The following is a 62,749-nucleotide window of genomic DNA, read 5'->3' as shown; positions in this document are numbered from 1 at the left end:
AATATCCTCAATAAAAATTAAAAAAAATAATAATAAAAAAACCATTTGGAAATATATAAAATTTAACAAAGCAGATGTAGGATTTTTAACAGCCACCCTCAATAAAATATTAAATATTAGATAATAATTAAATAAAATAAAAAAAATAAATATTTTAAAATATTTACACTTTGAATTTTAAATTATTTTTAAATATTGAAAAAATGAAAATTATTTTTCAAAAAATATTTTTTGATGCCTTCTCCGTTTAATTTTTGTGGATGGGATTTCTTGAAAAGGTCTAAATTTTTTAAAATTTTTGTAACCTCAGCCCTATGACTATGAGGATTATCCAATATTTTGAAAACTTTGGTTATCCTAATATTTCTAGCAGTGCTGGGTTAGGTGTGGAACTGGAAAATTTCGGTCTACTCAATCAAGTACCTCCCCCATAAAGGGGTCAGAATTTTGAATAACACAAACGGTCATAATATGCAACATAAGCTTCCGATTGTCTTCAAATTTCACACATCCAAATATTTCTACCAACACAAGGTCTGGTGTGAAGATAGAATATAGAGGACCCCTCATTCTGGTACCTCCCCCACAACGGGTCAACATTTGCGAATAAATATAACTCTCATAAAGTGCGAAATAAGCATCCGATTCTCCCCAAATTTCACACATCTCAATATTTTTACTAATACAATATGTGCTGTGAAAATGGTAGATATCAATCCACTCCTTCTGGTACCTCCTCCACAAAGGGGACAAAATTTTGAATAACCCAAACGCCCATAATATGCGAAATGAGCATCCGATTCCTTTCAAATTCAGCAAATCCCAATATTGGTATTAACACAATATTTGGTGTGAAGATGTTAGATATCCAACCACTCCTTCTTGTACCTCCCCCACAAAGGGGTTAAAATTTTGAATAATTATAACTCTCATAAAATGAACAATAAGCATCAGAATCTCTTGAAATTTCACACATCTCAATATTTTTACTAATGCAATATGTGCTGTGAAAATGGTTGATATCGATCCACTCCTTCGGGTAGCTCCCCCACAAATAGGTCAAAATTTTGAATAACCAAAACGCTTATAAAATGCAAAATATGCATCCGATTCCTTTCAAACTCGGCACATCCTAATATTTTTATCAACACAATATCTGATGTGAAAATAAAAGATATCGATTCACTCCTTGTGGTACCTCCCCCACAACGGGCTCCGAATTTTGAATAACCAAAATGGTCATAAAATGAACAATAAGCATCAGAATATCTTGAAATTTCACACATCCCAATATTTTTAATAATACAATTTGTGCTGTGAAAATGGTAGATATCGATCCACTCCTTCTGGTACCTCCCCCACAAAGAGACCAATATTTTGAATAATTATAACTCTCATAAAATGAACAATACGCATCAGAATCTCTTGAAATTTCACACATCCCAATATTTTTACTAATACAATATCTGATGTGAAAATGATACACATCGGTCCACTCCTTCTGGTACCTCCCCCACAAGGGGACCAAAATTTGGAATAATTATAACTCTTATAAAATGAACAACAAGCATCAGAATCTCTTGAAATTTCACACATCCCAATATTTTTACTAATACAATATGTGCTGTGAAAATGGTAGATATTGATCCACTCTTTCTGGTACCTCCCCCACAAAGTGCTCCGAATTTTTAATAACTAAAACGGTCATAAAATGCAAAATATGCATCCGAATCTCTTCAAATTTCACACATCTTAATATTTTTACTAATACAATTTGTGCTGTGAAAATGGTAGATCTCTACCAGCTCCTTCCGATACCTCCCCCACAAAGGGACCAAAATTTTGAATAATTATAGCTCTCATATAATGCGAAATAAACATCCGATTCTTTCAAAACTTCACACATTTTGTTATTACTACTAACACAACATCTGGTGTAAATATCATAGATATCGGCCCACTCCTTCAGGTACCTCCCCCACAATGGGATTAAAATTTTGAATAATTATAACTCTCAGAAAATGTATAATAATCATCCGATTCTTTCAAAACTTCACATATTCTGTTATTGCGAGTTACAAAAGATATGATGTGAATATAGAATATATTGGATCACTCCTTCTGGTACCTGCCCCACAAAGGGTTTAGAATTCTGAAAAATCAAAAAGTACATAAAATGCAAAATACGCATCCGAATTTCTCCAAATTTCACACATCCCAATATTTTTACTAATACAATATGTGCTGTGAAAATGATAGATATCGGCTCACTCCTTCTGGTACCTCCCCCGCAAAAAGATCAAAATTTTTATTACTTTTTTAAGTTTTTTTTTTTAATTTAATTCTGGTTTCTAAAATCTTCTGGGATTTTCCTCAAACACACTCTTTAAACTCTTAAAAAAAATTATTATATTTTATTTTAAAAAATATAAAAATATTCTTAAAAACCACTTTCCATTCCTTCACCTTTTAATGTTTGGGAGGGAGTGTTTGGTTGAATGCCTTAAAGAGCTCTATAAGATTTGTTAACATCAACTACTCTCCTTTCTCTATCACACTCTCTCTCTCTCTCTCTCCTAATTTTAAATTTCATGCCATATCCGTTCTATGATTTTTTGGGTTGTAGGTCACGTTTGGAGCCCTTTATGTTTGTTTCCCCCCACCTTCTAAAATATTTGTAAACAACATCTACTCTCCTTTCTCTTTCATTCTCGCTCCCTCACTCTCTCTCTCTCTCCCAATTTAAAATTTCATGCCATATCCGTTCTATGATTTTTTTTTGGGCCGTAGGTCACGTTTAGAGTCGAATGTGCCGACCAGCCCTTTATGATTGTTTCCCTCCATTCCCTTCCCTATGCTGCTGCTGTTGTTGTTGTTGTAGAACAAGCTTCCTCCAATGCATTTAGTTTTGCGGTTTTAGTCTTTTGCGTCGACTTTTTGTTGTTCTGGAGACAAGTTGTTGTAAGCTCTGTGGTCTGAGAGTGTTGGGGTATTGCAAGTTTTCAATTTCTTTCGTGGTGGTGTTTTTGTTGTTGTTTTATGTAGCCCCGTCGATGCGAGCAAAAATGATCATTCCGTTCCGTCTGTACGTTCGTTCGTTCATTCATTTATTCATTCAATTATATTCTGACATTACTCTTGATGTTTGTTGTTGTTGCTACCATTTTGACAGGCCAGCACTGTTTTGGAGAGCCTCCGAACAGCTCGCGATCACTTGGCCAGTTTCAGTTATATTTTCACAGCGAACGCGTGCGTGCGTACGTTAGGTGGCGCTGTGTGTTTTTTGATGTGAAACAAAACAAAAGAAGAAAGAAAGAAAAAAAATAAAAGAAACGGGGTCAGAAAAAAACCGAGAATTGACGTACCAACGTGTGTGTGTGTATGTGTGTGACTTCCATATGCGATAAGGGCTTTGAGAAAAAAATAAATATCGGTATTTATTTATTTTTTTTTTTTTTAATTTTTATTGGCTTCTAAAAAAAAAGCAAAACTAAAAATTGAAGTAAAAAAAAAATGCAGAATTAAAAAAAAAAATATGAAATTAAAAGAAAAAGAAACCCAAACTGGTTTATGCCGCACATTTTTAATTATGACAAGCCATGGCTTTAACATGTTTCACATTCAATGCGGAATAATGAGCGATTTTTAGGTCAATTCGAAAATTGAAAAAAAAAATGTAATATTTTTTTTTTATTAACAAAAATCCACCATAAAACTCTCAACGATCAGCCAAGTCAAGTGAAAGTGCCGGAGATTCATTAAAAAGCCAGTGACTGCTGCCTACCTTTTATGGCCAAAAAAGCCAACGTCAAGTACGTCAAATATCAGAGGGCGTTGATAACAAGACATAAGGATGCCGTTTAAAAATGAGAAAATTTTTTTAAGAAATATTGAAAAAAAAAAAAAAAAAAAATGCAATCAAGAAAAAGAAACTAAAAAAAAAATTGAAAGAAAATATTTAAAAAAAATAAAATAAAATAAAAAACACTCATCGTAAAACTATGGAATGAATTTTTTGAGGGGTTAGAGCTCAACTGGTCCATTTTTTTTTTTTAAAGGCCTAATATTTTTTTTTTTAGTATTTGGAAACTCATTTAAAAATAAAAATATTGGAATATGTGGACTTTAAAGAGCTTTAAGGGCAAATAGGGTGCCTATTTCGCATTTTATGAGAGTTATAATTATTCAAAATTTCGAACTTTTTGTGGGGGAGCTACCAGAAGGAGTGGGCCGTTATATTTCGTCCTTACACCATATTTTATGTTAGTAAAAATATTGCAATGTGCGAAATTTGAAGAGAATCGGATGGTTATTTCGTATTCTATGAGCATTTTGGATATTTTCAGAATTTTGGCCATTTTGTGGGGGAGGTACCAGAAGGAATGGACCGATATGTTTTATATTCACAACATATCATGTGTTGGAAGAAATATTGGTATGTGCCAAGTTTGAAAGATATCGGATGATTATTTCGCATTTTATGAGCATTTAAAATATTCAAAATATTAGCCCCTTTGTGGGGAAGGTACCCGAAAGAGTGGACCGATATATTTCATTTTCACACCAGAACTTGTGTTGGTAGAAATATTGGAATTTTTGCTAAGTTTGAAAAGAATTGAATGTTTATTTCGTACTTTATGAGCGTTTTGGTTATTCAAAATTATGACCTCTTTGTGGGGAAGGTATCCGAAAGAGTCGACCGATATACTTCATATTCGCAGCAGATCATGTATTGGAAGAAATATTGGTATGTGCCAAGTTTGAAAGGTATCGGATGCTTATTTCGCATTTTATAGCAATTTTTCTTATTCAAAAATGTAACTCCTTTGTGGGGAAGGTACCCGAAGGAGTGGACCGATATATTTTATTTTCACAGCAGATCTTGTTTGGGTAGAAATATTGAGATTTGTGAAATTTGAAAAGAATCGAATGTTTATTTCGAACTTTATGAGCATTTCTAGTATTAAAAATTTTGACCACTTTGTGGGGAAGGTACCCCAAGGACTTGACCGATATCTTTTATATTCACATAAGATCTTGTTTGGCTGATAATATTAAGATTTATCAAATTCGAAAAGAATATAATGTTTATTTCGCATTTTATGAGCATTTTACTTATTCACAATTTTGACCACTTTGTGGGGAAGATACCCGAAGGAATGGACCGATATATTTTATATTCACAGCAGATCTTGTGTTGGTAAAAATATTGGGATTTGTGAAATTTTAAGAGAATCGGATACTTATAAATCATTTTATGAGCGTTAAGGTTATTCAAAAATTTAACCCCTTGTGGGGGAGGTACATGAAGAGGATATCCCGTCTTCACATCGGATCTTGGATTGGTAGAAATAATAGGCTGTACAAAGATTGAAATGAATAAGATGCTTATACCAGATTTTGTGAGCATTTTGGTTATTCAAAATGTTAACCCCCTTGTAGGGGGAGGTACCAGAGGTATCTTCACACCAGATCTTGTGTTAGTAAGTATATTGGGATTTGTGGAATTTGAAAGGAATCGTATAAGAGATATAATTGTTTAAAATTTTGAACCCTTTGTGTGAGAGGTACCAAAAGACGTGGGCCGATATTATCCATTTTATCACCTGACTAGCACTAGTCTGCGTTCGGGGGTCTTTCGACTCTAAAAAAAACTTTGTCAAAACTTATTGATTTGGAGGTTCTAAGCTCTGGGGGAGCCCAGGATCCTCTAAAGTCAGTGGCTTTTCGGCTTTCCATTTTTCAATTTCGATAAATTTAATATTTTGCAAAAAAAAAAAAAAAAAATAAATAAATAAATAAAAAAATATTTTTTTTGACAATAGTTCCGGAGTAAGTGAATTTCGATAATTTTCGATAACATTAATATTTTACCAAAAAAAAAAAAAAAAAATTGCACTGGTTATATCCAAAATTGTCTTATAAAAATACGCCTAAGGCTAAGAGGTGCTTCAAAAATTTACAAAAAATAAGGTTTGGGAATTTACTGATCCTTGAAAAAAATTCTTAAGGTATTTAAGCTCTGGGGCCTCCCAGGATCCTCTAAAAATGTTCTTTAAAATCCCATCTGATCTCAATTTTTTTAAATTTTTTTTTTTTTGTTAAAAAATCGAGTCAATGGTTTTTCTGCTTTCCATTTTTCAATTTCGATAACTTTTAATATATTACAAAAAAAAAGATTTTTTGGCAATAGTTCCGGATCCTATGGACCTTATTTTTTTTTTTTTTTTTTTGTTAAAAAATCAAGTCATTGGTTTTTCGGCTTTCCATTTTTTAATTTCGATAATTTTAATATTTTACAAAGAAAAAAAAAAATTGGCAATAGTTCCGGATCCTAGGGGACCTTAATTTTTTTTGTTAAAAAATCAAGTTCTTGGTCTTTCGGCTTTCCATTTTTCAATTTCGATAATTTTAATATTTTACAAAAAAAAAAAAAAAAAAAGAATTGGCAATAGTTCCAGTGTAAGAGAATTTCGATAATTTTCGATAACTTATATATTTTACAAAATAAAAAAATTGCAATGGTTTCAGAGTAAGAGAATTCAGACTTATTCAAAAAAAAATATTTTTTTCAATTTTTTTTTTCGACAATTTTCAAACATGGCATTAAAATTTCTTTATTTATATCCTTCTCAATTTTTTCCTGCAATTTGTATTGATTTATTATATTACTCCAATTTTTTATTTATTTTATTTTTTTTTTAATTTATGTAAGCCATGTTAGAGTGGTGGAGGGAGGGGAGGGTTGTGTGGAAGGCGGGGTAATGTCAACAACATCATGTTTTAACACCATAAAACATTGGTTAACTGCCCGGCTGTTTGGCTAAAATGCGTGTTATCATAAATTTCAAATGACAAGCAAAATAACTTTTACCAAATTAAGGCAAATAAATTGCACTCGTCGACGGCTTTTTGGTCTAAGAAACCACGAAACGAAAAAGAAGAAGAAGAAGAAAAAAAATAGATCCAAAAGAAACGTCAACACTGGTGTCGGGTGTTGAGTGAGTGATGATGAGGAGGATGATGATGACGACAACGGTAGTTTGTGTTTTTTTGGGCAAAACGACAGCCAAATACTGGTAGCAAAATTTTCAGCCAAAGAAGCTTGATATATTTCCAGCTTAGGCTGGCTGCCAACACTTGAGCTTTTGACGTTTAGAAATCTTCTAATTTTTTTTGGGCTTCTCAAGCTCTTCAATGCCATGAACGAAAAACAAAAATTAAGATTTCGTTTTGAAAACACTTGAAAGTTTTCAGTATCTGTGTTTCTTTTGGCCATCTCTCGAACAATTAAATTGCCAAACACGTTTTTGTTTTTTTTTTTTTTCATTCAAATGTCATAAATCATAAATATTTTTTTTTGTCAAACTCATCAAATTTTATGGATATTTTTAATGGTCATTTTGTTTTGAATAGCTAACGGTAGACGGCATTTAAAGTATTGTAATGGTTATCGGTCACATTAGCATTAGGCCATTTGAGGCATTGGGGAATATTAAAAAATATAAAAAAATTAAAATTATCAAAAAAAAAAAAAAAAAAAAAAAAAAAAAAAAAAATAAAATTAAAATTATCAAAAAAATTCAAATTATCAAAAAAAAAAAAATTAAAATAAATAAAATAAATTCGATAAATTTCGATAACTCCAATATTACAGACAAAATTCTCAAATTATCACCAATATTTCTCTCGATTCTGAAGAACGGATGTGTTATCTATAATAACAATTCAAGAAATGTACGTTAGAGTTCGAAAATAGCCGATTTATCGGTTGTTATCGAAATGAAGTACAAATAAAAAAAAATAATAAAATAAAAAAATAAATAACATAACATTAGCATTATGCCATTTGAGGCATTGGGGAATATCAAAAAAAAAAAAAAAAATTGAAAATTAACAAAAAAAAAAAAAATAAATAAATAAATAAATAAAAAATAAATTCGATAAATTTCGATAACTCCAATATTACAGACCAAAGGCTCAAATTATCACCAATATTTCTCTCGATTCTGAAGAACCGGAGTGTTATCTATAATAACAATTCAATAAATGTACGTTAGAGTTCGAAAATAGCCGCTTTATCGGTTGTTATCGAAATGAAGTACAAGGGAAAAAAATAAAATAAATAAATAAAAAATAATTTTTTTACTTTCATGGAGGCTAGTGTTAGGGTATATATGACAAAATCAATAATGGAAGCTATTTTTTTTAACAAATTCCGAAAATTTTTAATTTATCGAAATTTATCGAAACGAATTTTATTTATTTATTTATCCAAATTCCAACAATTTTTTCTTATTTATTGAGCCTATGATGGTGAGAGATAGCAAAATCGTTAATAGAAGCTAAAAATTTTTATCAAACACCGAAAATTTTTGAACTTATCGAAATTTATCGAAATTAATTTTATGACTATAAAGAGACCAAATTAACAAATCCGGAAGGACAGAAGTGCTAACTATTATAACAATGCAAAAAATGTGCATTAAAATTCGAAATTTGGCAACTTATCGGTTGTTATCGAAATGTATTAAAACCTAAAATCCAACAAATCGAAATTTATTTTTGTCATTTATTGAAGCTAGGTTTGTGAAAAATAACAAAATCTTTAATATAAGCTGAAATTTTTCGCCAAATTCCGAAAATTTTTGATTTATCGAAATTTATCGAAATGGAATTCTTGCATTAAAAATACAAAAATTAACAAATTCTGAGGGACAGAAGTCCAACCTCTAATAACAATGCCAAAAATGTACATTAAAACTTGAAATTTGTTAATTTATCGGCTGTTATCGAAATGTATAAATACCCAAAATCCAACAAATTCAATGGTAATTTTTCATTTATTGAGTCTAGTGGTGAGAAATAGCACAATCGTTAATACAAAGTAACAATTTTTACCAAATGCGGAAATTTTGCGATTTATCGAAATTTATCGAAATGAACTGCATGACTCAAAAGGGGCAAAAATTAACAAATCCGGAGGGACAGAAGTGCTTTCTATCATAACAATGCAAAAAATGTACATTAAAACTTGAAATTTGCCAATTTATCGGTTGTTATCAAAATATATTAAAAAGACAAAATCCCACAAATAAAATGGTAATTGTTTCATTTATTGAGCTTAGGATGGTGAGAGATAGTAAAATCGTTAATAGAACCTGAAAATTTTCGCCAAATTCCAAAAATTTGCGATTTATCGAAATTTATCGAAATGGAATTCTTGCATTAAAAATACAAAAATTAACAAATTCTGAGGGACCGAAGTCCTATCTCTCATAACAATGCCAAAAATGTACAATAAAACTCGAAAATTGTCAATTTATCGGCTGTTATCGAAATGTATTAAAACCCAAAATCCAACAAATCGAAATATAATTTTATCATTTATTGAAGCTAGGATTGTGAAAGATCACAAAATCCTTTATAGAAGTTAAAAATTTTCGCAAAATTCTGAAAGTTGTCGATTTGTCGAAAGTTATCGAAATGGAATTCTTGCATTAAAAATACAAAAATTAATAAATCCAGAAGAACAGAACTGCTATCTCTCATAACAATGCAAAAAATGTACATTAAAACATAACATTTGTCAATTTATCGGTTGTTATCGAAATGTATTAAAAAGACAAAATCCAATAAATAAAATGGTATTTTTTTATTTATTGAGCTTAGGATTGTGAGAGATGGCAAAATCGTTAATAGAAGTTAAGAATTTTTACCAAATTCCTAAAATTTGCGATTTATCGAAAGTTATCGAAATGGAATTTTTGCATTAAAAAGGCAAAAATTACCAAATTCTGAAGCGCAGCAGTGCCATCTATAAGAATAATCCCAAAAAATATATAATAGCTCGAAAACTACCGTTTTATCGACTGTTATCGAAATTTAAAAAAATAAATTTGACCAATCGAATTATTTTTTTTTATTTATGGAGTCAATTATTACGGCCGCAAAATCGATAATAAAAGCCAGAATTTTTTACCACATTCCAAACATTTTCGATTTATCGAAATTTATCGAAGTGAATTTTATGACTACAAAGAAGCCAAATTAAAAAAATTTAAGGACAGAAGTGTAATCTATTTTAACAATACAAAAACATGTAAAAATGTGTTTAAAATTAACAAAAAATTATAAGGTAGAGCCCAAAATTTTGAACTTATCGAAAGTTATCGAAATTAATTTTCTTGTTTGATTTTTAGTAAGAATTGTTTATTTTAATTGAGTTATGTCAAATATCCTTCCATAATTGCTTCGAAATTTAAAATATGTCTTTTTTTGAAAATTCGATAACTTTCGATAAATAAATGTATATCGCTGTTGTTTTTTAAGTTTGATGTAACTCTTCGAAAAAAAAACTATTGTTTTCATTAATTTGTTTAAGTATCTTTCTAAAATGACCAAGAAAGATCAACCTTTAACTAAATTTAAAATTCGATAACTATCGATAAATGAATTTTGATAGCTATTTTTATTTTATATTTTTAAGATTTTTCAATACATCTTATGGCTTTCATTTATTTTTCAAAATATCAATCGGAAATTGGCAAAAATTCACTCAATTTGGATTTCGATAACTTTCGATAAATTGCATATTTTGAAAAATTTGACATTTTTACAGCATTTTTTATGCAAGCAATGTCCAAGTATCTTCTGGGTAATTTATAATATTTGTAATAGGAACTTTGATATATACTCATGTTATCGACTGTTATCGAAATGTGTATTTTAGGTTATATGGATTTTTTAACGATTTTATTCACCGCGATTCCCAATGGCAATACTTCCCATGAATTTTGATAAAGATTTTGAGAAAAAAAATTAAAAAATTGCTTTTTCGATAACTTTCGATAAATCGCCTCCAGGGGCTATTTTTATGGAATTTTTGTCCAATTTTCAACTTTTTGTGCATTACCAAATATGCACATCATTATAAATGTGGAAAATACTAATGCCTTCCATAATATTTCTAAATTATTTGAAATTTATCGAAATGTGCGTTGCGTTGTTTTGCCTCAACCCTGGTGATATATTGAATCAATTCATTAAAATTATTTCTCAATTTTACGAATTTGTTATTTCTGTTGATTATATCTACAATCAATTGTTGATGGATGAGTTCCTATCAAAACAAATTTCGAGCGGATTTGTTTACGTTGAGTCGATATTTTCGAAAAAAAAGGGGAGAAAAGAAAACATGGCCAATGAAAATGTAAATAAAAAAAAAATTATTGTTTATATTAATTCGATTCAATTCAATGGAAAGATATATGAAAGTGAAGAGGGGGATGGAAGATAATTTCAATTTTTTTATTATTTCAAAGTCAATTTTGGAATACGAAAATAAAAAAAAAATAATTATTTGATTGCTAATTGCCATGAAAAATTATTTTAATACTACATTTGTGGCCATATCAAAATAAAAAAAAAATTAAATACATATTCAAAATTAGCCACAATATTAAAATACCACTATGCAGATAGTATCGCAGCCGGACAACCATGATTAACTGCATTTAAATTATCTCTTAGCATTTACGTCATTGCGACCACAAAGCCATAGCAGCCAACCTAAGCTTTGCCACAGACTTTGCATTTATTTTTTAAATATTTCCTATTTAGCTCCAGGGCTTTGGTTTGTAATTGGATTCCTTGTCTTAATCGAAATAATGTGGGCTTTCGCATAAATACAGAATTACACGTCACGACAACGGCCCAAAGATATAAGCCTGGAACACAACGCCCACTGGAAAAGATCAAATCAGCAAAACTCGAGTCTGCAAAGAAAAAAAAAAAAAAACACTTGGAAATTATTTTAATCGAAATAAATTTTAGAAAAAAAAATTAAAAAAAAAATAAAAATTGTTTAAAATGTGCTATTTTTTAGGAAATCTTTGTTATCGATAAATAATTTTTATGGAAAAATGTTTATCGACAATAATGTCAAAATTAATAAATAATTAAAAAAAAAGTTTTCGATAAAGAAATGTCGAGAATTTTATGTCGATAAAGAATTGTATCGAAAATTGTATGTTAAAAAAGAATTTTTATCGATAACGAATTTTTATAGAAAAATTTGATATCAATGTCGAATTTTTATCGACAATTTTGTAATTGATACAAAAATTATGGAAATGTTTTTATTGATAACTAATTTTTATAAAAAAATTTTGTTATCGATAAAGAAGTTATATAAAAATGTTTAAAGATTACTAATTTTTATAGATAATTTTTTATTGACAATGAATTTTTTATTAACATTTTTTATCGACGAAGAATTTTTATGGATAATTTTTTATTAAAAACAAAATATTTTTATCGATATCAAAAATTTTCAGGAAATTGTGCACCGATAATGAAATTTTATCGAAAATTTTTTATCGATGTCAAAATTTAAGAGACATTTTTTATCGATAACAAAATTTTAGAGACATTTGTTTATCGATAACAAAATTTTATAGATAATTTTTGTCGATAACACAATTGTATAGACAATTTTTTATCGATAACAACATTTTAAAGAAAAATTTTTATCGATGTCAAAATTTAAGAGACACTTTTTTATCGATAACAAAATTTTAGAGACATGTGTTTATCGATAACAACATTTTATAGGTAATTTTTTGTCGATAACACAATTTTATAGATAATTTTTTATCGATACCAAAATTTTATAGACAATTTATTATCGGTAATAATATTTGACAAAAAAATTGTTATCGATAACAATATTTTATAGAAAATTTTTTATAAAATATTGTTATCGATAAAAAAAATATAACATTTTATAGAAAATTTTTTGTCAATAATAACATTTTATAGAAAATTTGTTATCGATAACAATATTTTATAGAAAACTTGCTATCAATAACAATATTTTATCGAAAATTTGTTGTAATTTTTTTTCGATAACAACATTTTATAAACTATTTTTTAGACATTTTTTTATCGATAACAATATTTTATAGAAAACTTGTTATCGACAAAAACATTTTATAGAGAGTTTGTTGTCGATAACAAAATTTTCCAGAAAATTTGTTGTCTATAAATGATTTTTTTCTTTTTTATCGATCAATTTTTTTTATCGATAAATAATTTTTAATTTTTTTATCGATAAATAAATTTAATTTTTAAAGTTTTTATTCATAACAACATTTTGTTGAAAATTTGTTATCGATAACAATATTTTGTAGAAAATTTGTTATCGATAACAATATTTAATAGACAATTTATTGTCGATAACAACATTTTATAAAAAAATTGTTATCGATAACAACATTTTATAGAAAATTTTTTGTCGATAACAATATTTTATAGATTATTTGTTATCGATAACAACATTTTATAGAAAAATTGTTATCGATAACAACATTTTATAAAAAAAAACTTGTTATCTGTAACAACATTTTATAGAAAATTGGTTATCGATATCAACATTTAATGGAAAATTTGCCATCAATAATAACATTTTATACCCAATTTGTTATCGATAAATGATTTAGATAGAAAATTGTTCATCGATATTTTTGCCGTAAATTTAATTTATCGATGAAAAGTTTTCTATATTTTATCTATTAATAATTGTTATAGAAAAATTTTCATCGATAAATATTTATAGAATTTTTTTTATTGATAAATGATGTTTTATAGAAAATTGTCGATAACGATTTTTCACCGATAAATACTTTTTTGCAACATTTTTTTTATCGATAAGTTATTTCTTATAGTGTTCATTGACAACGATTTCTCATCGAAAACTTTTTATTGATAATGAGTTTTCGTCAAACATATTTTATTGATAAATAATTTTTATCGATAATTTATTATCGAAAAATAAATTTTATTGTCAATTTTTATAGATAAATAATTTATATCGCCTTTTTTTATCGATAACGAGCTTCTATCAAAAATACTTTATCGATAAATAGTTTTTAATTTTTTTATCGATAAATAATTTGAAAGTTTTTAGTCATAACAATATTTTATAGAAAATTTGTTATCGATAAAACATTTTATAGAAAATTTGTTATCTATAACAACATTTTAAAAAAATTGTTATCGATAAATGATTTTTATAGAAAAAATTTCATCGATAAGTGATTTCAAAAAAAAAAAAAAATGTTTATAACGATTTTCTATCTACATTTTTTCTTTCGATAAATACTTTTTAATTTTTTTTTTATCGATAAACGATTTTTTTCGGTGAATAGTTTTTATTGCCAACGATTTTTCATCAACAATTTTTATTGATAACGGTTTTCTTTATCGACAAACAATTGTTATTAACAATTTTTTGATAAAAATTATTTATCGAAAAATAATATTTATTGTCAATTTTTATCTATAAAAAATTCTTATCGATAACAAGCTTCTAACAATAATTTTTTTGTTATCAATAAACAATATTTATCTACATGTTTTTATCGATTCGTAATTTTTATCGATAAATTCATTTTTCTATAAAAATTCATTATCGATAAAAAAATTTTCTAAAAAAATTGATTAGCGGTAAAAAATTGTCTATAAAAATTATTTATCGATAATTTTTTTTAAATTAGTTATCGATAAAAATCATTTATCGATAAATATTTTTCTATAAAAATTCGTTATCGATAAATAATAATTCTATAAAAATTCAAAATTAATTATAAAAATTCAAAAAATATCTATAAAAATTCATTATTGATAAAAAATTTTCTATAAAAATTCGTTTATCGATAAAAAAAAAATTTCCATAAAAATTCTATTATCGATAAAAAATTTCCTATAAAAATTCGTTTATCGATAAAAAAAAAATTTTATAAAAATTCGTACATCAATAAAAAAAAATTCCTATAAAAATTCGTTTGTCGATAAAAAAAGTTCTATAAAAAGTCGTTTGTCGATAAAAAAATTATCTGATAAAAATTTGTTTATCGATAAAAAAAGAAATTCTATAAAAAGTTGTTTATCGATAAAAAAAATATTCTATAAAAATTCGTTTATCGATAAAAAATTATCTGATAAAAATTTGTTTATCGATAAAAAAATTTTCTACAATAAAAAAAATTTATGAAAATTATTTATCGAAAAAAAATTCTATGAAAATCATTTATCGAAAGAAAAAATTCTATAAAAATTCGTTTATCATTAAAAAAAATTCATAAAAATCATTTATGAATAAAAAAATTTTCTATGCAATTTATCGATAAAAATTATCGAAAAAAAATAATTATATATTTTTTAAGAATATTTCGCAATTTCCGAATAAAAAAATTGAATATTGTTTTTTTTTTTTATTTTCCATTTCAAATCCAAAGCCAATTAAATTTTGAAAAATTGCTCAACACCAGTGCCATGGTGTTGAGGCATCGTGTGCGGCTTCGAATTCTATTGGGTATTTGGTGACATTTTGCAATAGTTCGCAGTCAGCATTCAGTTTCAGCACTTTTCGGTTAAATTAATGGTTAATTTATGCCTCAATAATACGCTTGGCTGCATTTGTGAAACTTTTGTTTTGTCTGATTCATTGAAAGGAAACTGCTATAACGATCACTAGTTGTTGTTGTTAGTTTTTTACACAAAATTGCCCGATTAATTGGTAACGCAGAGAGATAGAGAGAGAGATAGAGCGAGACCGTTTGAGAGAGAGGAGAGACGCAGTCACTGGCTGCAGTTTGGTCGTGTTTGGTTTTTTTTTTATTATTTTTTTAATTGTGATAATTAAAATTCTAATGACGCAAATGCCATAATTATATAATACCAAAGTCGCGGGTTTCATGTCACCAAGTCGCTGAGGAAAACGGAGAAGAAGCTGAACGCAAACCCTAGTTTTGGAATTTTCAAAATGGAATTTAGTTATCAAACTGAGTTCTGAATCACTAGGGATTTACAAAGTAGTTTGAGAAGAAAATTTATTTTAATTTTTTAATTCAAGTCTGAATCAAATAAAAATTCTGAACCAAAAAAGCTATCAAATAACCCAGAAGAAAAATTCATTCCAAGTTTTCAAAAAATAAATAAATAAATAAATTAAAAAAAAAAAATAAAAAATTAAAAAAATATATATAAATAATAAAAAATATTATAAATTATTAAATATATATATAAAAAATTATAAAAATCCAGAAATCCCAATTTTCATTATTTTACCCCCCACCCCCCTCAGATTTCTATTGACTTTTGAAAAAAGTGTGTCTAAAAAAATTTTGAAAAAATATTTATTTGTGAAATTCCGAAAATGTTTCAATTCTGTGTGAGTGTGTGTAAATTTCATTGATGTTATGCTGCCCGAGAAAATGTCCCTGTGTGCCTATCCCCAAGTCCGAATCTACGAAGACTTTGATAAAATGAGTGCCAAGGAAGTCTACTACAACGAGGCGGGAAAAAAGATCACCGTAAAATTGTTGCATTTCCCAGAGGTCCCCCCCGAGGAGATCAACAAAATGAACTTTGAGGAGGAGGAGCAAAAACAGCAGGAGATTATTAATGGCAATAAGCCCATCATGGATAAGCCGAAGAAACCTCAAAACAATGACAAAGAAGAGGAGGAGGAGGACGATATGAACAATGAATCTGCTGCGGAAAATGAGGATGAGGACGACGACGAAAAAGAGGCCGATGAGGCAGAGGAACCCAAAGCCTCCGAGACCTGTGACAAAAAACATCCCTCCTCTCCGTTGCTCTCCAAGAAAACTTTGCGCAAAAAATCCTCTGGCAATATGGTGCATGGCCGCAAAGTCAGCATGGCCTTTGCCCAGGCCCATGGCATGCCAACGGTGTCCTCAACAGCTCCTCCCACCTCGACGGGTGCTATACCCAAAACCCCACCACCCACACCGACCATTATGATACCGCCCAAAGGCCTCTTTGAGTCGACTGAGACGATAGCCACTCTACGCAAACATTCGTTAATGAATCGTCGTTCACCCTCTCCGCATGGTGCCAATAATTTGTGTCCCGGCTATGCCCAGTATTCGAAATCGTTTCTCGAGGTCCCTTTGCCTCGCGATTATGGTTATGCTTCGAGTGATGATTTGAGTTCGGAATGGGATTCGGATGTACCCACGCCGAATAGTCAAGTAAAAAAGGTAAGGAGTTCAAAGATAAAATAATCATAGATTAATATCGATAAGTTATCGATAAAAAATATCGATTATTACAAAAATCCATTAAAAATTCACTGAGGATTTAAAAAAAATTTAATAAATGAAATATAATGATACTAATGCAAAATAATGATAAAAATAATGTTATCGATAAATCCAGTTATCGATAACAATTTCGTAATAATAAGAAAATAATTTTTAAAAAATCCACGCCTAAGGATTTATGGGAAAAAATAATTTTTAAAAAATCCACGCCTAAGGATTTATGGGAAAAAATAATTTTTAAAAAATCCACGCCTAAGGATTTATGGGAAAAATAATTTTTAAAAAATCCACGCCTAAGGATTTATGGAAAAAATAATTTTTAAAAATCCACGCCTAAGGATTTATGGAAAAAATAATTTTTAAAAATCCACGCCTAAGGATTTATGGAAAAAATAATTTTTAAAAAATCCACGCCTAAGGATTCTTGGAAAAAAATAATTTTTAAAAAATCCACGCCTAAGGATTTATGGAAAAAATAATTTTTAAAAAATCCACGCCTAAGGATTTATGGGAAAAATAATTTTTAAAAAATCCACGCCTAAGGATTTATGGGAAAAAATAATTTTTAAAAAATCCACGCCTAAGGATTTATGGGAAAAATAATTTTTAAAAAATCCACGCCTAAGGATTTATGGGAAAAAATAATTTTTAAAAATCCACGCCTAAGGATTTGTGGAAAAAATAATTTTTAAAAAATCCACGCCTAAGGATTTATGGGAAAAAATAATTTTTAAAAAATCCACGCCTAAGGATTTATGGGAAAAAATAATTTTTAAAAAATCCACGCCTAAGGATTTATGGGAAAAAATAATTTTTAAAAAATCCACACCTAAGGATTTATGGGAAAAAATAATTTTTAAAAAATCCACGCCTAAGGATTTATGGGAAAAAATAATTCTTAAAAAATCCACACCTAAGGATTTATGGGAAAAAATAATTTTTAAAAAATCCACGCCTAAGTATTTATGGGAAAAAATAATTTTTAAAATATCCACGCCTAAGGATTTATGGGAAAAAATAATTTTTAAAAAATCCACGCCTAAGGATTTATGGGAAAAAATAATTTTTAAAAAATCCACGCCTAAGGATTTATGGGAAAAAATAATTTTTAAAAAATCCACGCCTAAGGATTTATGGGAAAAAATAATTTTTAAAAAATCCACGCCTAAGGATTTATGGGAAAAATAATTTTTAAAAATCCACGCCTAAGGATTTATGGGAAAAAATAATTTTTAAAAAATCCACGCCTAAGGATTTATGGGAAAAATAATTTTTAAAAAATCCACGTTTAAGGATTTATGGGAAAAATAATTTTTAAAATCCACGTTTAAGGATTTATGGGAAAAAATAATTTTTAAAAAATCCACGCCTAAGGATTTATGGGAAAAAATAATTTTTAAAAAATCCACGCCTAAGGATTTATGGGAAAAATAATTTTTAAAAAATCCACGCATAAGGATTTATGGGGAAAAATAATTTTTAAAAAATCCACGCCTAAGGATTTATGGGAAAAATAATTTCTAAAAAAATCCACGCCTAAGGATTTATGGGAAAAAATAATTTCTAAAAAAATCCACGCCTAAGGATTTATGGGAAAAAATAATTTTTAAAAAATCCACGCCTAAGGATTTATGGGAAAAATAATTTTTAAAAAATCCACGCCTAAGGATTTATGGGAAAAATAATTTTTAAAAAATCCACGCCTAAGGATTTATGGGAAAAAATAATTTCTAAAAAAATCCACGCCTAAGGATTTATGGGAAAAAATAATTTCTAAAAAAATCCACGCCTAAGGATTTATGGGAAAAAATAATTTTTTAAAAAATCCACGCCTAAGGATTTATGGGAAAAAATAATTTTTAAAAAATCCACGCCTAAGGATTTATGGGAAAAAATAATTTTTAAAAAATCCAAGCCTAAGGATTTATGGGAAAAAATAATTTTTAAAAAATCCACGCCTAAGGATTTATGGGAAAAAATAATTTTCAAAAAATCCACGCCTAAGAATTTATGGGAAAAAATAATTTTTAAAAAATCCACGCTTAAGGATTTATGGGAAAAAATAATTTTTAAAAAATCCACGCCTAAGGATTTATGGGAAAAAATAATTTTTAAAAAATCCACGCCTAAGGATTTATGGGAAAAAATAATTTTCAAAAAATCCACGCCTAAGAATTTATGGGAAAAAATAATTTTTAAATATCCACTCCTAAGGATTATGGGAAAAAATAATTTTTAAAAAATCCACGCCTAAGGATTTATGGGAAAAAATAATTTTTAAAAAATCCACGCCTAAGGATTTATGGGAAAAAATAATTTTCAAAAAATCCACGCCTAAGAATTTATGGGAAAAAATAATTTTTAAATATCCACGCCTAAGGATTTATGGGAAAAAATAATTTTTAAAAAATCCACGCCTAAGGATTTATGGGAAAAAATAATTTTTAAAAAATCCACGCCTAAGGATTTATGGAAAAAATAATTTTTAAAAAATCCACGCCTAAGGATTTATGGGAAAAAATAATTTTTAAAAAATCCACGCCTAAGGATTTATTGGAAAAAATAATTTTTAAAAAATCCACGCCTAAGGATTTATGGGAAAAAATAATTTCTAAAAAAATCCACGCCTAAGGATTTATGGGAAAAAATAATTTCTAAAAAAATCCACGCCTAAGGATTTATGGGAAAAAATAATTTTTAAAAAATCCACGCCTAAGGATTTATGGGGAAAATAATTTTTAAAAAATCCACGCCTAAGGATTTATGGGAAAAAATAATTTTTAAAAAATCCACGCCTAAGGATTTATGGGAAAAAATAATTTCTAAAAAAATCCACGCCTAAGGATTTATGGGAAAAAATAATTTCTAAAAAAATCCACGCCTAAGGATTTATGGGAAAAAATAATTTTTTAAAAAATCCACGCCTAAGGATTTATGGGAAAAAATAATTTTTAAAAAATCCACGCCTAAGGATTTATGGGAAAAAATAATTTTTAAAAAATCCACGCCTAAGGATTTATGGGAAAAAATAATTTTTAAAAAATCCACGCCTAAGGATTTATGGGAAAAAATAATTTTCAAAAAATCCACGCCTAAGAATTTATGGGAAAAAATAATTTTTAAAAAATCCACGCTTAAGGATTTATGGGAAAAAATAATTTTTAAAAAATCCACGCCTAAGGATTTATGGGAAAAAATAATTTTTAAAAAATCCACGCCTAAGGATTTATGGGAAAAAATAATTTTCAAAAAATCCACGCCTAAGAATTTATGGGAAAAAATAATTTTTAAATATCCACTCCTAAGGATTTATGGGAAAAAATAATTTTTAAAAAATCCACGCCTAAGGATTTATGGGAAAAATAATTTTTAAAAAATCCACGCCTAAGGATTTATGGGAAAAAATAATTTTCAAAAAATCCACGCCTAAGAATTTATGGGAAAAAATAATTTTTAAATATCCACGCCTAAGGATTTATGGGAAAAAATAATTTTTAAAAAATCCACGCCTAAGGATTTATGGGAAAAAATAATTTTTAAAAAATCCACGCCTAAGGATTTATGGGAAAAAATAATTTTTAAAAAATCCACGCCTAAGGATTTATGGAAAAAATAATTTTTAAAAAATCCACGCCTAAGGATTTATTGGAAAAAATAATTTTTAAAAAATCCACGCCTAAGGATTTATGCGAAAAAATAATTTTTAAAAAATCCACGCCTAAGGATATATTGGAAAAAATAATTTTTTAAAAATCCACTCCTATGGATTTATGGCAAAAATAATTTTTTTTTCTAATATCGATTTATTATTTTATTATTATCGATTAAATATTATTTAGCTACTGACGTTATTTATCGATAATAATTATTAGCGATAAATTTTCTGACCGGTTTCCTCCCTTTCTATATTTTCAATTTAGTTCCCTATTTTCAATAAGGCAATTATTAATTTAATTTCTCATTTCCTTCCATTTCTCTTCTCTCCGTCTCTCCCAAATGCCGCCTTCTGTTGTTGTTGTTATTATTGTTTATATTACGATTATCTCAGCCAATATCTATTAATAAAGACATTGTAATAGTTATGTTAATTTTATGCAAAATTCGTAATCAAATAAAACTGAATACAGTTCGAAAACACACACGATATAGAAATGAAACGAGATTGGCATGCCAAAACAAAAAAAAAAAAAAAAAAAAAAAAAAAATGAAAAAAAATTTTGAGTGGCGGAAACGTGACTTAAATTCAGAATCATATCAATTATGTTAGTATGTCGTTGTCATGGCTCTTAGAGTGAGAGGAAAATTTTCAAAATTCTGTGGGTGAAATATGAAATCAAAAAAAAAAAAAAAAAAAAAAAAAAAAAAACATAGCGTTCGTTTTTTGGGATGACAGGTGAAGTTATTTTGGAATCAGTTTGGAAAAGAAGCGTGGGCATTTAAAATAGTTTTTTTTTGTTCATGCCAAAAATGTTCTAAAATTCCATGGCGTTGGAGAACGTGATGAGACCCCTTAAAAATGAGATACGAAAGCTTTTGATAAAACAATTGAAAACTGTAAATTTGTATTTATAAGTATTTAAAAAAAAAGAATTTGAAATTGAAATTAAAAAATGCTTGAAAAATAAGGAAATCGTATTTCGGGCGTATACTTTATGACAGCAATCATACGCCCTCCCCAGTTCGTTCCCTCAGAGTATTGTAGCGAAAATTAAAATTTTTTTGAAATTCTAATTTTTTTATTATGACTTTTAAATTTATTTATAAATTTAATGTTCTACTATAAACGACATTGACAACAATCTAAATTCCGATCACAAGAAAAAATTTGAATTTTATAAAAATACAAATGATGTCTTTGTCTCGCCGTCGTCTGAGATAAGGAATTTGCCTACGTCAATTTTTTTCATTTTAATTAAAAAGAATCGTATTCATTCGAATAGGACTCAGAGATTTTTTGTGATAAGGCTCTGGAAGAAGCTTTTCAAGATCACTGAACTTGTCTGAGCGATAATTGGTGTTGAGGGAATTTTCGAAACCCAGAAAAACACGACAAGAAAATATTAACTATTAAATATAAACTAAAATATTAATGACGACCTTTCAAAGATTTCTGTTACATTTGGAAATATCTCGTGTTCGGTGACTCATAGTAAAATTTGATGGAGAAGATTTTCATCTCTGACATCAATCGGCTAAAATGGGAAATAACGGGTCAAATGAACATGAAATCGGAAGGAGTGCAATTTTATTTAAATTTTTTTTTGTTTTGTTTGTTTGAAGAGCCATATTGGTAACAATATTTTACTGATAAATATTGTGTCTAAAGATTTCATTTCTTTAGAGACCCATAGTGAAATTTGATGTAGAATATTTCGTTCTCTTATATTAACCCGCTAAAATAAAAAATTAGGGGTCATATTGGCTTGATATTGGAAAACCCCCAAAAAACCCAATTAAAATAAGGAGAAAAAGTAATTTCGATTTTATACTGATTTGTATTATATGTGGAAGTGTCTTGTGTTCGGTGACCCCTAGTGAAATTCGATGGAAAATATTTTCACCTTTGACATCAATCAGCTAAAACGAGAAATAACGGGTAAAACGAGCACCAAATCGAAAAAAGTCAAAATTGAAAAAATAGTTTTTTCATGTTTGGAGACCCATATTGGTAAATATATTTTCCGGATATATATTATATAAACAGATTTCATTTATTCAGAGACCTATAGTAAAATTTAATGCAGATTATTTTTGTCATTAACACTTACCCGCTAAAAGAATTATTTAGAGGTCAGATGGGTTTGAAATTGGAAAGCCCCCCAAAAAAAACCCATTAAAATATAGAGAAAAAGTAATTTTGATTTTATACCGATTGGGATTACATGTCGAACTTTCTTGTGTTCGGTGACCCCTAGTGAAATTTGATGGAGAATAGTTTCACCTTTGACATCAATCAGCTAAAACGAGAAATAACGGGTAAAATGAGCACGAAATGGAAGAAAGTCAAAATTGAAAAAAATAGTTTTTTTTTTTTGATTTGAAGGCCTAAATTGGAACTTATATTTTCCGGATATATATTATATATACAGAATTAATTTCTTCAGGAACTTATAGTAGAATTTTATGCAGATTATTTTTGTCTTTAACACTTACCCGCTAAAATAAACATTTAGAGGTCATTTTGGCTTGATAATTGGACATCCAAAAAAATTTTCATTAAAATAAGGAGGCAAAGTAATTTTGATTTTGTACCGATTTGTATTACATATCGAACTTTCTTGTGTTCGGTGACTCATAGCGAAATTCAATGGAGAATATTTTCACCTTTGATAATAATCCGCTAAAAGCCGAAACAACCGCTCAAATGAGCAAATTGAAAAAGAGAGAGTTCAAAATTGAAAAGGAAAAACAGTTATATTTTTATGTTAGCCAATATTGATTTTGGCTGCGATATTTTTCGGATAAATATTGTAGAGATTGTAGAGTGTAGAGATTTCTTTTCTTTGGAGACCTCTAGTGAAATTTAATGAAGAATATTTTCTTCATTGACACCAAAGCGCTAATGTGGAGACTTCAAGGAGAAACCGGCTTGAAAATAAAACACCTTACAATTGAGTTTAAATAAAATCAATTAATAATTTCTTCCTCGAATTGTGAAAGTTAGCACCGATATTTCATTGCTATATAGAGGATCTACAGAATTCTATTGCTGGGTGTCCCATAGTGAAATGTGATGTAGAATATTTTTTCCATTGACACCAAATCTCTAGCATGCGGAATTCTATGAAAAATCAATTCCAAATTAAAAGACATCAAAATTATGATTATTAATAATTCCAAGCTTTAATAGCAAATATTGCCATTGAAACTTCGTTGCTAAATTGTGTATCTGCAGATTTCGGTCCTTCAGTGACCCATAGTGAAATTCGGCGTAGAAGATTTTTTCTTTTGACACCAACGCTCTGGGAGGAATCGTTGATTTTGAAACACCTTAAAAATAAAAAAGACCAAAAATGGAAATAAAATGGGATTTCTTTAATTCTAACCAATATTTACACTCATATTTTATTTGTAAAAAATAATATGTACGGATTTCTGGTGTTCAGAGACCTTTAATGGAATTCGATGTAGAACATTTTTTCCATTAATACCAATTGGCTGAAATTAAGTTTTAACGGCGAAATAGGCTCGAAATTGAAATGTCTCAAAAAATTGAAGCTCGTATATATTTTTTATTTTTTTTTTATCAGTATTAATGTTTTTGTTTTAATGTTATATATTAGTTATACCTACTTCTCATGTTTCGAGACCCACTATAAAATTTTCTGTAAAAGATTTTTTTCATTACCACTAACCGGCTAGAATGGAATTTTGAAGGTGAAAATGACCCGAAACGGAAATGTGTCCAAAAATTAAAGTAGAGTTTTATTTGTTTGTTTTCGCCACTGTCTATACACATATATTACAGTTATAAAGTATATATACAGATTTCTGGTGTTCGGAGGCCCATAGTAGAATTTTACGCAGAATATTTTTTCCATTGACACTAAGTGTCTAAAATGAAAAATTATGGGTAAAACCGGCCCAAAATCGAAATAAGTCTAAAATGTCAACAAAATATAAATTTTTAAGTTATTACAAATATTTTTATCAACATCCTTATATTAAATATTATATATACCGACTTCTTGTGTTAAGAGAACCATATTAAAATTTGATGCTGAATATTTTATCCTTCAACACAAAGAGGCTATAGTGAAGTTTTGTGGCCGAAATTGGCCTGAAGTTGAAATAAGTACGAAAATGAAATAAAAAATTTTGTTTTTATTTTTAGCAATATTTATACTAATGTTTAAACATTATATATTATTCATACCGATTTCTCGTATTTGGTGACCTATAGTAGAATTCGATGCAGAATATTTTTTCCTTTAACACAAATTGGCTAAAATGGATTTTTATAGATAAAATTGGCCAACATTCGAAATTAGACCATAAACTAAAAACAAAATATTAATTTTTTATATTTCACCAATATTTATACCCTTATATTAATGTTTTATAAAATATATACAGATTTCTGATGGTCAGAGATCCATAATGAAATTCGATATAGAACACATCTTCCATTGACACCAACCACGTGGGAAGAAGGGTTGTGGGTCAAATGGGCCCCAAATTTAAATAGGGCTTAAAATAAGAATTCATATATATTATAAAATTTTTGTCAGTATTAATCTTAATTTTTTAATATTATATGTTATATATACCAATTTCTGGTGTTCGGAGACCTATATAAGAATTTGATAAAGAATATTTTTTCTATTAGCACCAAGTGCCTAAAATGAATTTTGAAGGCTTAAATTGGCCCAAAATCGAAATAGGTCAAACAATACAACGCATGTATATTTTTTTAATTATACCTATATTAATTTTAATATTTTTATGTTATATACTATATATACCGATTTCTGCTGTTCTGAGACCCATAGTGAAATTCGCTAAAGAATATTTTTTCCATTGACACCAATCCCGTAGGAAGAAGGGTTGTGGGTCAAATAGCTACGAAATTGAAATAGGACTTAAAATAAAAACTCGTATATATTTTTAATTTTTATCAATTTTAATGTTAATTTTTTAAAATTATATATTATATCTACCGATTTCTGGTATTCGGAGACCCATAGTGAAATTCGATGAAGAATATTTTTTGCTTTGACATCAACTGGCAAAAATGGAGTTATATGGGCGAAAATTGTCGAAAACTAAAATAGGTCCGAAATTTTAACAATATATTTTTTTATTTTACCAGTTCCCATATTTTAATGTTATATATTGTATATACCAATTTTTGGTGTTTGGAGACTCATAATGAAATTCGATATAGAATACATCTTCTATTGACACCAACCCCGTAGGAAGAAGGGTTGGTGGTCAAATGGCTCCCAAATTGAAATAGGACTTGAAATAATAACCCATATCTAATTTTAATTTTTACCTATTATAATGCTAATTTTTTAATGTTATATATTATGTATACCGATTTTTGGTGTTCAGAGACTTGCATTAGAATTTGATATAGAATATTTTTTCTATTACCACCAAGTGCCTAAAATTAAGTTTAAAGGCTCAAATTGGCCCAAAATGGAAATAAGCCAAAAAATAAACCGCATGTATTTTTTTTTTAATTTTACCTATATTAATTTTAATATTTTTATACTATATATATCGATTTTTGGTGTTCCGAGACCCATAGTGGAATTCGCTAAAGAATATTTTTTCCATTGACACTAACCCCGTAGAAAGAAGGGTTGTTTGTGAAATGGCTTCGAAATTGAAATAGGACTTAAAATAATAACTCATATATAATTTTAATTTTTACCAATTTTAATGTTAATTTTTTAATATTATATATTATATATACCGATTTCTGGTATTCGAAGACATACAGTAGAATTTGATATAGAATATTTTTCCTATTACCATCAAATGCCTAAAATGAAGTTCAAAGGTTTAAATTGGCCCAAAATTGAAATAAGTCAAACAAATAAAACGCCTGTATATATTTTTTAACTTTTTCCCCAATATTTAGCCTCATAGTTTTATGTTATATACTATATTTACCGATTTTTGATGTTCCGAGACCCATGGTGAAATTTGATGCAGAATATTTTTCCCATTAACCCCAAGCTTCTAAAATTAAGTTTTATGGGCAAAATTGTCCCGAAATTGAAAAGACCCTTTTTTGTATTTTTTCGATTCTGAAAATGTCTTATCTTGGCCATTGCCAAATTTATCCAAACATTTGTATCCCACGTTAATGATATTCTAAAATAAGATTAATCAAAAGTCCGGATGTAGATCCGGTTATTATATGTATTTATTTGTTTATATACGATTTTTGCTCCTAACTCTTGACATTTCATTTTGTATATTAATGAGGGTTGGTTGGTGGGTATGTAGACAGAATCAGAGATGATAATAATGATGATGATGTGCGATTAACAATATCGTCATTTATTAATAAGCATTAATTAAATATGGATTTTTATTTTGTACTGGAAATTAAACACGTGTTGCGGAGCTTTCTTTGCAGCCGTTTTAGTATTTAAGTTTATATATAACGAGGTAGATTTATATATTTACATATACACATAAATTTATTTTTTATATATGAATATAAAGCTCCAAGGAGTAAATATTTAAAAAAAAATATTTATTTTTTTTTTGTGTTGAAAATAATTTAATATATTTTTTAGAATATTTTTTAGTTTATTTTTTTTTGCTTGTTTTCATTTAATTATCATTTTTTTGTTTTATTTTGAATGGCTTTAAAATATTTTATGAAGCTGCCTACTTAAGTCGCCGTTTAAGCTAATTTGGATATTTGACGTCATAAACTCAATGCTAATGACTATGGAGAGAACAACGACAACGGCAAAGAATGAGAAATGACGTTGGCAGTGATCATCACCATGACTTAAGGCAAACAAGAAAAAAAAAAATAAATAAAAAATAAAAACATTTAAAAATTGTCTTAGCTACGGTTGTGACGCAGCTGATGAGCCCTAAGGCTGCAAAAAAAAACAAATGGATTTAAAAAATTGAAATTTTTTTAAAAATTAAAAAAAATTCTTAAATTTGGAATTTTTTTTAAATTTTTTTATTTTAATTATTTTTTTAATTATAAAACAAATTTTAATATACCCCAAATTTTTTCAAAATCCATTTTTAAAAATTAAATAAATTCCAAAAAAAATTAAAAAATTGCGATGTTTCCTTTTGATCCCCTGAAGGTGTTGCAAATCGACTCCCAAACTTAATATAACAACTATTTTAAAATATAAATAACAATTAGCAAAGAAGAAGAAGAAGAGCTAAAGAGAGAAAAAAACACACACAAAATAACAGATCAAGTTTGACGTCAGTGAAAAAACCCAGATCTGGTTTTAAGGTAAACTGTTGCACTTAAAATAGCAAACGAGCACAGAGAGAGAAAAAAAACGAAAAATAAACTACGTTACGCAGATGTTTAAACATAATGAGGTCATTTAATGGCTTCGGTGTCAATGGCGAAAATATTCCGCACGGAATTTCACTATGGGTCGCAGAGGGAAGGAAATGCGAATTGCCCATGTATAGCCATGAAATAACGGTACAAATATCAGTAACAATTGAAGAAATCCCAAGAGCGATTATTTGAGGTAAATTTGATTTTAGGTAAATTGGACCTAGAAAACTTAAATTTTAGGCTTCGGTATCAATGGCGAAAATATTCCGCACGGAATTTCACTATGGGTCGCAGAAGAAAGGAAATCCGTAATAACGATATATAGCCATAAAATAACGGTAAAATATCAGTAACAATTTTAATAATGACATAGGGATGTTTTTTAACATAATTTTGATTTCAAGCAAATTTGACCCTGAAAACATTGATTTTAGGGTTAGATGTCAATGGAAAAAATATTCTACATCAAATTTCACTATGGGTCTCAGACAGTAGAAAATGCGAATTAACCATATTTCACCATGAAATAACGGTTAAAATGATATTAACTATTTTAGGAATTCTATATGGATATTTTTAAATGTAATTTAAATTTCAGGCATATTTGACCCGGAAAACCTCAATTTTGGGCTTAGATGTCGATGGAAAAAATATTCAGAATCAAATTTCACTATAGGTCTCAGAGGGAAGAAACTCTGAATTAATGATATATAGCCATAAAATAAGTATAAAAATAACAACAACAATTTTAGGAATACTATAGGGAACATTTTTATGGCAATTCCGATTTTAAGCAAATTTGACCAACAGAATTTCAATTTTGGGCTTAGATGTCAATGGACAAAATATTCTAAATCGAATTTCACTATGGGTCTCAGACAGAAGAAAATTCGAATTAATGATATATAACCTTGAAAAAACGTTAACAATATGAGTAAGAATTTTAATAATTCCATGGGAAGATTTTTAAAGGTAATTTCGATTTAAAGCAAATTTGACCCAGAAAACCTCAATTTTAAGGTTCGGTATCAATGGAAAAAGTATTCTGCATCGAATTTCACTATGGGTATCAGACGGAAGAAAATCCGAATTAACCATATATAACCATGAAATAATGGTTAAAAAATATAAACTATTTTAGGATTTTTATATGGATATTTTTAAAGGTATTTTCAATTTCAAGCAAATTTGCCCTAGAAAACTTGAATTTTGGGCTTAGGTTTCAATGGAAAAAATATTTCGAATCAAATTTCACTATGAGTCTCAGAGGGAAAGAAATTTGAATTAACGATATATAGTCATGAAATTACGTTACAAATATCAATAACAATTTAAAAAATTCCAAGAGGGATTTTTTGAGGTAAATTTGATTTTAGGTAAATTCGACCCAGAAAACTCAAATTTTAGGCTTAGGTGGCAATGGAAAAAATATTCTAAATCAAATTTCACTATAGGTCCCTATTCACTTGAAATCGGTATATATAATAGATGTCAGTAAAAAATATGTATCAATTTGGTTAAAAAAATATTTGGCTTATTTTGGGCAATATTCAATATGAAGCCAATTTGGACCACAAGATCTCAATTTATGGACTCGGTGTAAATGAAAAAAATGTTCCTTATAAAATTCCACTATGGGTCACCGAACACAAAAGATCTGTAGATATAAGCTATATAATCAAAAAAACGACGTCCTTTTCAGATATTTAAGTTAGAAGTTATTTCATTGGTTTTTAAATAACTTTTTTGGAACTTTTCGATTGTTGAGTCAATTTGACCCACACAAATTCATTTTAGGGACATGATGTACAGGAGTAAAATGTTCTCCATCGAATTTCACTATAGGTCGCCAAGCACAAGAAATGTGTATATATAACATATATCATGAAAATGTAGGTCAAAAATAAACATACCAACACTGCTCCATGAAAAAAAGATATTTGACTATTTTTTGATTTTTTTCGGTATTAGACCGATTTTGCCCAAAAAACTTCAATTTACAAATTTGGTATCAGTGGAAAAATTATTCTACGTCAAATTTTAGTATAGGTCTCCAAACAAATGATAACTATAGCTATAATATTTATCATGAAAACCTTAGTAACAATTTGGGTCATGTAATAAAATAAACCAATTTTGAAAAGTTTTGTGCAATTCCCAAATGTTATCAATTTTTCCCTCAAAACTTAATTTTAGGTGCTTGACGTTAATGGAGAAATTATTCTTCGTCGAATTTGACTGTGGGTTTCAAAACAAGAGATATCGGTATATATTGTTTATATAGATAAAATATCAGTAATAATCTTGATGTACAAAAAAATACATATTTTTGGAAGTTTTTATCGATAATCTCCAAAAACAAGGAAATTTCACCCATAAAATGTGGTTCCAGGTACTTGGTGTTAAGGGAAAAAGTGTTCTGCATTGAGTTTCACTCTGGGTCCTTAGACAATTTAAAATTGTAGCTCTAATATTTACCATTAAAAAAGTGGAACCTATTTGGTGATACAAATTATATTTTATATCGAATTTTTTGGGTCGATCTGAAATGGTGCCAATTTTTCGGTCAAGACTACACTTTAGGTATCCATAGCCAAAGGAAAAAATATTCTACATCGAATTTCACTATGGGTTCTCACAGAAGACAAATCTGAATATATAATACGCATGGTTAAATAATAACAACAATATAACGATATTAGAGGAGAATATATCTTTGGGCACTTTTTGGTAATTTCGACTCGTGACCAATTTCGCCGACAAAATTCTACTTTAGAGCCAAAGTGTCAATGGAACAGAGATTTTTCATCAAATTTCAATATAGTTCACCGAAGAAAAGATAACTGTAATTATAATATTTATCGCGAAAACGTGGTTCCCAATCATAAATTAATAAAAAAAAATGTTGCACATTTTTGGTCTATATCGAAAAGTTGTCATTTTCTTTCTCAAAACTTTGTTTTAGGTGCTTGATGTTAATGGAGAAATTATTCTTCATCGAATTTGACTATGGGTTTCAAAACAAGAGATATCGGTATATATAATTGATGTAGTTAAAATATCAGTTATAATCTTGATGTAAAAAAAAAAAATCACATTTTTGGGTGTTTTTTTTTTTTTGATAGTTTCGAAAAAGGGTAGATTTCACCCTTTAAATTTGGTTTTTGGGCCTTGTTGTTAATCGAAAAAGTGTTCTGCATCGAATTTCACTATGGGTTCTCAGATATGTTAAAACTGTAGGTCTAATATTTATCATGAAAATTTAAATAACAATTCGGTTAAAAAAAATTACACAAAGTCTCTTTTTTTGGGTCATTCTCAAATGATAGCATTTTGCCCTCTAGACCTCTCGTTGGGCACTTATCGCCAAAGAGAAAAATATTCTTCATCAAATTTCACTATGGGTCTATGAACAATGGAAATATGTAGATATAAAGCATGTACCTAAAATCTAAGCAATAAATTGGCTTTATATCAACAAAAAATTATTTTTGAATTTTTCGATCATTTTAAACTTATTTTGATCTGGGCCCCATTTCTCCCTCAAGACCCTGCTGTAGGACCTCGTTCCCAAAGAAAAAAATATTCCCCATCAAATTTCACCATGAGTCTCTGTTAAAAAGATTTCTCTAAACTTAAGTTATCTCAGAGAAAAATCAAGAATGAAAATTTCCAATTGGTGGCGTATGAGTGTTGACAGCACTTATACGTCCAAGAGACTTTTCTTTGTTTTTTTGATATTTCTTTCACTTTCTTCTTTGATATCTTCAAAAATGAATTAAATACCTTTCCAAATGTCTTCAGCCACCAATTTTTTTAGTTATTTAATAACTCATCATCACCCGTTTCAAACAACAATCTCTAATCCCAAAATCAAATAATAATTCACATTGTGGCAATAAATTTCCAATGCTATCTAGACATTTAACGATTATGACAGCCGGGGCTTTGCGGCGGATAGGACATTTGAAGAAGACGAAAACAAAAGACAAACAGAAAAAATGCTGCCGCTAGTAAAAACGTCATCGGCATTAAAGTTTCCAAAGGCGTCATAAATTATAGAAAAAATGCAGCAGCTGCAGCAAGAAACTGCATTGGAGAGAGGGAGAGAGAGAGGAGAGTGAGGGGGGAGGCGAGAGATTGGGGGCCTTAAAAAGATAATGTGACGTTAGACATGAAGAAACTTATGGTGGCGTATTGTCATCATCATCATGTTACACGACCGACCTCCCCCTCCAGAACCCCTGATACTCTCTATATTTCCATCTCTCTTCAAATACCCCCACTCTGGCAGACGTCAGTATTATAATTAAAACAATCATAATTTTTAATAAAATAAAAACCAGCAGCAGCAGCAACCACGACAACAATGACAACATGTTTAATGTCTTATTTAACAATGACAGATCACAGACAGAAGCTCAAATCCACAGCGGACCAACAAACCAAATGCGTCCAACTGAACCGGGCCAGGCGCTGCCAACCAGCCAGCCAGCCAGCCAGTTGAACAGCCAAAGCATTTGAAATGACGATTGTTTTGGCATTGCAGCAAAAATGCACCGGGTAGCCTTCCCATAATCAGTTTGAGTTAATAACTGAAAGTGTTAAAATGTAGAAAAATCTCATATCGCGCGTAAATTTCTCAAAAACAAAAATTTCAAAATAAGAAAATTCATTTTCAATGTCCTTTTACAAATCTTCATCACAACTTTACGATTACTCCTTTAACTCCTCAATAACGTTGGAGTCGAAACCGAATACTCAACGTTCCCAAGAATTCTTACACATTTCGCCTGGTGAGACGGCGGCTAATCTCTCCCTTGTCGGCCGGCGTTATATATCTGCCTCATTTGCATTCGTGCGCAAGCGTTTTCGAAATCATGGCAAATATGTTGTCAATCCAACGCCATCTCCATCGTCGTCGGTGCTAATAACCCCATCAGCATTGTTGTCATCACGAACGTCGTCACACGCGTGTGAATTGTATATTGATACGAAAAAGGTAAACATAAACAAAGAGGATAAGGGAAGGAAGGAAAAAAAAAAATAAAAAAAACAAAAATTAAAAAAAAAAAAATTAAAAAAAAAAATAAAAAAAACAAAAATTAAAAAAAAAAAGAATTAAAAAAACAAATTTCGTTTAATTCTAATTAATATCGATAACAATATCGATAAAAAATAACGAAAAAACTTTTACGATATTTTTTTATCGAAAATTTTGACTATATTTACTATCAAAAAATTTTACGATATTTACTATCGAAAGTTTTTACAATATTTTCTATAGAAAAATTTTTACGATATTTTCTACAGAACATTTCTGATATTTTCTAAAAAAATTCCAATGGAATATATTCAGATATTTAAAAATTTCAGATATTATCTATAGAAAAATTTTTACGATATTTTTTATAGAAATATTTTTTAAGATATTCTCTAGATTTGTTTTATATTTTCTGTAGACAATTTTTTACGATATTTATTTTTAGAAAAATTTTTGCGATATTTTGTACAGAAAATATTTACGATATTTTTTAAGAAAATTTTTACGTCCTTTTTTAAAGAAAATTTTTACGATATTTTCTACAGAAAATATTAACGATATTTCTATAGAAAATGATTACGATATTTCCATAGAAAATGTTTACGATATTTACAATGTTTTCTATGGAAAATTTTTACGATATTTTCTATAGAAAATTTTTACGATATTTTCTATAGAAAATGTTTACGATATTTTCTATAGAAAATGTTTACGATATTTTCTATATATTTTATGTAGACAATTTTTACGATATTTTCTGTAGACAATTTTTACGATACTTTACCATATTTTCTATAAAAATATTTACGATATTTTCTAAAAAAAATATTTACGATATTTTCTATAGAAAATATTTACAATATTTTTTTATAAAAATATCGTGGATATTAAAATATAGAAAATATTTTAACGATATTTTATAAAGAAGCTACGATATTTTCTATAAAAAATATCTACGATAATTTCTAAAAAAATATCTATCATATTTTAAATAACATATCTACGATATTTTCCATATAAATATCTACAATATTTTCTAAAAAAAATATCTACGATATATTTTATATAAAAATATATACGATATTTAAAAAAATATATCTACGATATTTTTATAAAAAAATATCTACGGTATTTTATATAAAAATATCTACGATAGATTATATTAAAAGTATCTACGATATTTATATAAAATATCTACGATATTTAAAAAAAATATCTACGATATTTTAAAAAAAATATCTACGATATTTTCTATAAAAAATATCTACGATATTTTCTATAAAAATATCTACCATATTTTCTATAAAAAATAACCTATAAAAAATATCTACGATATTTTCTATAAAAATATCTACGATATTTTCTATAAAAAATATCTACGACGTTTTCTGGTTACGTAAAATGGTTACGATATATTCTATAGAAAATATATCGATATTTTCCATAGAAAATATATCGATATTTTCTATAGAAAATATATCGATATTTTCCATAGAAAATATTTCGATATTTGCCACAGAAAATATTTCGATATTCTCCATAGAAAATTTTTTACGATATTTTATATAGAAAATATTTACAATGTTTTCTATAGAAAATATTTACGATATTTTATATAGAAAATATTTACAATGTTTTCTATAGAAAATATTTACGATATTTTCTGTAGAAAATGTTTACGATATTTTCTATAGAAAATGTTTACGATATTTTCTATAGAAAGTGTTTACGATATTTTCTATAGAAAATGTTTACGATATTTTCTATAGAAAATGTTTACGATATTTTCTATGGAAAATATTTACGATATTTTCAATGGCAACAACGAAAATATTTACGATATTTTCTATGAAAAATATATACGATATTTTCTATAAAAAATGTTTACGATATTTTCTACAGAAAATATTTACGATATTTTCTATAAGAAATTTCTACGATATTTTCTAAAAAAATAACTACGAAATTTTTTACGACATTTTCAATAGACAAATTTTTTCAATATTTTATATTTTCTATTATTATATTTTCTATAGAAATTTTTTACGATATTTCCTATAAAAAATTTTACAATATTTTCTATAGAAAAATTTTACGATATTTATAAATTATATAACAAATATCTACAATATTAAAAAAATATTTACGATATTTTCTATAAATACTAATGATATTTTCTATTAAAAGTATCTACGATATTCCCTATAATTTTTATAAAAAATAGTTACGATATATTCTACTAAAAAATATTTACGATATTTCATATAAAAATTATCTACGATGTTTTATATAAAAAATATTTACGATATTTTCTATAAACAATAACTACGATATTTATAAAAAAAATTTCTGCGATATTTTCCATATAAATATCTACGATATTTTCTATAAAAATTTCAACGATATTTTCTACAGAATGTACTTACGATATTTTCCATAGATAATATTTACGATATTTCCATAAAAAAAATTTACAATATCTTCCATAGAAAATGTATACAATATTTTCTGTCGAAAATTTTTACGATATTTTCTATTGAAAATATTACCGATATATTCTATTGATAATATTTACTAAAATTTTTATAAAAAATATTTACGATATTTTTACAGAAAAAATATTTCGATATTTTCAATAGAAAATATAAACGATATTTTCCATAAAAATATTTTCTATAAAATATATCTACGATATTTTATTTACGATATTTATAAAAAATATCTATGATTTTTACGATATTTTCCATAGAAAATATTTACGATATTTTCCATTGAAAATATTTCCGAAATATTACGCTATTTTCTATAGAAAATATTAACGATATTTTATATAGAAAATATTTACGATATTTTATATAGCAACTATATACGATATTTTCCACGGTATATATAGTTACGTCATTTTCTACAGAAAATATTTACGATATATTCTACAGAAAACATTTACGATATATTCTAGAGAAAATATTCACGGTATTTTCTAAAGAAAATATTTACGATATTTTCTAAAGAAAATATATACGATATTTTCTAAAGAAAATATTTACGATATTTTCCATGGAATATTTTTACGATATTTTTTGCAGAAAATATTTACGATATTTTCTATAGAAAATATTTCGATATTTTCCATTGAAAATTTTTACGATATTTTCTATAGAAAATATTTACGAAATTTTCTATAAAAAATTATATACGATGTTTTCCATAAAAATATCCACGATATTTTCCATAAAGGTATCTACGATATTTTCTATAAAAAATATCTACGATATTGCGATATTTCCTATAAAAAATCTACGATGTTTTCTATAAAAATATCTACGATATTTCCCACATAAATATTTACGATATTTTATATAGAGAATATCGTAATTTTTTTTTCTATATTTTCCATACAAAATGCTTACGATATTTTCCATAAAAATATCTACGATATTTAACATAGAAATATCTACGATATTTAATATAAAAATATCTACGATATTAAATATAGAATATATCGTATTTTGTTCCATAATTTCCATAGAAAATCGTTTGATATTATTTTCCATAGGAAATCTTTCGATATTTTAATATTTAATATTTCGATATTTTCCATTGAAAATATTTACGATATTTTCCATTGATAATATTTACGATATTTTCTATTGAAAATATTTACGATATTTTCCATTGAAAATATTTCGATACTTTCTATATTTTATACAGAAAAAAATTCAAAATTTAAAAAAAAAATATTTTTTTATATTTTCTTTAAAAAAAAAAAATATTAAAAAAGATTTAAAATTATAATCCTTATATTAAAAAATATATTTTATTTTACTAATCTTTAACTATTTCCCGTTTTTTTTTCATTCCAGGTAAATCCCCCGTAAATAGCATTAAAAACTCAAGTAAGTCTTTGAACCTATCAACATGTCTGACAACACGTTTGCTAATAATAGGAAATCGGTTAGGAACAACATTTAAAAAAATTCGGTAGCTAATAACAACAAAATACAACAACAATGCCAAGCCATGGAAATCCTCTTGAGAAGCAAAGCAAAGCATCCCAGATCTAAAGTTGCTTATCATGCCATTGTTGTTGTTTTTGGGTTGCCATTTTTTTTTGCCGGTCATACCGGGTTGGTCTAGTTGTGTTGTGGACGACAACATCATGAGTTCAGTGCATGCAACTTATCTTGTCGGACATATGTGCATACATACCTTTGTATGTTTGTGTGTGTGTGTGTGTAGCTCATGTCATCACCAATGACGCTGATGCCAGACTACACTTCCCACATCCTAGCCCATCTTCCAGGGGCCATCTTCATCTCTCCTCAACATTGTCGGTAATGTGGCATTTCATTTGGTTTGACAATTGACTGCCGCCTCAACTGACATTCTACAACCATTTACACTGTCATTTTCAATCAAATAGCTGCAGCAGCAGCAGCATGTTCACAGCCAAAGATCACGCAGCCCTCCGATGAGGAGGACCAGCCCGGGTTGGATGACGTTTTTAAGTGAAGTGCATGGCTTGTAAATGTCTTGAATGACGATTTTTGCGTCGATTCTCTCAATTTTTTTGCATTATTCAATTCAATTCGATTACAATGGCAGTGGCTTGTTGGGGCTGTCATGCAGTAGTCAAGTGGAAGTCGAATAGACGCTGCATGCTTTTGATATGGAAATGTAAAAAAAAGAAGAAAAAAAAAAAACAGCAGCAAAATGAAAAATTAATGGATCAAATTCCCACGCGATCAGAAATAAAAAAAAATCGATACAAAATCGATAACACACATCGAAATTTTCTATAGAAAATTATCGATACATTTTCTATAGAAAATTTTTCGATAACAACTGTTATCGTTAGATTTTCTATAGAAAAATTTTCGATAACAACTGTTATCGTTAGATTTTCTATAGAAAATTATCGATACATTTTCTATAGAAAATTTTTCGATAACAACTGTTATCGTTGGATTTTCCATAGAAAACTTTTCGATAACAACTGTTATCGATAGATTGTTTATAAAAATCGATAAAAACTGTTATCGGTAGATTTTCTACAGAAAAAAATCGGTAGATTTTCTACAGAAAAAAATCGGTAGATTTTCTACAGAAAAAAAATCGGTAGATTTTTTTCATCGATAGAAAATTTTTCGATAGTTCTATTAATAGAATTTTCGATAGAAAATTTTTCGATAAAATTTTTATCGATAGAATTTTCTATAGAAAATTTTTCGATAACATTTTTATCGATAGAATTTTCTATAGAAAATTTTTCGATAACATTTTTATCGATAGAATTTTCTATAGAAAATTTTTCGATAACATTTTTATCGATAGAATTTTCTATAGAAAATTTTTCGATAACATTTTTATCGATAGAATTTTCTATAGAAAATTTTTCGATAACATTTTTATCGATAGAATTTTCTATAGAAAATTTTTCGATAACATTTTTATCGATAGAATTTTCTATAGAAAAATTTTCGATAACATTTTTATCGATAGATTTTCTATAGAAAAATTTTCAATAAAATACTTATCGATAGATTTCTATAGAAAATTCTTTTCTATCGAAAATTCTATCGATAAAAATGTTATCGAAAAATTTGCTATCGAAAATTCTATCGATAAAAATGTTATCGAAAAATTTTCTATCGAAAATTCTATCGATAGAACTATCGAAAAATTTTCTATCGAAAATTATATCGATAGAACTATCGAAAAATTTTCTATCGAAAATTCTATCAATAGAACTATCGAAAAATTTTCTATCGGAAATTCTATCGATAAAAATATCGAAAAATTTTCTATCGAAAATTCTATCGATAAAAATATCGAAAATTTTTCTATCGATCAAAATATCAAAAAATTTTCTGTCGAAAATTCTATCGATAAAAATATCGAAAAATTTTCTATCGAATATTTTATCGATAAAACTATCGAAAATGTTTCTATCGAAAATTCTATCGATAAAAATATTATTGAAAATTCTATCCATAGAATAACTATTGAACATTTTCCTATCAAAAAGTTTTCTCTCGATAAAATTTTCTATCGAAAATTCTTCGATAAAATGTTATCGAAAATTTTCACCGATATGTTTTTCTTTTTTTTTTTGTTGCCGTTTAAAATATCAAATTTCACATCCATTGTGTTTATGTCATGCTGCCTCCTATGTCCAACTCCCCCATTGCGTTATCGATTGATCGAAAATTTGTCAAAACAAATTTCGAAAAACATTTATCATAATTCAATTGAGGCGTGTTTCCTCCACATTGACCCAGGTTGTTAAAGGTTTCGACTTTGCATCAGAGCGCCGGCAACGAAATTACCTCCGATGGTGGAGACAATGGTTGGTTGGTTGGCTGTTGCCCAGTGCGGGGTTGTCGCCGCCGCCGTCGTTTGTTTTTTATTTGAATTGACGTCAATGCCTGCTTTGTGTGGTGTTCTCAAAGATTGTTGTTTGTTTTGTTTCGTTTTTTTTTTCGATTTTTTGTATTTTGTTATCTTTTTTTATTGTATTTTGCACCCATACATGGAGAAAGAGATGGGATAGCGGTGCAAACAAACAAACCTAGAAATAGCAAAAAAAATCAAACACGCAGACATTCTGCGCTTAGCTAGCTGGGGCTGGCTGGCTGACTATTTGGTAAACAACGCACATACCTGGGGAGTCAATTTGTTTGGAAATTAGAAACGCAATAGACCTACCCAGGCGAGGGGAAAATTCCAAATCCATAGAATAGCTAATAAAGCTAATGGGGAAACCAGAAGGTTCTGGATCTACAGACAATGAAAATTTACCCACCCGATTTTCCATAGCTTCATAAATCAATTAATACCGGCCATGATCTTATCTCCCAAATTGCTCTCCAGGCTTCATTGGATCAATGGCCCTGAACTGTTTTTTAATCAACGTTAATCAACACCAAGTCAGACAGGCAACCCAGCCAGCCATGCCGAACGAACACCCACACATTTCATTTATTAAAGCTTAGCTTCCAATTAATTCATTGCCTGATGAAATCATCAGAGGACGAACAATCTACACACCCACTCACATGGCTGGCCTTAGATCAGAAGAATTAGCACGCTTCAGTTTTTGCTGAGAGAAAAAAAAAACGACAACAATAACAATTAATTAATAAAAAATGGCACTGACATTCAGACAATTGGTTTAATTGGGAAAATATTTTCACCATTAAAAATTTCCAAGATTTTTTTATGGAAAATATTTTTTATGAAATTCTGTAACCGAAACTTTTGATCTTTTTTAAATTTTTCGATTTTTTTTTTAATTTTTTCTTTTTAATTTTTTAAATTTTTTTAAACTTTTCAAATATTTTTTCCAATTTTTTTTTAAATTTTTCATTTTTTTTTAAATTTTTAAATTTTTTTAAATTTTTTTATTTTTTTTAAAATTTTCAAATATTTTTTTTTTATTTTTTTTTTTGTTAAAATAAAAAAACTAAAATAAAAAAATAATCGTAACACATTTAATTTTCTCTATTACCTCCATTTAATTTTTTTGTTGTAAAACTCTATAATTTTTTTTAAATTTTTTTCAAACTTTCCAATTTTTTTAATTTTTTTATTTTTTTATTTTTTTTTATTATTTATTTTTTTTTTTTTTTTTTAATTTTCAAATATTTTTTTAATTCTTATTTAAATTTATTTATTATTTAAATTTTTTAAATATTTTTTTTTTTAATTTTTTTATTTTTTTTTTTAAATATGTTTAAAAATACACTTACAGAGGAAAATATTTTCATAACAAATATTTAAAAAATCCAAGTACAGAGGGAGTTCGTAACAAAATATTTTGTTTTTAAGAAATGCACGTACAGAGGAAGTTGTTAAAAAATGGACTCCTAAAAAAAGGTTAAAAACTTAAAGTTGTTACAAAATATTTTTTAAAAAAATCCACATACAGGTGGAGTTCATAAAAAATCCGCCCACAGAGGGATAACAAGTTCTAAAAAAAAATACGGAGCTTATGTACAGAGGGAGTTCTAACAAAAATATTTTTTAAATATTTTAAAAAATATATAGGGAGAGTTCTTATATATTTAAAAAAAATCCACGTGCAAGGGAAATTCTTAAGAAATATTAAAAAAAAAATAAAAATTTCGTTTATAGAAAAAAAAAAATTAATAAAATTATAATATTTAAAAAAAATATTTGAAAATTTAAAAAAAAAAATATATATTAGAAAATATTTAAAAAAATCACGTAGAGGCGGAGTTCTTAAAACTATATTTTAAAAAATCTACGTACAGGAAGAGTTCTTAAATCATTAAAAATATGCAAGATTTTTCTATGGAAAATATTTTTTATAACCGAAAGTTTTTTAAATTAATTTTTTTTTTAATTTTCAAATATTTTTTTTAAATATTATTATTTTTTTCTATAAACGAAATGTTTATTATTTTTAAATATTACAATTTTTTTTTATTTTTTCAATTTTTTTTTAAATTTTTTATTTTTTTATTTTTTTTTTAAATTTTTCAAATATTTTTTTTTATTATTTATTTTTTGCTAAATTTCAAACACTAAAATAAAAAAAATCCAACATAAATAAAAATACAATAAAAAAATATAATTTATAAAAATGGCACTGACATTCAGACAATTAGATTAATTGGGAAAATATTTTCACCATAAAGAATATACAAGATTTTTCTATGGCAAATATTTTTTTGTATAACTCTGTAAACGAAATTTTTATTTTTTTAAATTTTACAATTTTTTTTTTAAATTTAAATTTTTTTCATTTTTTTTTTTTTAATTTTTTCAATTTTTTATTTTTTTAATTTTCTTTTTAAATTTTTCAAACATTTATTTTAATTTTTTTTGCTATAAACGAAATTTACTATTTTTTTTTAATTTTACAATTTTTAATTTTTTTTAAATTCTTAAATTTTTCATTTTTAAATTTTTTAATTTTTTTCTAAAATTTTTCAAATATTTTTTTTAATATTTTTATAATTTTTTTATTTTTAATATTTTTAATTTTTTTTTTTGTTAAATTTCAAAAACTAAAATTAAAAAATAAAAATTCTAACAAACTAAATGTTCTCTATTACCCCCATATAATAAAAAATGGCACTGCCATTCAGACAATTAGTTTAATTGGGAAAATATTTTCACCATAAAAAATATACAAGATTTGTCTATGGAAAATATTTTTTGTAAAATTCTATAAACGAAATTTTTATATTTTTAATGTTTTTTTTTTTGTTAATTTTTATTTTTTTTTAAATTTTTCAAATATTTTTTTTTTATTTTAATAATTTTACAATTTTTCTTTGTTTTTTTTTTACTTTTTTTTAATTTTTTTTTTAAAATTTTCAAATATTTTTTTAATTATTTTAATTTTTTTTTTATTTTTAAATTTCAAAAACTAAAATTAAAAAAAAAAAATTCTAACAATTTTTAAAATTTTTCAAATATCTTTTTAATTGTTTTATTTTTATTTTTTAATTTTTTTTTAAAATTTTTCAAATATATATTTTTTTTAATTTTTTATTTTTTCTTTGTTAAATTTCAAAAACTAAAATAAAAAAAATCTAAAAAATTTGATATTCTCTATTACCTCCATATAATAAAAAAGTGGCAGTTTTAAATTTTTAAAATATTTTTTTTATTTTTTTTTTAAAATGTTCAAATATTTTTTTATTATTTGTTTTTTTTCTAAATTTCAAAAACTAAAATAAAAAAATTCCAACATAAATAAAAAATAAAATAAATAAAACATGGCACTGACATTCAGACAATTAATTTAATTGGGAAAATATTTTCACCATAAGAAATACCCAAGATTTTTCCATGGAAAATATTTTTTGTTAAAAGCTATAAACAAAATTTTTAATTTTTTTTAAATTTTACAATTTTTCTTTAATTATTTTATTTTTATTTTTTTTTTAATTTTCAAATATTTTTTTTTTATTTTTATTTTTTTATTTTTATTTTTTTTTTTTTGTTAAATTTCAAAAACTAAAATAAAAAAAATCTAAAAAAATTAATATTCACATATTTTTTAAATTTTTATTTTTTTAATTTTTTCTAAATTTTTCAAAAGAAATTTTTATTTTTTAATATTAATTTTTATATTTTTCAAATATTTTGTTTTTATTTTTTTAAATCTTTATTTTTAGTTATTTCAAAATATTTTAAACATTTTTTTATTTTTTAATTTTCTTTTAAATTTTTTTTTATTTTTTTAAATATTTTTTTAATTTTTTTATTTTTATTTTATTTTTTTGTCAAATTTCAAAACTAAAATTGAAAAAATAAATATCGAATTTGATATTCTCTATTACCTCAATGTAATAAAAAATAAAAATATTTTCATCATAAAAAATATACAAGATTTTTCTATGGAAAATATTTTTTTTTTAAATTCAATAAACGAAATTTTTATTTTTTTAAATTTATTTTTTTTTTAAATATTTTTTTAATTAAATTTTTTTTAATTATTTTATAAATTTTTATTTTTTTTAAATTTTTAAATTTTTTATTTTTAAATTTTTTAACTATTTTTTTAAATTCTTTTAAATTTCTTATTTTTCCTTTTTTTAATTTTTTTTTCAAATTTTTTCAATATTTTTTTTTAATTTTTTTTCAAATTTTTCTTTATTTTTTTTTTTTTTGATAAATTTAATAATCTTTAATTAAAAAAAAAAATCTAACAAACTTAATATTCTCTATTACCTCCAATTGGTAATCTAAGAAACGGTTACTGCCTTCGATTACCACCACAAATAATTGCCCACAATTTACAGGTGTATTTACATCCAAATGACACAGCATTTAACACACACACACACATAGACACACCTCCGGTGGATAGACCACCTCGTGTGAGCGTTTGCCGATATTGTCAAGCTATGCTGATCATAGCCAAAAAAAAAGCTTGTTTTACGTTTGTAAAATGATACCCCCAAAACCAAAAACCAAAAAAAAAGTTGTTGTGGCGATTTTAGCCAGACATGCCATGTAATAGCGGCAGCAGCAGCTGCTGCTTCTGTTCATCGCAAAGCTGTTGTTGCTTTTGGCTTCAACAGCAATTAAACTAAGCAAATTTTTGTTAACAGTTTTCGTGTTACGTGTTTGGCATATGGAGAATATCATTTACGTCGCCCAAGATGGAAGATGGTGATGTTTGACAATTTTTTTCCTTTCGTTGGAGATTCTAGGTTCTATTGGCCTTCACTGTAGGAGGAAGGGTGGAAAAAATATCTTAAAAAATATTCACATACAGGGGGAGTTCTTAAAAAAAATATTTTAAAAAATTCACGTACAGGGGGAGTTCTTAAAAAAAATTAAAAGGTCCACATACAGAGGGAGTTCTAAGGAAATATTTTTTTTTTTTTGAAAGTCCACGTTGGGGTGGAGTTGGAAAAAAATTAAAAAAATGCAAGTACAGGGGGAGTTCTCAAAAAATTTTTTTGAAGAAATTCACGTACAGGGGGAGTTCTTTAAAAGATTTTCAAAAGTCCACATAAAGATGGCGCTCTAAGGAAATATTTTTTTTTTTTAAATCCACGTTGGGGTGGAGTTCTTAAGAAAATATTTAAAAAAAAAATCAAGTACAGGGAAATTTCATAAAAATGTTTTAAAAATATCCACACATACAGAGGAATTTCTTAAAATATATTTTTAAAAAAATCCACGTGCAGAGGGAGTTCTTAAGAAATACTTAAAAAATCTACGTACAGAGGGAGACCCTAAAAAAATATATTTTTAGAAATTTTTTAAAAAAAATTTCTTTTGGTATTGTTTTTTTTTTCGTTATTTGCCTTTTATAAAATCTTTGTTTTTTTATTTTTTTTCTTAATTTGACAAATTTAGTTACTCGTTTCTGCCTTGCAACTACATGTTTTGGGGCACAACAATTATGTTGCATGTTTTGGCAAATGTTTCGCTTTTTTGGATGTTTTTTCTTTTTTTTTTCTCAAATCACTGGCTTGTATTACAGGCCAATAAACTAATTCTGATTAGCGTATGATAGCCGTTTAGCACGTGTTGGCATTTGAGATTGTGGTTTGTGCGGAGCGTGTTTTTGATCAAATGGTGATTGTCGTTGACATGAGGTGGGTCACAGACGAATGCTAATGGCTGCGAGGGTCTTATGGTGATTTTTGGGAAGTGGGGAAGGTGTTGTCGATTCGAAAGGGAGCTGAGGAAGTTTAGAGGATCAAAAATGGAACCTGAAGCGGTCTTTCGGTAAGGGGAATCCGTTCGATATTAGAGAAAAATGTGACATTTTAAAGAAAAAAAAGGAATATCTCCTATTTGATACTCAGATTTCAAGAATACCTCTTTTATATACCGACTTCTGTTGTTCCACGACCCCCAGTGAAATTTGATGGAGAACAACATTTCCATTGACATCTGTCAGCTAAAATGGACTTTTAAGAGAAAATTTAGCTCCGGATGAAAAATACCCAAAAATTGCCATAAAAATTTATAACCCAACAATTCAACCCAAATTTTTTATATTAAAAATTATATATAGCGATTTCTATTGTTCCGCAACCCACAGTGAAATTTGATGGAGAACATTTTTTCCATTAATATCTATCAGCTAAAATGGACTTTTAAGGGAGAAATTAGCTCCGAATAAAAAATACCCAAAAATTGCCATAAAAATTTATAACCCAACAAATCAACCAAATTTTTTTATATTAAAAATTACACATACCGGTTTCTGTTGTTCCGCGACCCACAGTGAAATTTGATGGAGAACATTTTATCCATTAACATCTGTCAGCTAAAATGAACTTTTAAGGGAGAATTTAGCTCCGGATGAAAAATACCCAAAAATAACCAAAAATTGCCATAAAAATTGATAAACCAACAAACCAACCCGAGTTTTTATATTAAAAATTATATATACCGATTTCTGTTGTTCCGCTACCCACAGTGAAATTTGATGGAGAATAATTTTTTCATTAAGATCTGTCAGCTAAAATGGACTTTTAAGGGAGAATTTAGCTCCGGATGAGAAAATACCCAAAAATTGCCATAAAAATTTTTAACCCAACAATCCAAACCAAAATTTTTTATATTAAAAATTATATATACCGATTGCTGTTGTTCCGCGACCAACAGTGAAATTTGATGGAGAACAATATTCCCATTAACATCTGTCAGCTAAAATGAACTTTTAAGGGAGAATTTAGCTCCGAATGAAAAATACCCAAAAATTGCCATAAAAATTTATAACCCAACAATTCAACCAAATTTTTTTATATTAAAAATTATATATGCCGGTTTCTGTTGTTCCGCGACCCACAGTGAAATTTGATGGAGAACAATATTTCCATTAACATCTGTCAGCTAAAATGGACTTTTATAGGAGAATTTAGCTCCGGATGAAAAACACCCAAAAAATGCCTTAAACATTTATAACCCAAAAATACAACCCAGATTTTCTGTATTAAAAATTTAATATACCGAGTTCTGTTGTTCCGCGACCCACAGTGAAATTTGATGGAGAACATTTTTTCCATTAACATCTCTCAGCTAAAATAGACTTTTAAAAGAAAATTTAGCTCCGGATGAGAAGTATCCCAAAAAAATGCCGTAAATATTGATAAATAAACAATCCAATCCCGATTTTTTATATTAAAAATTATATATACCGATTTTTGTTGTTCTCCGACCCACAGTGAAATTTAGTGGAGAACATTTTTCCCATTAACACCTGTCAGCTAAAATTGACTTTTACGGGAGAATTTAGCTCCGGATAAAAAATACCCAAAAATTGCCCTAAACATTTATAACCCAACAATACAACCCAGATTTTCTGTATTAAAAATTATATATACCGATTTCTGTTGTTCCCCGACCCACAGTGAAATTTGATGGAGAACAATATTTCCATTAACATCTGTCACCTAAAATGGACTTTAAAGGGAGAATTTTGCTCCGGATGAAAAATACCCAAAAATTGCCATAAAAATTTATAACTCAACAACCCAAAGCGGATTTTATGTATTAAAAATTCTATGTACCGATTTCTGTTGTTCCGCGACCTCCAGTGGAATTTGATGTAGATTAAATTTTCCATTGACATCAAGGCTCTGGAACATATTGTTCTGGGCGAAATTGGCATCACATCCGACAAAAGCCTATAATTAAAAATTTCAAAAAAAATAAAAAAATATATATACGGAAACCATGGTACCTATGCCAATTTTTACTTATATAAGTTAAAGCTAGCGATTTTTCTCCTTCAGAGACCCATAGTAACATTGTGTAAGGAATATTTTTTCCATTGAAGTCAAGACCCTAGAACAAGAAACTAGGGGTTAAAACGGCCCCCCGACCGAAGAGGTCAGAAAATGAAACTGTGATATATTTTTTTAATCTTTTTTAAATTATCAACTTTGAAGCGATATTTCCCTTCAATATATGGGGTCTAGGATATTCTTTTCGCAGGCAACCCCTAATGAAATTTGATGAGGAACATTTTTCCCATTGACAAATTGGACGTAAAGTGTCAATATCGGGGTGAAATGAAACGAGTTCGAAAATGTCAATGGTTTGAATCATGTGGTATTTCTATAGTTTTTTTGGACAAATAACCCAAAATGCCCACTGAATTAGGTCCTAGAGGGTTAATGTGTTCTACAAATATGCTCCCAGGGATACTAGCAGTAAAATTTTGAAGAAGCTTCATTTAAATTTTTTGGAATTTAAAGGAATTTTAAGGTTTTTTTTTATTTTTCTTAGTATTTTTATTTCAATTTCTTAAGAGGGACCCAATCGTCCCCCTAAATGAGGTTTTAGAGGGTTAAGATGTTATACAAAAATGGTCCTCGGAATGTGTACAGTAATTTTGCGGAAGATTTTAATCTTGAAAAATTCGAAAGATCCGTAGAAATTTTGAAATTAATTAAAACATTATATTTTATTTAATTTTTGGCAAAGAAGTACCCGAAACACCCCCAAATGAGGTGTTAAAGGGTTAACGTACTTTACAAAAATATTCCTGGAGATGTCTGTAGAAAATTTGCTGAAGACAAATTTTATTTAAAATTTATGAATTCAAAGAAATTCCGAAAATTGAAAAAAATATTACTTCATTTTTTTTAGATTTTTTATTTTTTGCTAACCGAAAAAGGCCCGAAACACCCCAAAATGAGATAATAGATCGTTAATATGTTCCACAAAAATGTTCCTTGGAATATTCGGAATAAAATTATTTCAGATAATTTTTATCTAAAATCTAAGGATTCGGAAGGATCTTGGAAGGAATAAAAATATTATTTTTATTTAATTTTCATTTATTTAATTTTTTGGCAAAGAAGGACCCAAAAGACCAACTAAATGTGGTCTGAGAGGGTTAATATGTTCCACAAAAATGTTCCTCTGAACATTCGGAATAAATTTATTCCAGATAATTTTTACCACAAATTAAAGGATTCGGAGATATCTTTAAAGGACTAAAAATATTATTTCTATAAAATTCCCATTTATTTTAATTTTTTTGACAAAGAAGTGCTCAAAAGACCAACTAAATGTGGTCTGAGAGGGTTAATATGTTTTCGAAGAATGTTCCTTATGACGTTGGGAGTAAGATTGCTGAATAAATATTTTATCGAAAACGTAAGGATAAAGTTTAAGGATACAAGGAAACCTCATAAGAAAAAAGAGGTATTTTATTTAATTTTTTATTTTATCACAAAAAAGGTCCCAAAAGACCGCCCAAATGAGATGTTAGAGGGTTAATATGTTCTACAAAAATATTCCGCAGGATGTTAGTAGTAAAATTGCTGAATATATATTTTATCTAAAGTAGAAGGATTCAAAGCAATCCTGGAATCAAAATTTTTTTTTTTATTTAATTTTTCTAATCAATTTCTCAATTTTTTTGCGGAAATGGGTCCGAAATCGCTCTAAATGAGATCTTAAAGGGTTAATATGTTCCCCAAATATGATCGAGATGTTGGCACTAAAAGTAAAATTTAAGTATTAAAGGACATTAGCTTAAAAATTAATATTTCTTTTAAATTTGGTTTTTAATTTTTTCCTTTTTCTCTGTCTTTTATCAGCCTTCCGGTTGGCGCAAAATCCGCAACATTGTCCAATGGACGCCGTTCTTCCAAACGTACAAAAAACAACGTTATCCCTGGGTCCAATTGGCTGGTCATCAGGGCAACTTCAAGGCTGGCACCGAACAGGGTACCGTCCTAAAGAAGTTGTGTCCCAAGGAAGAGGACTGTTTTCACATACTCATGAAGGATGTGCTGAGGCCCTATGTGCCGGAGTACAAAGGTCAGGTGACCAGTGAGGATGGAGAATGTAAGTCACAAATTGGGAGAGCAAAAGAGAGGTCCTTAAAATATCCTTTTTTATTCCGTTTACAGTATATCTCCAGCTACAAGATCTCCTCAGCGATTTCTATCAACCCTGTGTCATGGACTGTAAAATTGGGGTACGTACTTATCTCGAGGAGGAATTGTCCAAGGCCAAGGAGAAACCCAAGCTGCGCAAGGACATGTATGAGAAAATGATACAAATCGATCCGAATGCCCCCAGCGAGGAGGAACACAAGGCCAAGGGGGTAACCAAACCGCGTTACATGGTATGGCGGGAGACCATCTCCAGTACGGCCACCCTGGGTTTTCGCATAGAGGTGAGGGAAAGGTTAAAGGAAATGGAGGACATTTTTATTCATTTTTTCATTTCATTTGCAGGGCATCAAAAAAAGTGACGGCACCAGCACCAAGGATTTCAAAACCACAAAATCCCGAGAACAAATCAAGGCGGCCTTCAAGGAGTTCGTCAATGGCTTTCCCCATGCCATGGTGAGTTTTGAGGAAAAGCGAGGACATTTTTGAAACGAAATTAATTTTCGATTTTTTAATTTTCCAGCCCCGTTATTTACAACGCTTACGTGCTATCCGTGCCACCCTAGAATGTTCCGATTTCTTCCGCAGCCACGAGGTGATTGGCAGTTCCCTGCTCTTTGTCCACGATCGCAAACAGGCCAATGTCTGGCTGATTGATTTCGCCAAAACTGTCCATCTGCCCGAGAATCATTTCATTAGCCACAACAGCACCTGGAAGGTGGGCAATCACGAGGATGGCTATCTGATTGGCATAAATAATCTCATTGACATCTATTCGGAATTGGAAATGGAAATCAATACCGGTCTGTGTGAAACATCCAATTCGAATTCATTGTCACCATCCTCGCAAGGCTCCTCGCCGAGTTCGCTGTCACCCAAGCTTTCGTTGAGCGAAACAAATGTGGGGGAAGTCCAACAGCAGCAGCAGGAGGAGGGGCAGGAGGATGGGTGTAGGTCAGTAGCCACACCGGTGAATGAAATTGGAAATGTGAATAGAGAAGACCAGCCAAGTTATAGGAATTTGGAACAAGATTATGCTGCTGGGGATTATCGCCGGGGTTCGGAGGAATCCGAGCAGGGGGAGGAGAAGGGATTGAAGTAATTTTTAGGAAATTTTGATTTTTTTTTTGTTAAATGAAATTAAGGAAATTGAGAAAATGTTTTCCTTCAAGGGGTCCTTGGAGTTTTGGGAAATTTTCTAAAGAAGAGGAAGCTTGAAATTTTTTCAAAAAAAAAACAAAAAATAATTTTTAAAAAATGCTTTTTGAAAAATAATTTTTGAAAAATAATTTTTGAAAAAAAAATTTTTGAAAAATATTTTTTTGAAAATGGAGCAATTGCCTTTCAAGAGATGTGAAAACAAAATTTCGGGAGATTTTAAGGAGAGAAATAATGGAGCAAATATTTCGAGAGAGGAATTTCACAAGAGGCCCAAATAATAATCCCAGTAAAAAAAGTAGGAAAATAATGCAAGGAAAAATGGATATATCTGTGGGGCCTATGATGCAGCACCAGGGGGGTTAATTTTTCCATTGACATATATACTGTAATGTAGCTGTAATGACCTCCAAACAGTAAAGGTGAGAAAACAAAATCAAAATTTCTATAAAATGATTATGAGGAGCAAAATTGAACAGATTTTTTACAGAATAGAAATTATAGCTACAGATTTCTTTTGTTCCAAGAGTCATAGTGAAATTCGATGGGGAATATTTTCTCCATTGACACTAATGACCTAGAATAAATCACTGTGGGTGAAATCGGTCAATAGTCAGAAAAACTCAAAAAAATTAGTTTTTCATTAATTGATCTAAATTGTAGCCGATTTTCTCAACAAAATATAATTCCCACAATTATTATTTGTTTGGAGACCTCATGTAGAATTTTGTGAAGAATAATTTTTCCATTGATACCAAGGACCCAAAATAACATACAGTGGGTGATATAGGCCCTGGATGAGAAAAACTTTGAAATTTGTTCGCAATTTTTATTATATTTTTTATAAACAAATTAATCGGGATTTTTAAAGGTCATATATTATTGCTAGGGATTTATTTTGTTTGGAGGCCCCTAGTGAAATTCGATGTAGAATATTTTCTCCATTGACACTAATGACCTAGAATAAAGCTCTGTGGGTGAATTCGGTCAATAGTCAGAAAAACTCAAAAATTTAGTTTTTCATTACTTAATCAAAATTTTTTCCGAATTTCTCAACAAAATATAATTCCCACAATTATTATTTGTTTGGAGACCTCATGTAGAATTTTGTGGAGAGTATTTTTTCCATTGACATCAAGGACCTAAAATAACTTACAGTGGGTAAAATAGGCCCTGGGTGAGAAAAACTTTGTAATTTGTTCGCAATTTTTATTATATTTTTTATAAACAAATTAATCGGTATTTTTAAAGGTCATATATTATTGCTAGGGATTTCTTTTGTTCGGAGGCCCCTGGCGAAATTCGATGTAGAATATTTTCTCCATTGACACTAATGACCTAGAATAAAGCAGTGTGGGTGAAATCGGCCAATAATCTGAAAAACTCCAAAATTTAGTTTTTCATTAATTGATCCAAATTGTAACCGATTTTCCCATGAAAATATAATTCCCCCAATTATTATTTGTTTGGAGACCTCATGTAGAATTTTGTGGAGAACCATTTTTCCATTAACACCAAGGATCTAAAATAACATTCAGTGGGTAAAATAGGACCCGGGCGAGAAAAACTTTGAAATTTGTCCAAAATTCTCTATGGTCTTAATAGACAAATTTGAACGGGATTTTCAGAGGTTATGCATTACTCCTACAGATTTCTATTGTTTGGAGACTCCTAGTGAAATTCGATGGAGAAAATGTTTTCCATTTACACCAATGGCCTAGAATAAAGAATTGTGGGTGAAATCGGCCAATAGTCAGAAACACTCCGAAATTTTCTTTTCTTTAAATAAACCCAAATTGGATACTAACCTGGGGATAGTATCCCAAGTAGTATAGGATATGTTATATCTACCGGTTTCATTTATTCAGAGACCTTAAGTGAAATTCTACGAAGAACATTATTTTCATTAGGACCGAGGAAATAAACTTAAATACTGTGGGTGATATTGGCCCAGAGTGATAAAAAGCAAGAAATTGATTTTAATCCTCTAATATATTTCCTTGTGTTTGTATGATCAAATTGGAGCGGATTTTTTAAGATCTTATGTAATAGCTAGCGATTTTTTTTGTTCGGAGACCCTTAGTGAAAATCAATGGAGAACATTTTTTCCATTGGTCACGAGCTTCTATAAGGTAATGTTCAGGGGTAGTTTGCCAGTAGTTGAAAATGAAATTGCAAATTAATTTTTTTATAAAACATACCTTAATTGATTTCCTATTGTCCCAGAGATGCGTTGTAGCTACAGATATCATTATTTCTGGGACTTATAGTGAAATTCTATGAGGACCTAAACTTAAATTCTATGGGCGATATTGGTCTACAATTAAAAAACGACCAGAAACTGATTTTAATCCTCTAATACATTTTCATGTGTTTCTATGGTCAAATTGGAGCGGATTTCTCAATATGTTACGGGATAGCTATCCATTTCCTTGGTTCGAGGACCCATGGTAAAATTCAATCGAGAATATTTTTTATATTGATTACGAGCTTCTAAAATGTAGTCTTCAGTAGTAAATTGCTTCTCATTGAAAATGATTAAAAAATTTCAAATAGTAGATTTTTTCTACATATATATCCTAATGAAGCCCCGATTTTCTTAGGGATGCTTTATTTCTGGTACTCATAGTGAAATTCTATTAAGAACATTTCCTCCTTTACCGACAAGGACCTAAAGTAAAATCCTATAGGTGAAACTGGCTCTGAATTAGAAAAACTTAAAAATTTATTTAAATCATTTAACATTTTTTCTCCAATTTGTATAGCTAAATTGGATCGGATTTTTTAAGATGTCATGTTATAGCTATCAATTTCTTTTGTTCGGAGACCCATAGTGAAATTCGATAAAGAATACTTTTTCCATTGATCATGAGATTCTAAAATTAAATCTTCACGGGTAGTTTGGCACTTGTTGAAAATGTTCCGAAAAATCACAAATATCGATTTTTTCTTGACAAATAAACTCGAATTGGTTTCCGATTTTTCCAGGCCCATGTTACACCTACAAATAGTTGTTGTTCTATAGCCTATAGTGAAATTTTATGAGGAATACTTTTCACATTGACATCAAATGCCTAAAGTAATATTAAATTGGAGAAAATGGCCAAGAATCGGAATATCTCAGAAATTTAATCGAAATTTTTGATGATCTATATAGTTAAATTGGTTCGGATTTCTCAAGATGTTATGTTATAGCCACCGATTTCTTGTGTTCGGCGACCCTTGGTGGAATTTGATGTGGAATAATTTTTCCATTGGTTATGAGTTTCTAAAGTGAACACTTCATGGGTAGTTTGGCACTGAATGAAAATGATCGAAAAATTATTGATCAAAAATTACAATTGTGTATATTTTTGTGATATTTATCCCAATGGTTCCTAATTTTCCCAGGCCTATGTTACACCTATAATTATTTTTTGTTCCACGGCCTATAGTGAAATTTCATAAAGAATATTTTTCCCATTGGCATCAAGTACCTAAAGTAATATACAATGGGAGAAAATGACCAAGAGTCGGAATATATTAGAAATTTATTCGAAAATTTTCATAATTTATATGGTCAAATCTGTTCCGAGGTTTCAAGGTTATATATTATAGCTACCAATTTTTTTCGTTCGACGACCCTTAATGGAATTTGCTGGAGAACATTTTTTCCATTGGGAATGAGATTCTAGAATTAAATCTTCAGGGGTATTTTGGCACTGAATGAAAATCATCCAAATAATGGCAAATATAGAATTTTTTTCTTTACAAATACATCCGAATTGATGTCGATTTTCCCAGACCTATGTTACACCTACAAATAATCTTTTCTCCGTAGCCTATAGTAAAATTTCATTAGGAATATTTTCCCCATTGACATCAAAGACCTAAAATAACGTGCAGTGGGAGAAAATGACCCTGAATCGGAATATGTTAGAAATTTATTTGGAATTTATATGGTCAAATCGGTTCCGATGTTTTAAGGTTATATATTATAGCTAGCGAACTCTTCTGTTTGGAGACCCATAGTGAAATTCGACGAAGAATATTTTTTTCATTGATCATGAGTTTCTAAAATTAAATTTTCAGGGGTAGTTTGGCACTGGATGAAAATAATCCAAAAAATCATAAATATAGTTTTTTTTCTTTATTAATAAACCCAAATTGGTTCCCGATTTTCCCAGGCCCATGTTATACCTACAAATAGTTTTTGTTCCCAAGCCTATAGCGAAATTTCATGAGGAATATTTTTCCCATTGACATTAAGCGCCTAAAATAATATGCAGTGGGAGAAAATAACCCAGAGTCGAAATGTCTTAAAAATTTATTCGAAAATTTGTATAATTAATTTGGTCAAATCGGTTTCGATATTTCCAGGTTATATATTATAGCTACCGATTTCTTTTGTTCGGCGACCCTTAGTGGAATTTGCTGGAGAACTTTTTTTCCATTGGGCATGAGTCTCTAAAATTAACACTTCAGGGGTAGATTGCCATTGGATAAGCATCTCCAAAAAAAAAAAAAAAAAAAAAAAAAAAATCCCAAAGTGTTTCGGAATTTCCCCATAACTCCTTGAAGAAAACAATTTTAACTTAATGTGAAAAAATTTTCCGAATTAAAAATCTATGAAAAAATTGAAATAATAATAAGAATTAAAAAAAATTATAAAAAATTCTTTAATAAAAAATCGAGAAAAAAAATATTTAGAAATTTCGTTATAAACTAAAAAGAAAACTAAAAATTCAAACATAATTTTAATAATTTAGTTCAATAAATTTTATATTATATATAATAATTGTCGATCCAGAGGTTTAAGTATACATACATATAGTTTATATATAAAAAATAGTTGTATATATAAAACAACTATACAACAATTTCTAAGCACTTTCTGAAGACTGAAATGTAGTAATTTATTTTATTTTTATTAATTTAAATAATTAAACAAAAATAAATAAATTCAAATTATTTTAATTATATACAATTATTATTAATTATAATAATAGTAATATAAAATAATAAATTAAAATAATTATTATTTCTTAATTATATTCCTTAGTTATTATTTGTAATTTTTCGCCGCATAAAATTAAAATAAAAAAATTAAAATAAATAATTATAAAACAAAAAAATATTATTTAATTAAAATTTATTTACAAAAATAATAAAAAAATAAATAAAATATTATTAATTAATATTTATTTTGTGTATCACACATCCGTATTCCATTTTGTACATTAGTTAAATGTGTGTCCCATTTTAGAAAAAAAAAATATTTTTTAAAATAATTATTTGTCATTATAAAAATTAATACAAAATTTAAATTATTTAGAAATTATTTTTTATTTTTACATTATAAAAAAAAAATTGGTTTGTATACATAAACTTTTTTAATTGAAAAATTTTATTTAAAAAAAATTCCTCCGTTTAGGTTAAGGCATCTAAAAAAAATGTTTATTAATTTTATTTCTTTTTTGTTCACAACATTTGTTTGAATGTGAAATTATTTATAAATTTACAATATAAATACTAATAAATTATTTAATAAACAAAAAATTGTTGTTTTCATTAATTTTTCTGTCAATTAAAAAAATATTCTCTTGTTGACAAATAATTAGGAATATTAGCTTCGTGTGAACATGGTATAATGAGTAGTTATTACATCGTTACCTTATTACCAACTGAAGTCGGTAAGACAGTAAGATAAACCAGGATACGGCATTACCATGATGATGTTAGAGTGCCATATGAAAATTGGTTGTCGGCTTTGCTAAAAAAAATATTAATTTCGCTCTAACGGCGAATTAAAGCAAAAAAATGTTGCCAAGTGGAAAACAAATAAAAGAAGAAGCCAGAGTGGGTTTATTTTGCCAGGCAAATAATTTTAAAATTTTGTCAAATTTATGATTCGACCAATTTTTGGTTTTTAATTAATTTAAAAAAAAAAATCAATTTGCTCTGACGACGAATTGAAGCCAACAATTGTTGCCAAATGGAAAATAAATAAATGAAGAAGCCAGAGTGGGTTTATTATGCCAGCAAATAATTTTAAAATTGGTCAACTTTCTGATCCGACCAATTTTTGGTATTTAAGTTCCGAACTCATTTTTAATTTGGTATTTTGTGTTTTCGATAATTGGCGCTCTCACATCATAGATTATGTTCATGCAATAAATTGTAGACTTTGGTCCACTTTTTTCATTTCGACCAATTTTGATTGGGATTTTTATTTTAATTTAACCAATTTTTTTTTTGTAATTTGTCATTTCAAAATTTTAGCTCATTAAAAATAGGAAATTGAACAATTAGGAGAAAGAAGTCTCCGCATCCGTTTTGCCCTTATATTTGGAAATCCGACCAAATTTGTATAATTGACAGATTTTGGCCATATTTTTTACTGCATTCCATTTTCTGTTCTTAGCTCAGAAGAAAATTAAAACCAAAAATTATTGCCAAGTGGAAAACAAATAAAAGAAGAAGCCAGAGTGGGTTTATTTTGCCAGGCAAAATAATTTTAAAATTTTGTCAATTTTCTGATCCGACCAATTTTTGGTATTTAAGTTTTGAAAACATTTTTAATTTAATATTTTGTGTCTTCCATAATTGGTGACCTTACCTCACAGATTACGCCCATGCAATAAATTGTAGACTTTGGTCCACTTTTTTCGTTTCGACCAATTGTGATTGGTATTTTCTTTAAATTCGACCAATTTTTTTTTTTGTAATTTGTGTTTGTAAATTATTATCCCATTAAAAATAGGAAATTGAACAAAAAGGAGAAATAAGTGTATGTATCAATTTTGCCCTGATGTTGGCGAATCCGACCAAATTTTTGTAATTGACTGATTTTGGCCACATTAAGCGACCAAATTGTCTTTGTCGCATCCAATGTCCTGTTCTCAGTGCACAAAAAAATAATCCTTTTCAAAAATATTAGCAAAATTTTTCCAAATTTTCACAAAGAATTCGACCAATTTCTATTATTTTTTGAAGTTGTTGCCACAATTTGGAGCTTCGGAAATTTACAGCTTTTCAAATGATAAGAAATAACTTTTTTTAAAAAATTGCAAAAATTGGTCCAATATTTTGCATATTTTCCAAAAATACATTCGACCAATTTTTAAGGTATCTTCAAATTTTATAGAAGTATTATGCAAACAATTTGTTTGTGAGTTGATATTTCAGGTTCTAAGAGTATGGGTAATTGTGAAGAAAAAAAATTAAAATAGTACCAATTTTAGATCCGACCAATTTTTGGTATTTTATGGGATATTTCTCCCATTTTTCCAACGAGTTAGCTGTAATGGAGCATTCTAGGTTTTCGGAGGATTGAAACCAGACTCTTCAATAAATTTGGCCAATTTCCTACATGCAAAAAATTCGACCAAAAAGTTGGTATTTTTCAGATTTTTTCACAATTATCAGCCAAAACGTGCAGAATTTGGTTTTTAAGGAAAAATAGAACCACTTTTATATCCGACCATTTTTTTTTTTTTTTGAAGTATTTGTCATATTTTTCCACCAAGTTGGTTGCAATGGTGCATTTCAGATTTCCCGAGGAGGATATAACTTACGTCATGAGGTATCAAAAAAGGCTAACTTTTCTAATTTCCCTTTAAAAATTCCGACCAAAATTGGTATTTTTTGGGTCTTTTGGCAATTATCAGCAAAAAGTGAGGAATTTGTGTTTCGGCTATTCGTCAGGGAAGAGGCAATAAAAAAAATTAACACTTTCTGACATCGTTTTTCAAATAGAGAATGCGCCCAATTTTTGGTATAATTTTCAGGTTTTGTCACATTTTGCAATGCGGGAGATCCAAATTAATCTTTTAAATTTTCCAGAGGTTAAGCAAGGCTTAAGCAAACAATTTGAAAATATGGACCCAGTTTTTGGCATTATGTAAATTTAAATAATCCGACCAAAATTTGTAATTTTTTAAAAATTATTTTCACATAAATTTTGTCAAAATTGGTCGATTTTTTGGACCGAACAAATTTTTCAGATCTTAAACCTTAGATCTTATTTTAAAAATTTTTTACTATTATTTTAAATTGACTAATTAGTCATTTAAAATTACCAGCGGTTAAACAGCCTCATGCAAACAATTTGACAATATAACCCGGTTTTTGGTATAATATATATTTAAATAATCCGACCAAAATTTAACATTTTTTAAAGATTATTTTCACAAAAATTTTGTCAAGATTGGTCGACTTTTTAGTCCGAAAATTTTTTGTTTTTTTTTCAGATCTTAGACCAAATGGCCTACAATTCATTTGGAAAGTTGTCAGTTAAATTACATTCAAAAAAGTTTGCAGGACTAATTTGGTCGGATCAAGTTTTGGTATTTAAGTTATAATTGGCAAATTTGAGGTTATCATAGGCTAAAAGAACCACCCAGCCAATATTCACCCGCCTTTTGGTATTGTTCCCATGTTCTGATTCCACCATTTTTTGGTCAAACCCACTTTTTAGAATCCGACCAATTTTTGGTATTTTGAAAAAAATCGACCAATTTTTAATATTTTGAAAAATTCGACCAATTTTTGATATTTTGCAAATTTTTGCTGTAATTTTAAAATTGCTTTCCTTTAAATTTTTTTTCTCATTTTCGTAGAACGAAAATGTAGATCCTGTTGTAAGAAAACATGAAACATCCTTGTCAGCTAAGGCCAAGAAAAGGTCTTCAACTTCAAGAAAATTATTTGCCATTTTTTTTTTTGTTAACTTGACAATTTATTTAAACTTGTTATGTTTATTGTTCTGTGGTTATGTGTGCCTGAAAGCAGACTGCATTTCTTTTCTTTTTTCTCCTAAAAACCTCAAAATGAAAAACCACAATTTTATGTGACTTTTCAGTTCGGTGGTCAAAATCACAAGTTTATCAATTGGGGATTTCCATCGAAAATGTTAAGGAATGTCTTTTATTTGGATGATTTTTTTAGGGAATTTTCTTGGGTTTAAGTGGGCGTATAAGTAATTATATATAAGAGGGTAGTGGGTCGTATGAATGTTTTTAGTGGGTGGTATTAAGTATACGCATCCAGTCAGAGTTTGAGAATGTTTAAATAAAATTTTTCTTGTCCTGGAAATTATTTTTTCTTATCAAATCCAAAAGGTCAGATGGTGCTTGGAAAAAATATTTTTTATAAATCCAAGAGGTCAAAGGTGTCCTTAACAAATCTATCCAAAAAAATCCATAAATTATAAAAAAATATTTTTCAAAAATCTATAAAATAAATCTCCGTTACAACAATACAATGCATATTTTCAGGCAATTAAAAAAATATTTAAAAAAAATCCTAAAATATATTTTTCAAAAATCCATAAAATAAATCTCCCTTACAAAAATACATTGCATACTTTCAGGCAAATAATATAAAATATTCTGGAAAATCTCATTTACAAAAATATATTGCATATTTTCAGGCAATTAAAATAAAATATTCTAAAAAAATCCTAAAAAATATTTTTCAATAAATCTCCCTTTAAAAAATACATTGCATACTTTCAGGCAATGAAAATAAAATATTCTGGAAAAATCCAAAAAAAAAAAAAAAATATTATTCAAAAATCCCGAAAATGAATCTCCCTTACAACTATACATTGCATACTTTCAGGCAAATAATATAAAATATTTTGGAAAAATCCTAAAAAAATATTTTTCAAAACTCCATAAAATAAATCTCACTTTCAACAATACATTGCATACTTTCAGGCAATTAAAATCAAAATATTCTTAATAAAATCCTAAAAAATATTTTTCAAAAATCCATAAAATAAATCTTATTTACAAAAATATATTGCATATTTTCAGGCAATTAAAAAAATATTCTGGAAAAATCCTAAAAAAAATATTTTTCAAAAATCCAGAAAATAAATCTCATTTACAAAAATATATTGCATACCTTTAGGCAATGAAAATAAAATATTCTAAAAAAAATCCTAAAAAATATTCTTTAAAAATCCATAAAATAAATCTCACTTTCAACAATAAATTGCATACTTTCAGGCAATTAAAAAATATTTTAAAAAATCATACAAAATATTTTTCAAAATTTTTTAAAATAAATCTCCATTACAACGATACTTTCAGGCAAAAAAAATAAAATATTCTAAAAATTCCTAAAAAAATATTTCTCAAAAATTCATAATATAAATTTCACTTTCAACAATATATTGCATACTTTCAGGAAATTAAAAAATCCCAAAAAATATCTTTCAAAAATTCATAAAATAAATCTCATTTACAAAAATATATTGCATACTTTCAGTCAAATAATATAAAATATTCTGGAAAAATCCTAAAAAATATTTTTAAAAAATCCAGAAAATAAATCTCACTTTCAACAATATATTACATACTTTCAGGCAATTAAAAAAATATTCTAAACAATCCTAAAAAATATTTTTCAAAAAATTTTAAAATAAATCTCCCTTCCAACAATATATTACATACTTTCAGGCAAATAAAATATTCTGAAAAAATCCTAAAAATATTTTTCAAAAACTCATAAAATAAATCTTACGACTATATATGATAATAAAATATGATAATAAAATATCCTAAAATATATTTTTCAAGAATCCATTAAATAAATTTCCCTTACAACAATTCATAGCATACTTTCAGGCAATTAAAATCAAAATATTCTAAAAAAATTCTAAAAAATATTTTTCTAAAATCCATAAAATAAATCTCATTTACAAAAATATATTGCATACTTTCAGGCAATTAAAAAAATATTTTAAAAAATATTTTTCTAAAATCCATAAAATAAATTTCCTTTCCAACAATATATTGCATATTAAAGTAAAATATTTCAAAAAATTCTAAAAAATATTTTTCAAAAATTTTTAAATTAAATCTCCCTTTGAAAAATAAATTGCATACTTTCAGGCAATTAAAATAAAATAATCTAAAAATTCCTAAAACATACTTTTCAAAAATTTATAAAATAAATCGTACAACTATATATTGCATACTTTCAGACAAACAAAATAATCCAACAAATCCTAAAAAATATTCTACAAAAATCCAGAAAATAAATCTCATTTACAAAATATATTGCATACTTTCAGGCAAATAATATAAAATATTCTGGATATATCCTAAAAAAATATTTTTCCAAAATCCAGAAAATAAATCTCATTTACAAAAAATATATTGCATACTTTCAGGCAATCAAAATAAAATTTTCTAAAAAATCCTACAAAATATTTTTAAAAAATTCATAAAAGGCAATTCAGGCAATTAAAATAAAATATTACAAAAAATTTCTAAGAAAATATCTTTCCAAAAAATCATAAAATAAATCTCCCTTTAAAAATACATTGCATACTTTCAGGCAATTAAAATAAAATTTTTTAAAAAAATCCCCAAAATATATTCTTCAAAAAAACATAAAATAAATCTCCCTTTAAAAAATACATTGCATACTTTCAGGCAATTAAAATGAAATTTACAAAAAAAAAATCCGAAAAAAATATTTTTCAAAAATCCATAAAATAAATCTCTCTTACAGCAATATATTGCATATTGCATACTTCCAGGTGCTTAAAAATTTACCTTTTCTCTTTGGTGCATGATTTTTCCGATAAAATATTTTCACCCGAATTTCACGTGTCTCCAACAAATATGCGATAAATGGATGACAACCCGTCCACCCCACGGGGCTTAACACCCAATTAAATTTACATATCACTTTTATGAACAGTCCTTCATGTGTTTTTCCTCATTGCATATTTTTAGGATCAAATCAATATTCATAAGCTGTTAAAATGTAGCAACAACGACCATAACAAATTAGGATTCTTTTTTTTACAATACTTTGCAAAACAGGTCATAAAACGAAAGCACAGCGACCCCTAATAACAATCCACTTTATTACCGACTTTTATTTGGACCCTTGCAAAGGGGCGGAAGTTTCAGCAGTTGCCACCACCAAAAAAAAAAAAAAAAACAGGTGCAAATTTGCCATGACAGAAAAATAAAAGTTTTTATTATGAGCCATATGGTGGCAAGAATTTTGAGGGGGAGAGAGGGGAGGTCTTTTTTTA

At 27.7% G+C, this 62,749-nt stretch overlaps 1 protein-coding gene across 1 annotated transcript; it reads left to right on the top strand.

Annotated features, from left to right (window-relative positions):
- Positions 1-3,153: 3,153 nt before the first annotated feature.
- Positions 3,154-52,331, top strand: LOC101889245 (uncharacterized). Its single transcript, XM_005184987.4, has 6 exons — positions 3,154-3,433; positions 16,148-17,069; positions 49,249-49,498; positions 49,564-49,832; positions 49,894-50,004; positions 50,072-52,331. The coding sequence occupies exons 2-6, from the start codon at positions 16,263-16,265 to the stop codon at positions 50,648-50,650; spliced, it is 2,016 nt and encodes a 671-aa protein (XP_005185044.2). The 5' UTR covers positions 3,154-3,433; positions 16,148-16,262; the 3' UTR covers positions 50,651-52,331.
- The last annotated feature ends 10,418 nt before the right edge of the window (positions 52,332-62,749 follow it).

Source organism: Musca domestica, unplaced genomic scaffold (assembly GCF_030504385.1).
Source record: "Musca domestica strain aabys unplaced genomic scaffold, Musca_domestica.polishedcontigs.V.1.1 20, whole genome shotgun sequence".
Lineage (NCBI taxonomy): Eukaryota > Metazoa > Arthropoda > Insecta > Diptera > Muscidae > Musca > Musca domestica.
The sequence above is the reverse complement of the archived record's forward strand: the minus strand, read 5'-3'. Positions and strand labels throughout refer to the sequence as shown.

Coding starts and splice junctions, on each gene's coding strand:
- LOC101889245 (XM_005184987.4), top strand. CDS start 16,263: ATGCTGCCCGAGAAAATGTCCCTGTGTGCCTATCCCCAAGTCCGAATC. Junction 17,070..49,248: donor CGAATAGTCAAGTAAAAAAG/GTAAGGAGTTCA, acceptor GTCTTTTATCAG/CCTTCCGGTTGGCGCAAAAT. Junction 49,499..49,563: donor GACCAGTGAGGATGGAGAAT/GTAAGTCACAAA, acceptor TTCCGTTTACAG/TATATCTCCAGCTACAAGAT.